Genomic DNA, 72,089 nt, shown 5'->3' with positions numbered 1-72,089 from the left:
TTTCGATAAGGTCCCGCGTAAGAGATTAGCATGTAAAGTTAAGGCACATGGGATTGGGGGCAAGGTATTGACTTGGATAGAGAACTGGTTGGCAGACAGAAAGCAGAGAGCAGGAATTAACAGGTCTTTTTCTGAGTGGCAGGCAGTGACTAGTGGGGTACCGCAGGGATCGGTCCTTGGACCCCAGCTATTCACAATGTATATTAATGATCTAGATAAGGGAACTAGATGTAATATCTCCAAGTTTGCAGATGACACAAAGCTGGGTGGGTGTGTGTGCTGCGAGGAGGATACCGAGAAACTCCAGGGTGATTTGGACAGGTTGGGTGATTGGGCAGAAGTGTGGCAGATGCAATATAACATGGATAAATGCGAGGTTATCCACTTTGGTGTCAAAAAGAGAAAGGCAGACTATTATCTGAATGGCAATAGTTTGGGAGAAGGGGAAGTGCAACGAGACCTGGGTGTCCTTGTGCACCAGTCACTGAAGGTAAGCATGCAGGTGCAGCAGGCGGTGAAGAAGGCAAATGGTATGTTGGCCTTCACAGCGAAAGGGTTTGAGTACAGGAGCAAGGGTGTCCTGCTGCAGTTGTACAGGGCCTTGGTGAGACCACACCTTGAGTACTGTGTGCAGTTTTGGTTGCCTAATCTGAGGAAGGATGTTTTTGCCATGGAAGGAGTTCAGCGAAGATTCACAAGGCTGATCCCTGGGATGGCAGGAATGACGTAGGAGGAGAGATTGGGTCGATTAGGCTTATACTCGCTGGAGTTTAGAAGAATGAGAGGGGATCTCATCGAAACTTATAAAATTCTGATAGGTCTGGACAGACTAGGTGCAGGTAGAATGTTCCCGATCAAATCAAATTGGGCAGGGCTGCCTTGAGGATGTGTTCATTGAGTGTATTAGGGATGGGTTTCTTGAGGAGTATGGAACTGAACCGACTAGGGGGCAAGCAACCTTAGATCTGGTCCTGTGTAACGAGACAGTATTAATTAAAAATGTCCTAGTAAAGGATCCCCTTGGAATGAGTGACCATAACATGGTTGAATTCCATATTCAATTCGAGGGTGAGAAGGTTGGATCTCAAACAAGCGTGCTAAGCTTGAATAAAGGAGACTATGAAGGTATGAGAGCGGAATTGAGTAGAGTGGATTGGGAAAATTGATTAAAGGGTAAGACGATACATGATCAGTGGTGTTCATTTAAGGAGTTATTTTACAACTTCCAAAAAAAATATATTCCAATGAGAAGAAAAGGGTGTAAAAGAAAAGACAGCCATCCGTGGCTAAGTAAAGAAATTAAGGATAGTATTCGACTAAAAACAAGGGCATATAAGGTAGCCAAATCTAGTGGGAGGATAGAGGATTGGGAAAACTTTAAAAGACAGCAAAAAATAACAAAAAGATTGATTAAGAAACGGAAGATAGATTATGAAAGTAAATTAGCAAAAAATATAAAAACAGATAGTAAGAGTTCTTTTAGTTATATAAAAAGAAAAAGGGTGGCTAAAGTAAATGTTGGTCCCTTAGAGGATGAGACTGGGAAATTAATGGTGGGAAATATGGAGATGGCAGAAACACTGAATGAATATTTTGTATCAGTCTTTACAGTAGAAGACACTAAGAATATCCCAACACTGGACAAACAGGGGGGGGAGGAGCTAAACACGATCAAAATCACTAAGGAAGTGGTACTCGGTAAAATAATGGGACTGAAAGTGGATAAATCACCTGGACCTGATGGCTTACATCCTAGGGTCTTGAGGGAAGTGGCGGTAGGGATTGTGGATGCATTAGTAATAATTTTCCAAAGCTCCCTGGACTCAGCAAAGGTCCCGGCAGACTGGAAAACTGCTAATGTAACACCCTTATTTACAAAGGGCAGTAGACAGAAGGCTGGAAACTATAGACCGGTTAGCCTAACATCTGTGGTAGGTAAAATTTTGGAGTCCATTATTAAGGAGACAGCAACAGGACATTTGGATAATCATAATTTAATAGGACAAAGTCAGCATGGTTTTATGAAGGGGAAGTCATGTTTGACAAATTTGCTGGAGTTCTTTGAGGAAGTAACATATAGGGTGGATAAAGGGGAACAAGTGGACGTAGTGTATTTAGACTTCCAAAAGGCATTTGACAAGGTGCCACACAAAAGATTATTGCTTAAGATAAAAAATCACATGATTGGGGGTAATATTCTGGCATGGATAGAGGATTGGCTATCTAACAGAAGGCAGAGAGTTGGGATAAATGGTTCATTCTCAGTAGGGTTGCAAAATTCTGGGAATTTTTAAAAGAGGAAACTTTCCATGGGAATTTTTGGGAATTTATGGGAATTTGGGGAATTTATGGGAATTTAGAGTTTTTTTGCACACTGATGGTTTTTGTCTCTGACCCTTATATTATCTTTGTTGTCAAAATAGACATACTGTTCCATACAAATAAAAACAGGCTTTCAAAACTTTATTTAGGTTATAATTTTGAACTTTATTGAACCCCCACAAAAAAGACCCATATAAAATAAAATAAAAAGAGCGTCAGCTTATTTAGCCTGTAATTTGTCCTTATTTTGTCCCTCTGAGTCTTCTACTCATGAGTCTTCTGAGTCTTCTACTCCTCATTGCTCCTCCTGATTCTCTGACTCTGGCTCTGACGTGTCCATTTCCTCCTCTGTGTCAGTATCTAGCTGTGTGGTGGACACTTCTGTATCTGGCTCAATAAGTTATAGGTTCGCCCAGATAGCCACCAGTTTCTCCACGCTCTTGTTAGTCAGCCTGTTGTGCACCTTTGTATGCGTATTCGCAAAAAGTGACCAGTTTCGTTCAGAGGCCGCTGATGAAGGTGGGATTTGGAGTATCACCGATGCAATAGGTGACAGGGCCTCAGATGCACAAAGTCCCTTCCACCAGGTATGTGCACTGATATGCTTGCATGATTCCCATATCCCATCCCCATTCCAAAGACCTTGCTTGGTAGAGAACTTTGCCAGACTTCCCAGAACTTTGTCCACATCCAGATTGAGATGGTGTGAGAGGGTAGAAATCACACTGTAAGCGCTGTTGATCTGTTCTCCAGAAAGTATTGGTCTCCCAACATGCTTTGGGTCCAGCATGTATGCTGCAGCATGAATCGGCTTGACACTAAATTCTTGACGCGTCTGTATGAATTGAACAATTGCATTCTCCTCCGCTTTGAGCAGTAGGGATGTGGGTAGGGCAATGCTGATTTGTTCTTTTAAATCAGTAAAAAGTCTGAGAACATCTGACAAGACAGCGTCATCTCCTTCAATCTGAGCAATTGCAGATGCTACTGGTGAGAGTAGTTTAAGGCTGCTAACCACTCTCTCCCAAAACACATCATCCAGCAGTATTTTATTGATGGTGGTTTCCATATCCCCAGACTGGGATATTGCCATTTCTTGCAGCGACTCCTTACCCTCCAGAAGGCTGTTGTACATTATGACAACACCACCCCATCTAGTGTTGTTGGGCAGCTTCAGTGTGGTGTTCTTGTTCTTTGTCATTTGCTTGGAGTTGTAGGTTGCTGCAGCTACCTGTTTTCCCCTGACATACTTAACAACTTGCTTGGCTCTCTTGTACAGTGCTTCCATGGTTCTCAAACCCATGATGTCCTTGAGGAGCAGGTTAAGCCCATGAGCTGCGCACCCAATAGACGTAATATGAGGGTAGGCCTCCTCCACTTGAGCCCAAGCAGCCTTCATATTCGCAGCATTGTCAGTAACTACTGCAAAGACCTTTTGTGATCCAAGATCATTGATGACCGCTTTCAGCTCATCAGCAATGTATGTGCCTGTGTGTCTGTTGTCCTTCGTGTCTGTGCTCTTGAAGAACACTGGGAGAGGAGTGGAGACGATGTAGTTTATGATGCCCTCCCCTCGTACATTTGACCACCCATCTGAGATAACTGCACCACAGTCTGCCATCGCTATCGTTTCTTTGAGCTTTCCTTGGACTCTGTTATACTCAGCCTCCAGCAAATAAGTAGACAAAGCATGTCTGGTGGGAGGACAGTATCCAGGGCGAATAACATTGAAAAATCTCTTCCAGTACACATTGGCTGTGAGCATGAGGGGTGAGCCTGTTGCATATACAGCTCGAGCAAGGCACTCATCTGCATTCTTCTGGCTATGTATCAAAGAACCTTCCAAGTGGGCCAGGAGTTGCTGATGATAAGGAGCCTGATGCTGAATGAGAACCATCATCTTCTTGAATGGAGCAGAGGAACTCTGGGCTGACTGCTGTGAGCTTTGAGTGAAGTTGTTGCATTTGGATAAATGCTGCTGCATCTTTGTGGCATTCTTTACATATGGCTTTCTACAGTGTTTGCACATGTACACTGTCTTTCCATCTTTAATGCCTGGGGTAAAATGCTTCCACACATCCGACGGTAAACGTGGCATTGTTCTATGCAGAGAAATAAAGGGCATTCATCTCTGTGTCGAACTGCGGTCGATGAGCACAATTGCAACAGGGTGAGTACATTTTTGCTGATGCTCCATGTGATGGAAGCATGACCTGTACACACACGACGCTACATCACCAATAGTGTATTATTTTGTATATTTTAAATTGAAGGACAACAGAGTTCAACAAGTAACTGGTTTATTTGGTATAAAGTCTGATTTACTTACTGCATCATCACAACATCAGCAGAAAACAAAATGACTTCCCTCAGGACCCCTAACCTGGATCTTAAAAAAACTATAGCAGTCTTACAGATGCCTGCAGGCCAATCACAATTCGATATGCAAATATTACAAATAGAGGGAGCTAATCGCTCATCCACTCATCCAACCAATCAGGACACATTTGTTCACAGTCACACACAAAACTTGTAATTATTAAAACAAGCCAAGTAAGAAGATAAACATATATTGATTAAGAAATTCCTTAATAATTAAGATTCCATCTCTGTTAGTAATTTTAAGAGAGGACCTGTGGAAAAAAAAGAAAGAAATACAAAAAAAACAATATTATGCTAGCATGTGCTTTTTTGGGCAAAATTCCCAAAATTCCCAAGCTAAACCTCCCGTGGAAAATTGCCGGAAATTTACCGGAAACTTTCCACCCCTTTGCAACCCTAACTCTCAGACTGGCAATCAGTAACTAGTGGTGTTCCGCAGGGGTCAGTGCTGGGTCCCCAACTCTTTACAATCTATATTAACGATTTGGAGGAGGGGACCGAGTGTAACATATCAAAGTTTGCAGATGATACTAAGATGGGAGGGAAAGTAGTGAGTGAGGAGGACATAAAAAACCTGCAAGGGGACATCGACAGGCTAAGTAAGTGGACAGAGATTTGGCAGATGGAATACAATACTGGAAAGTGTGAGGTTATGCACTTTGGCAGGAAAAATCGTAGAGCAAGTTATTATCTTAATGGCAAGAAACCGGTACCTGTGCAAAATAAGCTCAGGAGGATTTGTACTTTTTTTTACATAGAATCTACAGCACAGAAGGAGGACATTTGGCCCATCGTGCCTGTGCCTGCTCTCTCAAAGAGCGATCCAATTAATCCCACTCTCTTCCCCATCGCCCTGCAATTTTTTTTCCTTTTCACCAATATATCCAATTCCCTTTTGAAAGTTACGATTAAACCTGCTTCCACCGCCCTTTCAGGCCGCGCGTTCCAGAGTATCTTAACTCCCTGTGTAAAAAAAAAAATTCTCATCTCGTCTCTTTTTTTGGACTGTATTTGGAGGGTATTTTTGCGTGTGTGTGTGTTTTTATTTATAACGCTCTTGTGATGCGCCTTGGGACCAATGTTCCCTTTAATTTCTTTTGGGGTGTGCGGCCCCTTTAAGGAGCTGAGCGGCCCGCTCAAAATACTGCGCATGCGCGGTTTTCCCTTATTTAAAAGCGGGTGAGCGGTTGTGGCGGGAGTCGCAGAGCGCGCGCGCGCGGCCGCCCAGCTTAAAGGGATCGTTGAAGGCGCCACATAAATGCAAGTTGTTGTTGTGTAGCAGTTCAACTGACGATCAAACTGTTTTCTCTCTTGGTTCCCGCAGCGCGATATATCCGAACCCAACCCCAAGGGGATGTTTATGATCTGCATCCCCCCACCGAACGTGAGCGGATCTCTCCACTTGGGCCACGCCCTGGCCAACGCAATTCAGGAGTCGCTCACCCGCTGCTAATGTCCCGCTGTGCGCCAGACTCGCCGCGCTCTCGCCCGCCGTCTCCTGTCTCCTGTCTGCTGTTAGTGGCTGGGCCGGGGGACTGTCTGCAGGGCAGGGACTGGCTGAGTCCAGCCTCGGCATTCCCAGCAACGACCGGTTGTTGTGGAAACGCTTGGTAAGCTCATCAGCGCCTGAAAGGGAAAAGGCAGCTTGGCGTTTGCAATGGGACCCTTCGCCAGAACTCCAGGCCGACTAGTCCTTAAAATAACTTTTCATTAATAATATTAGTTCTCGCATAGATATGAGTTCATACGAGGGGATCTCCCCTAGGATTGGTTGTAGTGATTTGTGGGATGCGATGGTTTATAAAGCAGAGCGCCTTCTCTCCCTCCCTCCTCCCCTCGCTCCCCCCCCCTCCTTCAGTGTTGTTTATTGAGAAGCCAAGATGAAGGGCCATAGTCCAGGGCACCACACAGACCCCATCTGGCGCACTGCGTTCGGTTCTGGGCACCGCACCTCAGGAAGGATATAGTGGCCTTGGAGGGGGTGCATAATAATAATACCGGGGCTAAAAGGGTTAAATTATGAGGACAGGTTGCACAGACTAGGCTTGTACTCCCTCGAGTATAGAAGATTAAGGGGTGAACTAATTCAGGTGTTTAAGATGATTAAAGGAGTTGATTGGGCAGATAGAGAGAAACTATTCCCTCTGGTGGGATGAGTCCAGAATAAGGGGGCATAACCTTAAAATTAGAGCTAGGCTGTTCAGGGCTGATGTCAGGAAGCACTTCTTCAGACATTATTATCTGAACGGCAATAGATTAGGAGAAGGGGAGGTGCAACGAGACCTGGGTGTCCTTGTGCACCAGTCGCTGAAGGTAAGCGTGCAGTTGCAGCAAGCGGTTAAGAAGGCAAATGCTATGTTGGCCTTCGTAGCGAGAGGATTCGAGAACAGGAGCAAGGATGTCTTGCTACAGTTGTACAGGGCCTTGGTGAGACCACACCTTGAGTATTGTGTGCAGGTTTGGTCGCCTTATCTGAGGAAGGATGTTCTTGCCAAGGAGGGAGTGCAGCGAAAATTCACCAGACTGATACCTGGGATGGCAGGAATGACGTATGAGGAGAGATTGGGTCAATTGGGCTTATACTCGCTGGAGTTTAGAAGAATCGGAGGAGATCTCAATGAAACTTATAAAATGCTAACAGGACTAGACAGACTGGATGCAGGAAGGGTGTTCCCGATGGCGGGGGAGTCCAGAACCAGGGGTCACAGTCTAAAGATAAGGGGTAAGCCATTTAGGACAGAGATGAGGAGGAATTTCTTCACCCAGAGAGTGGTGAACCTGTGGAATTCTCTACCACAAGGCAGTAGAGGCCAATTTCATTAAATATGTTCAAGAAGGAGTGAGATATATTTCTTGAGGCTAAAGGGATCAAGGAATATGGGGAGAAAGCAGGGACAGGGTACTGAATTTGGATGATCAGCCATGATCTCATTAAATGGCGGAGCAGGCTCGAGGGGCCGAATGGCCTACTCCTGCTCCTATCTTTTATGTTTTTTGTTTCACACAAAGGGTTAGTAAAAATCTGGAACTCCTCCCCCCCCCCCCCGCCCAAAATGCTGTTGAGGCTGGGGGTCAATTGAAAATTTCAAAACTGAGATTGATAGATTTTTGTTTGGTAAAGGTATTAAAGGTTACTGAACCAGGGCAGGTAGAGTTAAGATCAGTCGGGATCTAATTGAATGGCGGAACAGGCTCGAGGTGCTGAATGGCCTCGTCCTGCTCCTATGATGGTGGACTTTGCAGGTCGTCTTAAAACACACCATCTTTATCCATCTAGGACGCAGACGGGAAGTACTGGGTGAGCGGCCGTACAGAGATCGCCAGGCAGAAAGCAGCCAAGAAATTCAACATCTCTCCAGATCTTATCTCGCTGCGACAAGGTACGGGGGTAAGCTGTAGCGTCTGGCATCTCCTGTCCCCCACCCTTCCCGACTCCCCCGGCAGATGGTTCGGTCCAGGTCAGGGGTCACGGGCCTCCACCTTGTTAGTTGTTCGCTTGCTGAATATCAGCTCCTGAAGTGACCTGTTTATTAAAGAACAGGCTGGGGAGACAAAAGTAACTTTCTCCTCGGACTGACCGAATGTGGCGACACCACAGTATTAACGGGCTCGGAGTGAAAATAACTATTTGTTTTCAGACGAATACTACGGGGGCTGGAAATGTGCAGCCGTTCCATCGACAGGTGAAATAAGAAAGAAAGACTTGCATTTTTATAGCACCTTTCACGACCTCAGGACGTCCCAAAGCACTTTACAGCCGATGCAGTATTTTTTCCTCTGCCCTCCTCCAATTCTGGCCTCTTGCGCATCCCCGATTTTCCATCGCTGCACCATTGGCAGCCGCGCCTTCAGCTGCCTAGGCCCTAAAGCTCTGGAATTCCCTCCCTAAATTTCTCTGCCTCTCTAGCTCTCTCTCTCCTTCTGTAAGACGCCCCTTAAAACCTACCTCTTTGACCAAGCTTTTGGTCACCTGTCCTAATATCTCCTCGTGGCTCGGTGTCAAATTTTGTTGTTTGCACTCCTGTGAAGCGCCTTGGGATGTTTTACTACGTTAAAGGCGCTATATAAATACACGTTGTTGTTGTTGAAGTGTAGTCACTGTTGTAATATAGGAAATAAGGTTGTGTTTTGGGTGCAAACTTCCAAGTTGAGTAAACTTCAATGTTTATAAACTAGATATCTAAATGAATGAAGAAAGAGAGGTGGAGGCTTTATTTATTTTTCAGGCATTGCCTCGAGTTCAGAGAATGGACATCCTAACCAACAGGCGGCAGGATGATCTATTGACCTTAATCCATCATCTATTCAAATTCTTGGCCTCCCGATCCCCTCCAGTAGATCTCCCGCATCCCCTCTATTGCTAACACTGCACCCAAGAAGAAAGAAATAAAAGAAAGACTTGCATTTCTACAGTGCCTTTCATGACCTCGGGGCATCCCAAAACACTTTACAGCCAAAGAATTAATTTTTGAAGTGGAGTCACTGTTGTAAGGTAAGAAACGCAGCAGCCAATTTGCACACTGCAATCTCCCACAGACAGCAATGTGATGATGACCAAATAATCTGCTTTTAGTGATTGTGGGATAAATATTGGTCCCAGGACACTGGGGAGAACCCCCCCGCTGTTCTTCGAAATAGTGCCAGGAGACCTTTTACGTCCACCCGAGAGGGCAGACGGGGCCTCGGTTTAACGTCTCATCCGAAAGACGACACCTCCGACAGTGCTGCGTTCCCTCAGCACGGCACTGGGAGTATCAGCCTAGATTTTGGTGCTCCAGTCTCTGGAGTGGGGACTTGCGAGAGAGTGTTTCCCAGTGAGCCACGGCTGACTTCCTCTTTCATGCTGAACCCATCAGCAGCTCTTTATGAAACCCAAGTCTGCCCAACACTTGGCCCACTGCCCCTGGACCAGACAAGACTCTTCGAGCACCTCTCGCACATTCCTGGACAAGATGTTCGTGGGCGACTCCTCACTTCTAGCCTCCTGCCTTTCTCCATTTGGAAGGTTAAGAGGCGATGTGATTGAGGTTTTCAGGACTTTGAAAGGAATTGACGGGGTAGCTAGAGAGAAACGTTTCTCCACTGGTGGCGGAGTCCAGGACAATGGGACATAACCATAAAATCAGAGCCAGGCCATTCAGGAAAGAAGTTAGGAAACACTTCTTCATGCAAAGGGTGGTAGAAGTGTGAAACTCCCTCCCGCAAACAGCAGTAGATGCCAAGCTGAATTAATCATTTTAAGTCAGAGATCGATAGATTTTTGCTCGCCAAGGATATTAATGGTTATGGAGCCAAGGCAGGTAAATGGAGTTAAGATACAGCTCACCCATCATGAGTGCTTTGCGCATTGAGTGCTGTTGGAGTTTTGCTAAGTGGGAGAAAAATCATTTAAGTGTATTTTGTGAATTTTAGTGTGTTAAGAAGTCAATTATTTGAAGTAAGTTTAATTTTTTAAGGGTTTTTTAAACTCTTGGCAGTTTAAACTGGAAGTAGAATCCGGGTATAAAAGGGGAGGGGCTAGTGCGGTGCACGGAGTGCTTTGTGCATTGAGTGCTGTTGGAGTTTTGCTAAGTGGGAGATTTCGGATAAGCGGGAGGTGAGGGTGTGTTTTTTGCTCTGTTTTGTTCCCCACTCCCAGGCTTAGACAGCGCTGCGGAGGCGGAGCAGCGAGACGAGTCAACCAAACAGGCTCCACAGACAGTGTTCAAGGAGGAGGTTGGTGATCAGCTGGTTGGTTGGTTTTCTTCCTTCTCTTCCCTGTTATACCTTTAAGTTGGTAAGTCCTATTGAATAGTGGTGTGATATTATCATATATATCTGGGCAGGGTCTTCATAACTAATAATAAGAAATTTAATTAATTATATAGAATGGAGCAGGTGATGTGTTACTGTTGCGAGATGTGGGAGCTGGTGACCCCCATTGAGGCTCACGGTGATTACATCTGCGACAAGTGTTTGCTGCTAGAGGAACTCAAGTTCCATGTTATGGAGCTTGAGACCGAGCTTCAGACACTGCGACACATCAGGGAGGGGGAGAAGTTCCTGGACTCTGTTTCAGGAGATGGTCACACCTATGAAGTTAATTACTGCAGATGTAGTCCGTGGTCAGGGACAGGATGGTGTGACTACGAGTGAGGAAGGTACAGGGATCCAGGATGTCGTGTTGAAGGAGACGCAGCCCTTGTTCTTGTCCAGCAGGATCGAGGTTCTTACTCCCTGTGAGGGCGGGAGCGGGGACTGCAGGGAGGATGAGCAACCTGGCCACAGCACCGTGGTACAGGGGGCCATTCAAGTGGAGGGAGTAAAAAGAAATGTTGTAGTGGTAGGGGATATTATCATTAGGGGGATAGATAAGGTTCTCTGCAGTCAAGAGCGGGAGTCCCGAAGGCTGTGTTGCCTGCCTGGTGCCAGGGTTAAGGACATCGCTTCTGGACTGGAAAGAAACTTGGAGTGGGAGGGGGAGGATCCAGTTGTCGTGGTCCATGTTGGTACAAACGACGTAGATAGGACAAGGAAGACGGTTCTGTTGAAGGAGTATGAGCAGCTAGGGGTCAAATTAAAAAACAGAACCTCAAGGGTAATAATCTCTGGGTTATTACCTGAGCCACGAGTGAATTTGGCTAGGATAAATAAAATTAAAGTGTTAAATGCGTGGCTCAAAGACTGGTGTGGGAGAAATGGGTTTTGCTTCTTGGGACTCTGGCACCAGTACTGGGACAGGAGGGAGCTGTTCTGTTGGGATGGACTCCACTTGGCCAGTGCTGGGACTAGAGTCCTGGCGAATCATATAATTAGGGCTGTAGAGAGGGCTTTAAACTAATTAGTGGGGGGGAGGTTTCTAGAGAGCAAATAATAGAAATGACAACAGAGAAGGTCATAGACTTAGGTAGCAGTGGGGGAATTAAAAAAACAGAATGTGTCAGGAAGGGACAGAAGGTATGGAGTAAAAAGTAAAGTACTAAAAAGGGAAAAAACAGGAACTAAGTGTTACAAAACATATTTGAAAGTTCTTTATCTGAATGCACGTAGCATTCGTAACAAAATGAATGAGTTAACGGCACAAATAATGACATATGGGTATGATCTTGTGGCCATTACAGAAACATGGCTGCAGGGTGACCATGACTGGGAATTAAACATACCAGGTTATTTAACAATCAGGAAGGACAGGCAGGCAGGAAGGGAGAGGAGGTGGGGTGGCTATGTTAATAAAGGAAGGAATCACTATAATACAGAGAAATGATATTGGGTCAAAGGAGCAGGATAGTGAAACAGTTTGGGTGGAGATAAGGAATAATAAGGGGAAAAAAACACTAGTGGGTGTAGTCTATAGGCCTCCGAACAGTTGCAACTCTGTTGGACGGAGTATTAATCAGGAAATAGTTGAGGCTTGTAATAAGGGAACAGCTATAATTATGGGGGATTTTAATTATCATATTAACTGGACAAATCAAATTGGGCAGAGCAGCCTTGAGGATGAGTTCATTGAGTGTATTAGGGATGGGTTTCTTGAGCAGTATGTAACTGAACCGACCAGGGGGCAAGCAACCTTAGATTTGGTCCTGTGTAATGAGACAGGATTAATTAAAAATGTCCTAGTAAAGGATCCCCTTGGAATGAGTGACCATAACATGGTTGAGTTCCATATTCAATTCGAGGGTGAGAAGGTTGGATCTCAAACAAGCGTGCTGAGCTTGAATAAAGGAGACTATGAAGGTATGAGAGCAGAATTGATTAGAGTGGACTGGGAAAATAGATTAAAGGGTAAGACGGTACATGATCAGTGGTGTACATTTAAGGAGTTATTTTACAACTTCCAAAAAAAATATATTCCACTGAGGAAAAAAGTGTGTAAAAGAAAAGATAGCCATCCGTGGCTAAGTAAAGTAATTAAGGATAGTATCCGACTAAAAACAAGGGCATATAAGGTAGCCAAATCTAGTGGGAGGATGGAAGATTGGGAAGTCTTTAAAAGACAGCAAAAAATAACTCAAAGATTGATTAAGAAAGGGAAGATAGATTATGAAAGTAAATTAGCAAAAAATATAAAAACAGACAGTAAAAGTTTCAAAAGTTATATAAAAAGAAAAAGGGTGGCTAAAGTAAATGTTGGTCCCTTAGAGGATGAGACCGGGAAATTAATGGTGGGAAACATGGAGATGGCAAAAACACTGAACAATTATTTTGTATCAGTCTTTACAGTAGAGGACACTAAGAATATCCCAACACTGGACAAACAGGGGGCTCTAGGGGGGGAGGAACTAAATACGATTAAAATCACTAAGGAAGTGGTACTTGGTAAAATAATGGGACTCAAGGCGGATAAATCCCCTGGACCTGATGGCTTGCATCCTAGGGTCTTGAGGGAAGTAGCGGTAGGGATTGTGGATGCATTGGTAATAATTTTCCAAAACTCACTGGACTCAGCAAAGGTCCCGGCAGATTGGAAAACTGCTAATGTAACACCCTTATTTAAAAAGAGTAGTAGGCAGAAGGCTGGAAACTATAGACCTGTTAGCCTAACATCTGTGGTTGGTAAAATGTTAGAGTCCATTATTAAGGAGACAGTAATGGGACATTTGGATAAACATAATTTAATAGGACAAACTCAGCATGGTTTCATGAAGGGGAAGTCATGTTTGACAAATTTGCTGGAGTTTTTTGAGGAAGTAACATACAGGGTGGATAAAGGGGAACCAGTGGACGTAGTGTATTTAGACTTCCAAAAGGCATTTGACAAGGTGCCACACAAGATTATTGCTCAAGATAAAAAAATCACGGGATTGGGGGTAATATTCTGGCGTGGGTGGAGGATTGGCTATCTAACAGAAAGCAGAGAGTTGGGATAAATGGTTCGTTCTCAGATTGGCAACCAGTAACTAGTGGTGTTCTGCAGGGGTCAGTGCTGGGTCCCCAACTCTTTACAATCTATATTAACGATTTGGAGGAGGGGACCGAGTGTAACATATCAAAGTTTGCAGATGATACAAAGATGGGACGGAAAGTAGTGAGTGAGGAGGACATAAAAAACCTGCAAAGGGACATAGACAGGCTAAGTAAGTGGGCAGAGATTTGGCAGATGGAATACAATACTGGAAAGTGTGAGGTTATGCACTTTGGCAGGAAAAATCATAGAGCAAGTTATTATCTTAATGGCAAGAAACTGGAAAGTACTGTAGTACAAAGGGATCTGGGGGTCCTGGTGCACGAAACTCAAAAAGTTAGTATGCAGGTGCAGCAAGTGATTAAGAAGGCCAATGGAATGTTGGCTTTTATTGCTAGGGGGATGGAATATAAAAACAGGGAGGTATTGCTGCAGTTGTACAAGGTATTGGTGAGACCGCACCTGGAATACTGCATACAGTTTTGGTGTCCATACTTAAGAAAAGACATACTTGCTCTCGAGTCAGTACAAAGAAGGTTCACTCGGTTAATCCCGGGGATGAGGGGGTGGTCATATGAGGAGAGGTTGAGTAGATTGGGACTCTACTCATTGGAGTTCAGAAGAATGAGAGGCGATCTTATTGAAACATATAAGATTGTGAAGGGGCTTGATCGGGTGGATGCGGTGAGGATGTTCCCAATGATGGGTGAAACTAGAACTAGGGGGCATAATCTTAAAATAAGGGGCTGCTCATTCAAAACTGAGATGAGGAGAAACTTCTTCACTCAGAGGGTGGTAGGTTTGTGGAATTTGCTGCCCCAGAAAGCTGTGGAAGCTACATCATTAAATAAATTTAAAACAGAAATAGATAGTTTCCTAGAAGTAAAGGGAATTAAGGGTTACGGGGAGCGGGCAGGAAATTGGACGAGTCTAGGTTCGGAATGGTCATGGCCCTGTGGGTAGTGGAGTGGGCTCAGGGGCCGTGTAGCCTTGTTCTGCACCTACTGTGTTCTAATTCTGTGTTAGATTTCAGGAGATGGTTTTATTCCTGTTCCTGGCTGGGGTGGAGATCGCCTTTACAGAAGGTAAGTACTGTAGAAAATATAGGGACAGAGTGATCTCCTGGAAGAATTTCGATCGCCTAGATGGGTCGGAGAGGAATTTCCCAGATTTTCTTCTCCCAAATTGGCCATTGGGTCTTTATCTGGTTTTTCGCCTCTCCCGGGAGATCACATGGGTTCGGGTGGATGCAGAGTGATAGAAGATTTGAGGTTAGGATCAGATCAGCCATGATCTTATTGAATGGTGGAGCAGGCTCGAGGGGCCGATTGGCCTACTCCTGCTCCTATTTCTTATGTTCTTATGTTATTTAATGGCAGAACAGGCTCGAGGGGCTGGTTCCTGGGATGGGTGGGGATTGTGCTATGAGGAGAGATTGAGTAGACTAGGCCTATATTCTCTGGAGTTTAGAAGAATGAGAGGTGATCACATTGAAACATACAAAATTCTTAGAGCTTGACAGGGTAGATGCAGGGAGGATGTTTCCCTTGGCTGGGGAGTCCAGAACCAGGGGTCACGGTCTCAGGATAAGGGGTCGGCCATTTAGGATTGAGATAAGGAGACATTTCTTCACTCAGAGGGTGGTGAATCTTTGGAATTCTCTACCCCCCCAGAGGGCTGTGGAGGCTCCGTCATTGAGTATATTCAAGACAGAGATCGATAGATTTTTGAATATTTAGGGAATCAAGGGATATGGGGATAGTGCTGGAAAGTGGAGATGAGGTAGAAGATCAGCCATGATCTTATTGAATGGCGGAGCAGGCTCGAAGGGCCAAATGGTCAACTCCTGCTCCTATTTCTTAGGTTCATAGGAACAGGAACATTTCTTGCCTTTGTATTAATGTGGTCATTGCTTCTCTAAAATTTCTTCTCTTCCTTCTATGCCACCTGACATTTTCTTCCTCCTCTGTCTATCCTCACTGTGCTGAACTGATGACTCCTCTCTAACTCTAATTCTTTCCCAGGATCTGAAAATGGTGTGTCTCTTACTGCCTTCCGTTCTTTCTTCGCAACTCCTCGTCCTCCTCAAAGAAAATAACCTTTTTAAAGCCAAGGCTTGGTGTCACCTAATTTCCTGATTTACCTCGTCTTTTCCCTTCCCCTTTTCCAGCGCAGTGTTGCACCTCCTTTAGCTTCTGAGTTTTAGAGAAATCCGGATAGTAGATAACCCTTGAGATCTGTTTGATTGTTAGCAGCGTCTGTGTATGGTTGACGTGCTTTTTAAAGCTATTTCTAGGACCATAGAATGATACAGCACAGAAGGAGGCCATTTGGCCCATCGTGCCTGTACAGGCTCTTTGAATGAGCTCTCCAATTAGTCCCATTGCCTTGCCTTTTCCCCCTTTGCCTTTGCAAATTTTTCCCCTTTCAAGTATATTTTTCCCTTTCAAATATTTAATTTACCCCCTTTTTTTGAAACAAATTTGTCTATTTTTGTACCGATTCCTTTCTCCAAGACTTACAAGAACTGAGAGGTTATAACTATCGGGAAAGACTGAACAGGCTAGAAAAGAGAAGGCCGAGAGGTGACCTAGTAAAGGTCTTTAGAATTATGAAGGGGGTTCGATAGGGCAGATGTTTCCACTTGTGGGGGTGTCCAAAATGGGGATCATAAATGTAAGACGGTCACTAATAAATCCAATCAGGAATTCGGGAGAAACATCTTTACCCAGAGAGCGGTGAGGGTGTGGAACCTGCGACCACAAGGAGTGATTGAGACAAATAGCAGAGATGCGTTTAAGGGGAAGCTGGATAAGTATATGAGGGAGAAAGGAATAGAAGGATGTGTTGATGGGGTGAGATGAAATAAGATGGGAGGAGGCTCGGGTGAAGCATAAACACCGGCATGGACCAGTTGCTGGTTAGGCCACAACTGGAGTACTGCATCCAGTTCTGGTCACCACACTTTAGGAAGGATGTGAAGGCCCTTGAGAGGGTGCAGAGGAGATTTACTAGAATGGTTCCAGGGATGGGGGATCTTAGCAACAAGGACAGGTTGGAGAAGCTGGATTTGTTTTCATTGGAGCAAAGGATGTTGAGGGATGATTTCATAGAAGATAGGAGCAGGGGTAGGCCATTCGGCCCCTTGAGCCTGCTCTGCCATTTAATGAGATCATGGCTGATCATCCAAATTCAGTACCCTGTCCCTGCTTTCTCCCCATATCCCTTGATCCCTTTAGCCTTAAGAAATATATCTAACTCCTTCTTGAATATATTTAATGAATTGGCCTCCACTGCCTTCTGTGGTAGAGAATTCCACAGGTTCACCACTCTGGGTGAAGAAATTCCTCCTAATCTGTCTTAAATGGCTTAACCCTTCTCTTTAGACTGTGACCCCTGGTTCTGGACTCCCCCGCCATCGGAAACATCCTTCCTGCATCTAGTCGGTCTAGTCCTGTTAGAATTTTATAAGTTTCAATGAGATCCCCTCTCATTCTTCTAAACTCCAGCGAATATAAGCCCAATCGACCCAATCTCTCCTCATACGTCATTCCTGCCATCCCAGGTATCAGTCTGGTGAATCTTCGTTGCACTCCCTCCATGGCAAGAACATCCTTCCTCAGATAAGGCGACCAAAACTGCACACAATACTCAAGGTGTGGTCTCACCAAGGCCCTGTACAACTGCAGCAAGACATCCTTGCTCCTGTTATCGAATCCTCTCGCTACGAAGGCCAACATACCATTTGCCTTCTTAACCGCCTGCATGCTTACCTTCAGCGACTGGTGCACAAGGTCTCATTGCACTTCCCCTTCTCCCAATCTATTTCCGTTCAGATAATCTGCCTTCCTGTTTTTGCCACCAAAGTGGATAACCTCGCATTTATCCACATTATACCGCATCTGCCCAATCACCCAACCTGTCCAAATCATACTGGAGTTTCTCGGCAACCTCCTCCGCACACACGCTCACTCAGCTTTGTGTCGTCTGCAAACTTGGTGAGATTACATCTAGTTCCCTCGTCTCGATCATTAATATATATTGTGAATAGCTGGGGTCTTAGCATCGATCCCTGCGGTACCCCACTAGTCACTGCCTGCCGCTCGGGGAAAAAGACCCATTTATTCCAACTCTTTGCTTCCTGTCTGCTAACCAGTTTTCTATCCAAGTCAGTACCTTCCCCCCCCATCCCATGTGCTTTAACTTTGCTCGCTAATCTCTTATGCGGGGCCTTCTCAAAAGCCTTCTGAAAGTCCAAATACACCACATCCACTGGTTCTCCCTTATCTATTTTACCAGTTACATCCTCAAAAAATTCCAGTAGATTAGTCAAGCAGGATTTACCTTTTGTAAATCCATGTTGACTTTGTCCGATCCTGTCACTGTTTTCCAAGTGCTCTGCTATTACATCTTTTATAATGGACTCTAGCATTTTCCCCACTACTGATGTCTGTCTATGAAAGGAGTTTGAGGGGTGATTTGATAGAGGTGTACAAGATTGAGGGGTTTGGATAGGCTAGACAGGGAAAGGCTGTTCCCACTAGTTGCTGGTACAAGGACTAGGGGACACAGATTTAAGGTTTTTGGGCAAGAGATACAGGGGGGATGAGGAATAACTTTTTTACACAGCCAGTGGTGAGGACCTGGAACTCGCTGCCGGTGGAAGTGGAGACACTCAATGTTTTCAAGGGGAGATTGGATAGGCACTTGAGGGAAATAAACTTGCAGGGCTACGGGGATAGAGCGGGGGAATGGGACTGACTGGCTTGCTCTACAGAGAACCGGCACGGACATGATGGGCCGAATGGCCTCCTTCTGTGGCCGTTATGACTCGTGAGTTGGGCCAAATGGCCTGTTTTGTGTACTGTACATTCTACCTAATTCCAATTATATTGTGCGGTCAATGATATGGGGTGCACGTTACCTCAAATGGATGTCTTATGTCTTTTAGTTATTGGCCTCTTTGTCTTCCAGATGAAGATGTTTTGGATACCTGGTTCTCTTCTGGTTTGTTCCCGTTCTCTCTCTTCGGGTGGCCGAACGAGGTGAGTTCATCGGCATAAATGTTCCCGTTAGGGGAAAAAAAAGACATTTTTTAAGTAGCGAGAGACCATGAACTGTGGAGCAGCAAAGAGATTTGGGTGTCCATGTGCAGAAATCGCTAAAAGCTAGTGCAAAGTTACAAGGACTAATGGCGTGTTGGTCTTTATCGCAAGAGGGAAGAAAGTTATGCTCCAGTTGTATGGAGCCTTGGAGTAACTGAGTCAAATTCTGGGCACCGCACTTCAGGAAGGATCTATTGGCATTTGGAGGGGGTGCAGTGCAGAATGATACCAGGGCGCACAGGGTTAAATTACGAGGACAGGTTGCGTAAACGTGACTTGTATTCCCTTGAGTTTTGAAGGTTGAGGGGTGATCTGCTCCGAGGTGTTTAAAATGATAAGGGGATTCGATGAGGTAGATGCACAGGAAGTATTTCCTCTGGTGGGGGAATCCAGAACAAGGGGGGGGGGGGCATAACCTTAAAATTAGAGCCAGGGTCGTGGAAATCCGGAACACTTTCCTCCAAAAGGCTATGGCTGCTGGGGGGGATCAATTGGAACTTTCAAGACTGAGATCGACAGATTGTTGTTGGGTAAGGGTTTCGAGGGATATGGAACAAGTGGAGTTGAGGTACAGATCGGCTGTGGTCTAACTGAATGGCAGGAACAGGCCCGAGAGGCTGAATGGCCGCCTCCTGTTCCTGTGCAAAGGGTGAGATCCCTGGTGTAAGACCCTCTGCAAGGGGCAGGTTGAGATGCTGCGTTTGGGTTTGAAGAGCCTGCAGGTTGTAGGCGAAGTGGGTGCGAGTGGTGCAACGTTTGTGGTCCTGAGGCAGAATGAGTTAGAGCTGGACTGGGGAATGTACAAGACCAGTTCATCTGGCTCAACCCAAAGATGAAAACCAGAATATACAGTGTGCTGCCCTGGTGTGTGACAGATGCGCGCTAGGTGCAAAACATCTTTATTTATCAGTGTAGCTGTGTTTTTCTCCTCCATCCCTCCCAGGGTTTGTGAGCTGTGACCGATGATACAGCAGATCAGCTGAAGGGAATAAAGTGGGGGGAGGGCTGAGCTGCTATAAGGACGACCTTGCATCTTTATGTTTCGCCACCTCAGGACGTCCCAAAGTGCTTTACAGCCAATCAAGTGCTTTTATGAAGTGACGTCGCTGTTGTAATGTAGGGAAACGCGGCAGCCAATTTGCACACAGCAAGCTCCCACAAAACAGCAGTGTGATAAATGGCCTGGTGATCTGGGTTTTTTGGTGATGTTGGTCGAGGGATAAATGTTGGCCCAGGACATCGGGGAGAAATCCCCTGCGCTTATTCGAAATAGTGTACACGGGATCTTTTACGTCCCACCTGAGAGCGGGCAGGCGGGGGCCCTTGGTTTAACGTCTCATCCGAAAGGCGGCACCTCCGACAGTGCAGCACTCCCTCAGCACCGCACTGGGCGTGTCGGCCTAGATTTAGTGCTCAAGTCTCTGGAGTGGGGTTTTGGGAGAACCAATGATCAAAGTGGTCTCTAGAGGTGATAACCTGAAAATCTGAAAGAAAAACGCAAGATGGTGGAGACGTACAGTTAGTCTGTCAGCACCTGCGAGATAAGACAGGTCAACATCCCAGGTGGAGACATTTCGTCTAAACCTCGCCTTAACCTGTCCTTTTTTCATTAAGACGCTGATGCGAATTAGTTTTTATTTTAGTGTGTTTTCGGGGCACCTTTGAAAGGCTGATGCCAGAACTGAGAGGTTGTACCTAGCAGGAAAGACTGAACAGGCTGGGAACCTCTTTTAGAAAAGAGAAGGCTGAGGGGTGACCTGATTGAGGTCTTTAAAATTATGTAGGGGTTCAATAGGGTAGACAACAACAACAACTTGCATTTATATAGCATCTTTAACACAATAAAATGTCCCAAGTCTCTTCACAGGAGTGATTATCAAACAAAATCTGACACCAAGCCACATAAGGAGAGAATAGGGCAGATGACCAAAAGCTTGGTCAAAGAGGTAGGTTTTAAGGAGCGCCTTAAAGAATGAAAGAGGTAGAGAGGCGGAGAGGTTTAGGCAGGGAATTCCAGAGCTTAGGGCCCAGGCAACAGAAGGCACGGCCACCAAAGGTTGAGCGGGGATAATCAGAGAAGCTCAAGAGGGCAGAATTAGAGGAGCGCAGATATCTTGGCGGTGGGGGGGGTTACAGAGATAGTGAAAGGGTGAGGCCATGGAGGGATTTGAAAACAAGGAAGAGAATTTGAAAATCGAGGCGTTGCTTACCAGGCAACCAATGTCGGTCAGCAAGCACAGCGGGGATGGGCAATGTTCCCTGTAAGCTGTGCGGTGACGCAGCGCTCCAGGGAACCACGCAGGGCCGAACAAAATTATCAGGAACATTGGTGATGGGTGAACGGGACTTGGTGTGAGTTAGGACATGGGCAGCAGAATTTTGCAGAAGCTTGCGGAGGGTAGAACGTGGGAGGCCAGCCAGGAGTGTGTTGGAATAGTCAAGTCTAGAGGTAACAAAGGCATGAATGAGGGTTTCAGCAGCGCATGAGCTGAGGCAGGGGCGGAGACGGGCGATGTTACGGAGGTGGAAATAGACGGTCTTAGTTATGGCGCGGCTATGTGATCGGAAGCTCATCTCGGGGTGAAATACGACACCAAGTTTGTGAACAGTGTGGTTCAGCCTCAGGCAGATGATAGGGAGAGGGATGGAGTCAGTGGCTAGGGAACAGTTTGGGGCGGGGACCAAAGACAATGGCTTCAGTCTTCCCAATATTTAGTTGGAGGAAATTTCTGCTCATCCAGTACTGGATGTTGGACAAGCAGTCTGACAATTTAGAGACTGTGGAGGGGTCGAGAGGAGTGGTAGTGAGGTAGATCTGGGTGTAGTCAGCGTACATGTGGAAACTGATGCTGTGTTTTCGGATGATGTCGCCAAGGGGCAACATGTAGATGAGAAATAGGAGGGGGCCAAGGATAGATCCTTGGGGGACACCAGAGGTAATGGGGCTGGAGCGGGAAGAGAAGCCATTGCAGGAGATACTCTGGCTATGATTAGATAGATATGAATGGAACCAGGCAAGTGCATTCCCACCCAGCTGGATGATGGTGGAGGGGCGTTGGAGGAGGATGGAGTGGTCAATTATGTCAAAGGCTGCAGACAGGTCGAGAAGGACGAGGAGGGATAATTTACCATTGTTTTCGGTCTCCACCACAAATTCCCTCTCCCTAACATCTGTCTGAGGCTGAACCACACTGTTCGCAACCTTGGTGTCATATTTGACCCTGAAATGAGCTTCCAACCATATATCCGCAACATAACTAAGACCGCCTATTTCCACCTCCGTAAAATCACCCGACCCCGCCTCTGCCTCAGCTCATCCGCTGCTGAAACCCTCATCCATGCCTTTGTTACCTCTAGACTTGACTATTCCAACGCACTCCTGGCCGGCCTCCCACATTCCACCCTACGTAAACTTGAGATCATCCAAAACTCGGCTGCCCGTGCCCTAACTGGCACCAAGTCCTGTTCACCCATCTCCCCTGTGCTCGCTGACCTACTTCGGCTCCTGGTTAAGCAGCGCCTCGATTTTCAAAATTCTCATCCTTGTTTTCAAATCCCTCATGGCCTCGCCCCTCCCTATCTCTGTAATCTCCTTCAGCCCCACAACCCCCCGAGATATCTGCGCTCCTCTAATTCTGCTCTCTTGAGCATCCCTGATTATAATCGCTCCACCATTGGTGGCCGTGCCTTCTGTTGCCTAGGCCCTAAGATCTAGAATTCCCTGCCTAAACCTCTCCACCTCTCTACCTCTCTTTCCTTCTTTAAGACGCTCCTTAAAAACTACCTCTTTGACCAAACTTTTGGTCACCTGCCCTAATTTATCCTTATGTGGCTTGGTGTCAAATTTTTGTCTTACAATACTCCTGTGCAGCGCCTTGGGGCGCTTTACTATGTTAAAGTAGCTATATAAATACAAGTAGTTGTTGTTGTTTTGTCACAGTCACAAAGGATGTCATTTGTGACTTTGATAGTCGTTTCGGTACTGTGGCAGGAGCGGGACTTAATTGGAGGGCTTCAAACATGGAGTAGAGAAGTAGATGTAGAGAAGATGTTTCCACTTGTGGGGTGTCCAAAACTAGGGACCATAAATATTACACAGTCACTAATCAAGCCAACAATGAATTCAAGAGAAACTTCTTCACCCAGAGAGTGGTGAGAATGTGGAACATACTACCACAGTAGTTGAGGCAAATAGCATAGACGCATTTAAGGAGAAGCTAGATAAGTATATGAGGGATAAAGGGATAGAAGGATATGTTGATAGAGTGAGATGGAGGGGTGGGGGGAGGCTCGTGTGGAGCATAATCACTGGCACGGACCAGTTGGGCCGAATGGCCTGTTTCTGTGCTGTAAATACCATGTACAGGAAACTTTGTTATAGACGGGACCGAGCTGTTGCCGATCTATCAAAACTGCCGGACATACCAGCGTTAATGTTGAAGCATACGGAGATTTGCAGCTCCGTATCTGGCAACAAACACTGTTGCTTAGCAACAGCTTCTAAACAGTCGGCCGTACCTTGGAAGCCTCTCTGTAGCTTAGCAACAGCTTCAGAGAGACTTTGCAGAGGCTGACTGTTGGGGGAAAAAAAAAAAAGCCACGAGAGGGAAAAAAAAAGCCACGAGAAGAAAAAAAACTTAACAAAATGGCTCCTGATTTCTGCCGGTAGATCGAGGTTTCTGGACATACAACCGCCGGATAAACCAAAGTTTCCTGTAATGTGCAGTGCTGCGTTATTATATGTGAAATAATCTGACTGGTTTCCTTCCTGCAGACGGAGGATTTGAAAGTCTTCTACCCGGGCACACTGCTGGAGACTGGCCACGACATCCTGTTCTTTTGGGTGGCCAGGATGGTGATGCTGGGATTGAAGCTGACTGGAAAACTGCCTTTCAAAGAGGTAACATTAGGCTTAAATTACGAGGACAGGTTGCATAGACGGGGCTTGTGTTTCCCCGAGTATAGAGGGTTAAGGGGTGAACTAATTGAGGTGTTTAAGATGATTAAAGGAGCTGGTCGGGTCGATAGAGAGAAACTACTTCCTCTGGTGGGGGTTGGGGGTGGGGGGCGGAGTCCAGAAAAATGGGGCATAATCTTAAAATTAGAGCCAGGCCGTTCAGAGGTGATATCAGGGGACACTTCTTCACAGAAAGGGTAGTGGAAATCTGAAAAACTAACCCCCCCCCCCCCCGCCCAAAAAAGCTGTCAAGGCTGGGGCGGGGGGGGGGGGGGTCAATCGAAAACTTCAAAACTGAGCTTGATCGATTTTTGTTAGGCGAGGGTATTAAGTGTTACGGAACCAAGGCGGGTGGATGGAGTTAAGATACAGATCGGATGAAACAGGCTCGAGGGGCTGAATGGCCTCCTCCTGTCCCTCTGTTCCACTGTCCCAATGCTGTGGGCCTAGCAGAAAGCATTCCCAGCGTCAACACTTCGCACAAAGCCACTTGAGCGGAAGCCAGTAAGAAATCAAAAAAAAAGCATGAGAAAGTTTAGAAGCAGCCCCTAAATGCTGCTCCAAATCTGACGCAGGGCTCCTGAAAGCTGATCTGACAGAGCACACGCCATAGTGGCCCAGGGCAACCTGATTTAAATGGATGGGCAGATGACTGAACAGTACAAAGTTACAGGGATCTTCTAAATATTGTGATTGGAGCTAATTTTAATAAAGTTTACTGCAAAGTGGCAGGGGCTTCATTCCATCAGTACAGTGCGGGTAACTCCTTCCTATCATAGCCCAGTGCTTCATTCCATCAGCACAGTGCAGGTAACTTCTTATTGTAGCCCAGTGCTTCATTCCATCAGTACAGTGCGGGTAACTCCTGCTTATTTTAGCCCAGTGCTTCATTCCATCACTACAGTGCGGGTAACTCCTTCTTATCGTAGCCCAGTGCTTCATTCCATCAGTACAGTGCGGGTAACTCCTTCCTATCATAGCCCAGTGCTTCATTCCATCAGTACTTGGAGTGGGAGGGGGAGGATCCAGTTGTCGTGGTACATGTTGGTACCAACGACATAGATAGGACAAGGAAGGAGGTTCTGCTGAGGGAGTTTGAGCAGCTAGGGGCCAAATTAAAAAGCAGAACCACAAGGGTAATAATCACTGGATTACTACCTGAGCCACGTGCAAATTTGGCTAGGGTAAATAAAATTAGAGTTAAATGCGTGGCTCAAAGCCTGGTGTGGGAGAAATGGGTTTTGCTTCCTGGGACACTGGCATCAGTACTGGGACAGGAGAGAGCTGTTCTGTTGGGATGGACTTCACTTGGCCAGTGCTGTGACTAGAATCCTGGCGAATCGAATAACTAGGGCTGTAGAGAGGGCTTTAAACTAATTAGTGGGGGGGAGGTTTTAAGAGAGCGAAAAATAAAAATGACAGCGGAGAAGGCAATAGAGCAAGGTAGCAGTGGGGAATTAAAAACCAGAGCATGTCAGGAAGGGACAGAATGTATAATGATAAAGGTAAAGTAGTAAAAGGGGTAAAGGCAGGAATAAATTGTCAAAAAACATATTTGAAAGTTCTTTATCTGAATGCACGCAGCATTCGTAACAAAGTTGATGAGTTGACGGTACAAATAACTACACATGGGTATGATCTGGTGGCCATTACGGAAACATGGCTGCAAGATAATCATGACTGGGAACTAAACATACAAGGGTATTTGACAATTAGGAAGGACAGACAGGAAGGAAAGGGAGGTGGGGTTGCTATGTTAATCAAGGATGGAATCACTGTAATAGTCAGAAATGATATTGGGCCAAAGGATCAGGATAGTGAAATAGTTTGGGTGAAGATAAGGAATAAGAAGGGGAAAAAGTCACTAGTGGGCGTAGTCTATAGGCTTCCTAACAGTTGCAACTCTTTTGGTCGGAGTATAAATCAGGAAATAGTTGGGGCTTGTAATAAGGGAACAGCTATAATCATGGGGGATTTTAGCTTTCATATTGACTGGACTAATCAAATTGGGCATGGCAGCCTTGAGGAAGAGTTCATAGAGTGTATTAGGGATGGGTTCCTTGAGCAGTATGTAACTGAACCAACCAGGGGACAGGTAATCTTAGATCTGGTCCTGTGTAATGAAACAGGATTAATAAAAAATGTCCTAGTAAAGGATCCCCTTGGAATGAGTGACCATAATATGGTTGAATTCCAAATTCAGTTTGAGGGTGAGAGTGTTGGATCTCAAACCAGCATACTGAGCTTAAATAAAGGAGACTATGAAGGTATGAGAGTAGAATTGACTAAAGTGGACTGGGAAAACAGATTAAAGTGTAAGACGGTACAAGAGCAGTGGTCTACATTCAAGGAGATATTTCACATCTTTCAAGATAAATATATTCCACTGAGGAAAAAGGGGAGTAAAAGAAAAGACAGCCATCCGTGGCTTAGTAAAGTAATAATGGATAGTATTCGACTGAAAACAAGGGCATATAAACTAGTCAAATCTAGTGGGAGATAAGATTGGGAAGCAGTTAAAAGCCAGCAAACAATAACTAAAAGATTAATTAAGAAAGGGAAGATAGATTATGAAAGTAAACTAGCAAAAAATATAAAAACAGATAGCAAGAGTTTCTACAGCTATATAAAAAGAAAAAGGGTGGCTAAAGTGAACGTTGGTCCCTTAGAGGATGGGACCGGGAAACTAGTGGTGGGGAACATGGAGATGGCAAAGACGCTGAACAAATATTTTGTATCAGTTTTTACAGTAGAGGACACTAAAAATATCCCACCACTGGACAAACAGGGGGCAATGGGGGGGAGGAGCTAAAGACGATTAAAATCACTAAGGAGATGGTACTCTGTAAAATATTGGGACTTAAGGCGGATAAATCCCTCGGACCTGATGGCCTACATCCTAGGGTCTTGAGAGAAGTGACGGTAGGGATTGTGGATACATTGGTGATTATTTTCAAGAACTCCCTGGACTCAGGAAAGGTCCCGGCAGATTGGAAAACTGCAAATGTAACACCCTTATTTAAGAAGGGAAGTAGACAAAATGCTGGAAACTATAGACCAGTTAGCCTAACATCTGTGGTTGGCAAAATGTTGGTGTCCATTATTAAGGAAACAGTAACAGAGCATTTGGATAAACATAATTTAATAGGACAGAGTCAGCATGGTTTTATGAAGGGGAAGTCATTTTTGACAAATTTGCCCAAATTCTTTGAGGATGTAACATGCAGGGTGGATAAAGGGGAACCAGTGGATGTAATGTATTTGGACTTCCAAAAGGCATTTGACAAGGTTCCACACAAGATTACTGATCAAGATAAGAGATCACGGGATTGGGGGTAATATACTGGCATGGGTGGAAGATTGGCTATCTAACAGAAAACAAAGAGTTGGGATAAATGGTTCATTCTCAGGCTGGCAATCAGTAACTAGTGGTGTTCCGCAGGGGTCAGTGCTGGGTCCCCACCTCTTTACAATCTTTATTAACGATTTGGAGGAAGGGACCGAGTGCAACATATCCAAGTTTGTCAACGTTACAAAGTTGGGAGGGAAAGCGGTGAGTGAGGAGGACATAAAAAAACCTGCAAAAGGACATAGACAGGCTAAGTGAGTGGGCAGAGATTTGGCAGATGCAATATAATGTTGGAAAGTGTGAGGTTATGCACTTTGGCAGGAAAAATCAAAGAGCAAGTTATTATCTAAATGGAGAGAAACTGCAAAGTGCTACAGTACAAAGGGATCTGGGGGTCCTGGTGCATGAAACACAAAAAGTTAGTATGCAGGTGCAGCAGGTGATCAAGAAGGCCAATGGAATCTTGGCTTTTATTGCAAGGGGGATGGAGTATAAAAACAGGGAAGTCTTGCTGCAGTTATACAGGGTATTGGTGAGGCCACACCTGGAATACTGCATGCAGTTTTGGTTTCCATATTTAAGAAAAGATATACTTGCTCTCGCAGTGGTTCAGAGAAGGTTCACTCGGTTGATTACAGAGACGAGGGGGTTGACGTATGAGGAAAGGTTGAGTAGGTTGGGACTCTACTCATTGGAGTTCAGAAGAATGAGAGGCGATCTTATCGAAACATATAAGATTGTGAGGGGGCTTGATCGGGTGGATGAGGGGAGGATGTTTCCACTGATGGGTGAGACTAGAACTAGGGGGCATAATCTAAGAATAAGGGGCTGCCCTTTCAAAACTGAGATGAGGAGAAACTTCTTCACTCAGAGGGTAGTAAATCTATGGAATTTGCTACCTCAGAGCTGTGGAAGCTGCAACATTAAATAAATTTAAAATGGAGATGGACAGTTTCCTAGCAGATAAGGGAATTAGGGGTTACGGGGAGAGGGCAGAGAAGTGGATGTGAGTCTAGATTCGGATCAGCCATGATCCTATTGAATGGCGGAGCAGGCCCGAGGGGCTGTATGGCCTACTCCTGCTCCTACTTCTTATGTTCTTATAACACTGCGGGTAACTCCTTCCTATCATAGCCCAGTGCTTCACTCATTCAATAAAGTGCGGGTAACTCCTTCCTATAATAGCCCAATGCTTCATTCCATCAGTACAGTGCAGGTAACTTCTTGCATTGCAAAAGCAAATCACTGGGAATCTGGAATGAATGCTGGAAATAAGCAGGTCACCGACCTGAAACGTTAACTATGAATGTTGCAGTGACCAGATTAAAAAAGTAGAGCATGTTACAGTAATGCAATATAAAATCTTGCAGCACAGGAGGGAGGTCATTCTGCCCATCGTGCCTGCGCCAGCTCCTTCTATCCAATTGGTTCTACTGCTCTTTCCCTATAGCCCTGCAAAAAATGGTTCTTTTTCAATATTTATCCAATTACCTTTAGAAAGTGACAATTGAATCTACTTCCACCGCCCTTTTAGGCAGCGCATTCCAGCTCATAACAACTCACTGTGTTTAAAAAATATCACTGAAGGCGGCAGGAAATATTGAGAGTGGTTAGCAAAGCATATGGGATCTTTGGTTTAATAAATAGAGCTATTGAGTACAAAAGTAGAGAAGTTATGCTGAATCTTTATGAAGCGTTGGTTAGGCCACAACCGGAGTATTGTGTCTAGTTCTGGTCATCACACTTTAGGAAGGATGTGAAGGTCCTTGAGAGGGTGCAGAGGAGATTTACCAGAATGGTTCTGGGGATGGGGGATCTTAGCTACAAGGACAGGTTGGAGAAGCTGGATTTGTTTTCATTAGAGCAAAGGAACCTGAGGGGTGATTTGATAGAGATGTACAAGATTGTGACTGGTTTGGATAGGCTAGATGGGGAAAGGCTGTTCCCACTAGTTGATGGTACAAGGACTAGGGGACAGAGATTTAGGGTTTTGGGCAAGAGATTCAGGGGGGATGTGAGGAAAAACTTTTTTACGCAGCGAGTGGTGAGAACCTGGAACTCGCTGCCGAAGGAAGTGGTGGAAGCAGAGGAGATAAATGTTTTCAAGGGGAGACTGTATAGGCACTTCAGGGAAATAAACTTGCAGGGCTACGGGGATAGAGTGGGGGAATGGGACTGAATGGATTGCTCTACAGAGAGTCAGCATTGACTCGATGGGCCGAATGGCCTCCTTCTGTGCCGTTATGACTCTGACGATGGGCTCGATTTTGCCATTGGTGCGGGCTGGGGGTGTGTCGGCCGCTTTTCATGTCAGCCACCCGACTCCAATTTGATGTGGGAAAAATATGCGATTTTCTCCTAATTGGGCAATTGATTTCCAGCGTGTGGGAACCTCTGGCCCAATTAGTCTTTCCATCCTGAAAGTCACCTCCGATGACGTCATCAATGCTGCTGGATTTAAGGCCTGCAAGCAGCCTTGCTTCTTCTGCAGACTGCAAAGCTTATGCCCTTTGGTGTGATAGATTCCTCCAGACAATATGTCCAGCAGTAGGCCAAAGTCTGCACCAAGGTTCGATGACGCTGCCCTGCAAGCTCTGGTGGCGGGAGCAAAAGGAAATAAGGAGGTGCTCTTCCCTTCCTCAGCGAGGAAGACGCCTCCCCAGCAGACAAAAGCTCTGTCGAAGCAAGTGGCCCAGGAGGTCAACTCTTTCTCTATGTGCCGCAGAACCTGGCTGCAGTGCAGGAAGAGGTTTCATGACCTGCGCACTGGAAAAGTGAGTATGAATTTCCCATCACCCTCAATCTGATCCCCATTGCCTCTCCTCACCAGCACTCAGCTTTGACAACCTCTTCCTCCAAATCCCACTTGACACTGACGTCCCGGAACCCTTACCCATTCCCTCTCTCTCTATGGTCACATTCACCTAACTATTCGACTATGCAGCCCTCACACACCCTATCGCTGTGATACTATGAAAACAACTTACAACACACAGGGAGGGCCCTTGGTCTTGCCACCTCACTCCATCTTTGTCTCCTTCTAACCACCAATGATATGGATTCTCTACATTCACTCCTTCATTCTCACTCAAACTCCACTTGTCTCCCTCATTGCAGGAAAAGAGAGCTCACAATCAGAGGGAAAGAGTGAGGACAGGAAGAGAGCCATCCCCTGGGAGGAGCCGGCCCTGGAGATCGTGAGAGTGGAGGAGGATGTGCAAGTGGGGGACGGACAGACGCGTCCATCAGAGCAAGCTGATGACAATAGTTTATCATCTCTCTCATTGACATTGCATGAGTCACTGATAATGATTCTGATGCTCTAACAGATTGACTTTTGATCATCTGCAATGCTCAATGTGCATGTAACCTTGGCCTCACATCTCTGATTCTTTCCTTTACTTCCCCACAGGACCATCAAAAGCCCCCATCCCACTATCCAGGAGGAACCGCCTGAGCCTCCAAACTCCTCAGAGGAAGCTGCAACCTCTGAGGGTGCAGCGTCAGCAGAATTCAGCACACCCAGCACCAGCACAGACACTCACACCTCGGTGGTACCTTCGCGAGATAGTGCAGTGTTGTCACCTGGTGTATCACAGCTCACAAGTGAGCATCAGTAGATGGTGGAGACAGGGACAGCTATGGAGCATCCTATTCGGAGGGCGCAGGACTATGCCAGCTCGGCTCAGCAGCATGTCGACCCTCTGGCTCTGGGTCCATCCAGAAGAAGAGCGGTGCTGGAACTCCAGGAACAGGTGCACAAGTTCCTGGCAGGTTTTGTCTCCAGGGTCACTGCGAGTGTGGCGTGAATGGAGGAGTCCTTCACTAACATGAGCAGAGCCTTTGTGGAGGCATTGGCGCATGAATGCATCACCACAGAAAGGATGGCAGCCTCCGTGGAAAGGATGGCTACCTTCATGGTAAGGCTGGCTACGGTAGAGGAGAGGATGGCTACGTCCATGAAGGAGCTTAGTCGCCAGGGTATGGAAAAAATGGCATTTGTTCAAAATAGACTAACATCTCTTGAGGAGCGATGGTCAGCTCTAAGGTGCTGTCAAGCTACTTGCTAGCTCTGAAGTGGGGCTGACCCACGAGAGGAATGTTGGTGGCATACAACAAGGAAATGGGGGCTCCTCTCCAAGTGCTCACACAACCATGCCACTGCAAAGCCCTCAGAGCCCACCAGAGTCCCCACCCAACTGAGATCGGCGTCTCAACCCCTGCACAGTCGCAGGAGCAGCAGACTGTTGCCGAGCCCTCACAGGTTCGCAACCCCAGAGGACACCCGTCAAAGGTGGCGAGACAGGAGCAGCAAAAAAGTGAGCAAGGGGCCTCCACACCCACTGAAGCCACAGGGGAAGCACCATGTAGGAGCATGCGTAAGAGGTAGATAATGCACAAGTAGTCACAAGAGTAGTCACTTGGGTGAACTGTTATGTTTAATGTTAAAAAGCCATCAGTTGGTTATTGTCATCAAAAATTCTGATGTCAACTGTTGCAGTTGTGGCGTGTGTATTATCGCTACTGGGACTTCCATGTTGAGGGCTTGCAATTGTCAGTATGGTGGTCAGAATCGTAGGAACCACAAGTTCTTGGCCATTGTCGATGCTCTGGTAAGAAGCTGCGAGGCAAAAGTGCTTGATTGGCTAGGCTAAGCAAATCTGGCCAAGATGAGTGCGTGCCTTGCATCCCGGCCAGCAATGTGCTTGCATGCTGCTGCCGCTGGTTGATGCGCCTCTGCAAGCTGGTTATTGTCACACTCCTCCTCCTCCTCCTCATCTGAGGAGGCTATGTGATGAGCCATTTGTTCCTCAGGCATCTGCAAGCCACGATGCTGTGCCATGTTGTGAAGTGCACAGCAAACCACGACGATTCTGGAGACATGGAAACATAGAAGATAGGAGCAGGAGTAGGCCATTCGGCCCCTCGAGCCTGCTCTGCCATTCAATGTGATCATGGCTGATCATCCAAATTCAGTACCTGGTCCCTGATTTCTCCCCATATCCCTTGATCCCTTTAGCCTTAAGAAATATATCCAACTCCTTCTTGAATATATTTAATGAATTGGCTCAACTGTCTTCTGTGGTAGAGAATTCCACAGGTTCACCACTCTCTGGGTGAAGAAATTCCTCCTCATCTCAGTCCTAAATGGCTTACCCCTTATCCTTGGACTGTGACCCCTGGTTCTGGACTCCCCCACCATCGGGAACAGCCTTCCTGCATCTAATCTGTCTAGTCCTGTTAGAATTTTATAAGTTTCAATGAGATCCCCTCTCATTCTTCTAAACTCCAGCGAATATATGCCCAATCGACCCAATCTCTCTTCATACGCCATTCCTGCCATCCCAGGTATCAGTCTGGTGAATCTTCGCTGAACTCCTTCCATGGCAAGAACATCCTTCCTCAGATAAGGCAACCAAAACTGCACACAATACTCAAGGTGTGATCTCACCAAGGCTCTGTACAACTGCAGCAAGACATCCTTGTTCCTGTACTCAAACCCTCTCGCTACGAAGGCCAACATACCATTTGCCTTCTTAACCGCCGGCTGCACGTGCATGCTTACCTTCAGCGACTGGTGCACAAGGGCATCCAGGTCTCGTTGCACTTCCCCTTCTCCCAATCTATTGCCATTCAGATAATAATCTGCCTTCCTGTTTTTGCCACCAAAGTGGATAACCTCACATTTGTCCACGTTATATTCCATCTGCCATGCTTCTGCCCAATCACCCAACCTGTCCAAATCATCCTGGAGTTTCTCGGCATCCTCCTCCCAGCACACACGCCCACCCAGCTTTGTGTCATCTGCAAATTTGGAGATATTGGCCCAGAAATTCGGCTCTCCCCGGGTGAGTACGCATGGGGTACTCACCCGTAGGCCGAATGGAATTGCCGGTATCCTGCATACATTGCGAATGCACGGGAAACTGGCACTTCCGATCCTCTGAAGAGGTTCAGAGGTCGAACGCGTGCGCAGGGGAGGCTGCGCGTGCACTTTGAACTTCGGTTTTTTTTTTACAGGCTTTCCCGGGAGTGTAAATCTGCAGGATTTACACATTTAAAAAGCAGGCGTAAAGCCTGCTTTTTGCAAGGTAAGTGGTCAATTAATTAAAATTAAATCATTTTTTCTACAGGTTTTGTTATGTTCATTAATAACTAGTAGTTTTCATTAAGAAAACAGCTAGCTTCTAGCTAGGCATTTATTCAGTACACGTTCTCTAGGTACAGTATCTGTAGAAATGCAGCATGTGTGCTCCTGTGTGCAGGCTGCCATCTTGACTGTTGCCTTGTGGGTAGCCTAGTGCCTCATGGGTAATGTAGTCTTAATATATATACAGCTGGGTAGTGTAGTCTTATACATACAGCTATATACAGCTCTACGGCTCCACCTAGTGTCCACTTATAGAATGACATGTTATTGATCACTACATTCCCCTTTGAGGTTTAACAAAATCAATATCAAATCAACTTTCAAGAAAACAATAAAGATAATATCAGTAACACTTTTGTTAGTGCTCTATTAACATAAACATTTTCAAAACAGTCAACACATTTTCAAAGCTTTACATTGTACTCAAAGATTAAGTCTATCAGGCTTTTTTACTTCACGTGTGGATCTTAACACGGGTAAGTCTGATGTGTCTTCATGAGATTGTTCTGGCGGTGAATGACAAGATGCAGTTGCGGCATTGTCATCAATCTGCTCTTGTATAGATCGAGGTCTCCTTGCGATCTTTGCTTGGAGAGGGTTTCAGCGTTTCCTTCACTCTTCATGCCATAACTCTCAATGTAGTCAATGCACTCTCGAAAAACTGCTGGCAGCTGGATCCCATCATACAGCATAGTCCTCTCAGCAGCCTCGGCTAATGGAACACCAAAGATTGGCCTGAGGGAAGAAGGAGTATCCACCGGAACTGCTTCCTGCTCTGGTGCAGGCTTCTTCTTTTTCTTTTTCTCTTTCCACTGCTTAACAACATCTGCTGCGGTTATATCTTTGGACTTTTTCTCCTTGTGTTTTTCCTCTTTGTGCTTTTCTTCCTTTGGCTTCTCTTTGATCTTAAAGTCTTTTTCTTCTTGGAGAAACTAGGCTTTTTGAAGACATGGATACCCTTTGGCCTTTTCATCCTTGATGGGCTCTCTGCTTCATCACCTGAGTCATCTGGTCTGCTTATGGCACAGGTTTATATGGTAGACTCTCTTGGCCATTTCTAAGTCTTCACAAGCTTTGTCACCTAGTATCGAATCAAGTCTTTCAGCCACAACAGAAAACATGAGATGATGCACTTTGTCTTTGACTGTCACTTGAAGTCTGCATACACCTAAGCTATCTATTTTCTGTCCATTATAGCTCTTCAGTAGTACTGACTTTTTCTGTATTTTGGGCTTTTCTTTCATATTTTTTATGTCACTCATACTGATTAAGTTTGCTTTTGCCCCAGTGTCCAGTTTCAATGTAACTAATGCTCCATTTATCTGCAGTGGGATCATCCATTTGTCCACTTTTACTGCATTGACTTTACGTTCAGCATTGTCCATTTCTGAGGGCTGCACATTTTCTGTATCTTTTTTGATATCGTCACATGACACCATTCCTAAAAAAATGTCTCACTTAAATCAGTGCCCTCAATCACATTAACGTCAAGTCAAGTCAAATCAAATCAAATCAACTTTTATTGTCATTGTTAGTGCACAAGTGCAGTACAACGAAACGTAGGCTTGCGGCTCCCGAGAGTGTACATTTGGATTAAGACATTTAAACATTCAACATACATTTGGCTTGTAGTATATTAACATAACATAACCATAATAAAGTGCATTGGCAGATGTGCAGGCTTTAGAGTTTGTTTGTGGAGTTCAGTAGGATGACCGCCCTGGGAAAGAAGCTGTTCCTAAATCTGGTCGTACGGGTGCGAATGCATCTGTAGCATCTCCCAGATGGCAGGAGGGCGAACAGACTGGCTGGGGTGGGTAGGGTCTTTGATGATGGACCGTGACCTCCGTAGACAGCGTTTCTGGTATATGTGCTCTATGGTCGGTAGCCGGGTGCCGGTAATGCGTTGGGCAGTTTTGACTACCCGCTGCAGGGCTTTCCGGTCATAGTAGCTACAGCTGCCATACCATACTGTGATACAGTTTGTCAGGATGCTCTCTATAGTGCAGTGGTAAAAGTTAGAGAGGATCAGGGGTGACAGGTTACATCCCTTCAGCCTCCTTAGGAAATATAGGCGTTGCTGGGCCTTCTTCACCAGAGAGGAGGTATTGAGGGACCAGGAGAGGTCTTCCGTGATGTGGACTCCGAGGAACTTAAAGCTGGCCACCCTTTCCACCACAGCCCCATTGATGTGGATGGGGGTGTGACTTCCGCCTTTGGACTTCCTGAAGTCCACAATGATTTCTTTGGTTTTCTTGATGTTAAGGGCCAGGTTGCTATCGGCGCACCACTTCACGAGATGCTGGACCTCCTCCCTGTAGGCTGACTCATCATTGTTGGTGATCTGGCCCACTACCGTGGTGTCATCCGCAAACTTGATGATGGTGTTAGAACCATGAACAGCCACACAGTCGTGGGTGAAGAGGGAGTAGAGGAGGGGGCTCAGCACACATCTTTGTGGGGCCCCCGTGTTCAGGGTCGGGGGGGGGGAGGTGTTGTTACCTAATTTGACAGACTGGGGTCTGTTTGTTAGGAAGTCCAGGGTCCAGTTGCAGAGGGAAGTTTTCAGGCCAAGAGTTTGGAGTTTGGTGGCCAGCTTGTTGGGGACGATAGTGTTGAATGCTGAGCTGTAGCCTATGAACAGCATTCTGATGTAGGTCTCCTTACCATCTAGGTGATTCAGTGCCGAGTGTAGAGCAGTTGTGATTGCATCCTCCGTTGATCTGTTTGCACAATAGGCAAACTGGTGTTGGTCAAGAGAGGCAGGAACACTAGCTTTGATGTGGGCTAAGACGAGTCTCTCAACACTTCATTATGATGGGTGTGAGTGCGACAGGTCGATAGTCATTCAGGCACGTCACAACCGTTTGTTTTGGCACAGGAATAATGGTAGCGGTCTTGAAGCATGTAGGGACTACTGCCTGGGCAGTAGGGACTACAACCTTGTTGCCCTTTCATTGCCAAACAATGCTTTTCAAAAGTAAAAACAAAGTGATTCTTTCCATTACACTTTGTGCACATTTTTCCAAACGCTGGGCATTGTCTTAACTGGTGTTTGTAACCGCAGCGTTCACAATTAAAAATTTCATCCTCCGATTGCTTTTCATTTCTGTTCTGCCCACGTTTCTTCCCCTTGTAGGACACAGCACCGACAGCAGCATTTTCACTCATTACAATCGCATCATTATTGATTTCACTGAAAGTCTTCGCGTGCTTTCGAGCTAGCTCGCTGGCTTGGCATATTTTCACTGCATTTTCCAAATTTAGTTCGGTTTCTCTCAACAGATGTTCCCTGACTTTTTTATCATGAATACCAAACACAATCTGGTCACGAATCATGGATGATTTCAGCTCACAGAAATTACATGTCTGTGCTTTCAGTTTCAGGTCAGTTATAAAGCTATCAGAAGTCTCCTTTTGTTGCTGTGTCTGAGACCGGAAGATGTATCTTTCATACGTCTCATTCTTTTTGGGAGAGCAATGTGCATCAAATATTTTTAGCACATCTTCTAATTTTTCTCTGTTCTCTGCTGGATTAAATACAAATGTATTAAATACCTCTATCACCTGTGGGCCTGCAACCGTAAGCAGCAACACTATCTTCCTTGCGTCTGGCTTCGTACCGAATCCGATGGCTGCAATGTAGAGTTCGAATTGCTGTTTAAAAGCCCGCCAATTGTAGTCGATTTTTTCCTGTGAGATTCAAACACTCTGGTGGCTTCAAATTCTCCATGTCGCTTTTCACAATCTTCAGCAGATCTTCACCATCCTGGTACCATGTTATGTTCATTAATAACTAGTAGTTTTCATTAAGAACACAGCTAGCTTCTAGCTAGTCATTTATTCAGTACACGTTCTCTAGGTACAGTATCTGTAGAAATGCAGCATGTGTGCTCCTGTGTGCAGGCTGCCATCTTGACTGTTGCCTTGTGGGTAGCCTAGTGCCTCATGGGTAATGTAGTCTTTATATATATATATATATATATATATATATATATATATATATACACAGCTGGGTAGTGTAGTCTTATACATAAAGCTATATACAGCTCTATGCAGCTCTACGGCTCCACCTAGTGTCCACTATAGAATGACATGTTATTGATCACTACAGGTTTATTATTTTTAAATACTTTAAAGCAAGGTAAGTTTATTTTTAGCCCCGTTATAACATAAAATTATTTTTTTCAAAAATTTAAATTACTGTTTAAAATAGTTATTTAATGTAATTTATAGTTTATTTAAAAGCGTGATTTAAAAAAAAATTATTTGAAAGTTTACTGCTATTTTGGGCCCGTAGTATTTATAAGTTTTGACCGGTCTACCTGTCAATCTTATGAATGGGCTTTTCCCTCCTCCGATTGGCTGCCCATGGCTCACGTGATCCCGGGGACGCTTCGCACTATCTACGCCCCTGGGACACGCAAGCGCAGCGCGCCGGCAGCTGGGCCGGTCCCCGGAGCGGAATTCGATGGGGCCCTACAGCTCAACTGCCGGCGCGCAAGGTAAGTGCAGGTCGGGGGCTTACACCCGCGGGAAGCCCCCGACCCGAATTTCTGGGCCATTACATCTAGTTCCCCTGTCTAGATCATTAATATATATTGTGAGTAGCTGGGGTCCAAGGACTGATCCCTGCGGTACCCCACTAGTCACTGCCTGCCACTCAGAAAAAGACCCGTTTATTCCAACTCTTTTTCCTTTCTGTCTGCCAACCAGTTTTCTATCCAAGTCAATACCTTGCCCCCAATCCCATGTGCCTTAACTTTACACGCTAATCTCTTATGAGGGACCTTATCGAAAGCCTTCTGAAAGTCCAAATATACCACATCCACTGGTTCTCCCCTTATCTATTTTATCAGTTACATCCTCAAAAAATTCCAGTAGATTAGTCAAGCACGATTTACCTTTTGTAAATCCATGTTGACTTTGTCCCATCCTGTCACTGTTTTCCAAGTGCTCTGCTATTACATCTTTTATAATGGACTCTAGCATTTTCCCCACTACTGATGTCAGGCTTACCGGTCTGTAATTCCCTGTTTTCTCCCTACCAACTTTTTTGAATAGTGGGTTAATATTAACTACCCTCCAATCCATGGGTACTGTTCCAGATTCCAACGAATGTTGGAAGATGATCAGCAATGCATCTATTTCTAGGGGCACTTCCTTAAGTGCCCTAGGATGTAGATTATCAGGCCCTGGGGATTTATCGGCCTTCAGTCCCATCAATTTCCTTAACACCATTTCCTTACAAATACTGATTTCTTTCAGTTCCTCCCCTTCATCGGACCCTATGTTCCCCGACATCTCTTGGAGGTTATTTGTGTCCTCCTTTGTGAAGACAGAACGAAAATATGTATTTAATTTGTCTGCCATTTCTTTGGTAGAAGATCAGCCACGATCTTATTGAATGTGGGAGCAGGCTCAAGGGGCCGAATGGTCGAATCCTGCTCCTAATTCTTATGTTTTTAAAGGTCATTGATCTGAAACGTTTTTCTCTCTCCAGAGAAGGCCTGGCCCGCATTTTCCACTTGCATGCATGAAATGATTCAGCCACTTCATGCCCCTGTTTCTGCCTGGAAACCCACTTTAATCCTGCTCTCCTTCCCACACAATAGCAGTTTAATTGCATTTGATGGTGGTCAGAGTGCTTTCAATCAAGATGGTACATTGAATTCCCGATGAGCAGGAGAATGCAAACCTGCTTCCCGACATAATCCTTTTCATGTCCTTGTAGTGTCAGCCAGTTGCTCAGTTGGTAGCGCTCTTGCCTCTGAGTCAGAAGGTTGTGGGTTCAAGTGCCACTCCAGAGATTTGAGCACAGAAATCTAGGCTGACACTCCAGAGCAGTGCTGAGGGAGTGCTGCACTGTCAGAGGTGCTGTCTTTCGGATGAGATGTTAAACCAAGGCCCTGCCTGCTCTCTCGGGTGTATGTAAAAGATCCCATGGCAGTATTTCGAAGAAGAGCAGGAGAGTTATCCCCGGTGTCCTGGCCAATGCTTATCCCTCACCCAAAATAACAAAATGATCTGGTCATTATCACATTGCTGTTTGTGGGAGCTTGCTGTGTGCAATTTGGCTGTCGCTTCATTGGCTGTAAAGTGCTTTGGGACGTCCGGTGGTGGTGAAAGGCGCTATAGAAATGCAATTCTTTCTTCTTTCTATGACAATGTGCAGCAGGAAGTTTAATTAATGTTACTTTTTTTCAAATGGCAAAATCTTTACTCAAATAGTCTATTCCTATCCTTTTCCACCTCTCGTCTATTTCCACCTCCGTAACATTGCCTGACTCCGCTCTGCCTCAGTTGAAACCCTCATCCATGCCTTTGTTACCACTAGACTTGACTATACCAACACACTCCTGGCCGGCATCTCGCATTCCACCCTACGTAAACTTGAGGTGATCCAAAACTCGGCAGCCCGTGTCCTAACTTCACCCATCACCCCACGTGCTCGCTGACCTACATTGGCTCCCAGTTAAGCAATGCCTCAATTTCAAAATTCTCAACCTTGTTTTCAAATCCCTCCATGGCTTTGCCCCATCTCTATCTCAGTAATCTCCTCCAGCCCCACCTCCCTCACCCGCCTGAGATATGTGTGCTCCTCTAATTCCGCCCTCTTGAGCATCCCTGAGTATAATCACTCAATCATTGGTGGCCGTGCCTTCAGCTGCCGAGGCCTCATGCTCTGGAATTCCCTGCCTAAACCTCTCTGCCTCTCTCTCCTCCTTTAAGGCGCTCCTTAAAACCTACCTCTGAGCAAGATTTCTGTCACATGCCCCAATACCACCTTATGTGGATCGGTGTCTTTTTTTTGGTCTCCTGTGAGGTGCCTTGGGGGAGGTTTTACCACGTAAGAGGCGCTATATAAATGCACGTTGTTGTTTGCTGAGACTTTTTGTTGCACTTTAACGCACGTGCAATACTTTTTGCAGCGAATTTCAAGAGTGCAAGTAAAATTAAAACAAGAAGCCAATGCTGGAAACACTCAGCAAGTCAGGCAGCATCTTGCAGTGGGTAGAGCGCGGCACGGAGCTGCCACTCAAAGCCGCCGATCACATGGGCTGCGGCGACCAGAGGGCCCAGCAGCCAATCGGAAAAGGGGTCGCCGCCTGATCCGCTCATTTGCATAACGGTTCTATATAAGATGGCGGCGCGGCAGCAGCCAGCAGTGTGTCCGGAGCGGTCCGGACGCGACGAGTGGGAGCGAGTTTTGCTTTGCTTCCATGATGCCCGAGACGGCCAGCAAGGTGATCACCAAGAAGGTGGCCTCCAAGTCGCACCACAAGGGCGACCGCAAGTGGCGGTGTGCCCGCAGGGAGAGCTACGGCATCTACGTCTATAAGGTGCTGAAGCAGGTGCACCCCGACACTGGTACCTCCTCCAAGGCCATGAGCATCATGAACTCGTTCGTCAACGACGTCTTCGACCGCATCGCCTGGGAGTCCTCCCGCCTGGCCCACTACAGCTGGCAGCACACCATGTCCTCCCGGGAGATCCAGACTGCCGTCCGCCTGCTGGTGCCCAGCGAGCGTGCCCAGCGAGCTGGCCAAGCACACCGTGTCCGAGGGCACCAAGGCGGTCACTAAGTACACCAGCTCCAATTGAAAGGGGGCCCGGCCTTAATCACCACTCGGTACCCACACGCACCCCCGAAAAAAAACAACCAAACAACGGCTCTTTTCAGAGCCAACCTCACCCACTCTTTAGCAGAGAGCTCTTAACCAACTTATTTTGCACCATTTAGTTCTTGTTTCACACTGAAGGAGACTGAGGAATAAAGGGATGTACCAACAACTGGCATATATATTATACAGCAGCCTTTAATCTACTGAAACATCCCAAGCATCTTCACAAAAATTTGACACCCAACTGCATAAGGAGCTGCTTTGTTTTGTATTCGTTCTCGGGATGTGGGCAAAGAGCTGGCATTTATCACCCATCCCCAATCACCCTCCTCGAGAAGGTGGTGGTGTGACCTTGTGGTGAAGGCGCTCCCACAGTGTTGACAAAACTTGACACCGAGCCCCATCGTGACGTGGGATGCAAGTGGCGTTGGCAAGGCCAGCATTTATTGTCCATCCCCGATCGCCCTTGAGAAGGTGGGGGTGAGCCGCCTTCTTGAACCGCTGCAGTCCGTGTGGTGAAGGTACTCCCACAGTGCTGTTAGGAAGGGAGTTCCAGCATTTTGACTCAGCGACGATGAAGGATCGGTGATATATTTCCAAGTCGGGATGGTGTGTTACTTGGAGGGGATCTTGGAGGTGGTGGTGTTCCCATTCACCTGCAGCCCTTGTCCTTCTAGGTGGTGCAGGTCACGGGTTTGGGAGATGCTGTTAGGACAGGTGAGCGAAAGCTTGGTCGAAAAGGTATGTTTCAAGCAGCGTCTTAAAGGAGGAGAGAGAGGCGGAGAGGTTTGGGAAGGGAATTCCAGAGCTTAGGGCCCTGGCAGCTGAATGCACGGCCGCCAATGGTGGAGCAATTAAAATAGGGGATGCGCAAGAGACCAGAATTAGAGGAGCGCAGAGATCTCAGAGGATTGTAGGGCTGGAGGTGGTTACAGAGATAGGGAGGGGCGAGGCCATGGAAGGATTTGAAAATGAGGATGAGAATTTTAAAATCAAGGTGTTGCTTAACCTGAAGCCATTATAGTTCAGCGAGCACAGGGGCGATGGGTGAACGGGACTTGGTGTGAGTTATTACGTTGCAACACAGGTTAAGAAAGCCGTTGGGAGATAAAAAAAAAAGCAAAATACACTTGCATTTCTAGAGGAATAGGATTTAAAGCAGAGAAGTTATGTTAAACTTATATAGAACCTTGGTTAGACCACACTTGGAGTACTGTGAACATTTCTGGTCTCCATATTATAGAAAGGATACAAGATCATAAGAAATAAGAGCAGGAGTAAACCATAAGGTCCATCAAGCCTGCTCCGCCATTTAATAGGATCATGGCTGATCATCGACCTCCGCTCCACTTTCCCGCCCGATCTCCATGTCCCTTGATTCCAAAATTCTATCTATCTCAGGCTTCAATATACTCAAAGATCAGCCTCCACAGCCCTCTGGGGCAGAGAGTTCCAAAGATTCACAACCCTCTGGGTGAAGAAATTCCTCCTCATCTCAGTCTTAAATGGCCTACCCCTTATCCTGAGACTATGCCCTCTACTTCTAGACACTCCAGCCAGGGGAAACAACCTCTCAGCATCTACCAGCTCAATCAGCTCCGATGGACGGGTCACATTGTCCACATGCCCGATACGAGACTTCCAAAACACGCGCTCTACTCAGAGCTCCGGCACGGCAAGAGAGCCCCAGGTGGGCAGAGGAAACGCTTCAAGGATACCCTCAAAGTCTCCTTGAAAGTGCGACATCCCCACTGACACCTGGGAATCCTTGGCCCAAGACTGCACAAAGTGGAGGAGAAGCATCCGGGAAGGCGCTGAACACCTCGAGTCTCTTCGTTGGGAGCAAGCAGAAGCCAAGCGCAGGCAGCACAAAGAGCACACGTCAGCCCAAGTATCCCACCCACCCGCACCTACAACCACCGCCTGCCCCATCTGTGATGGAGACTGTAGGTCCCGCATTGGACTCATCAGTTACCTGCAAACTCATTTTTAATGTGGAAGCAAGTCATCCTCGGTTCTGAGGGACTGCCTAAGAAGAAGAATCTACCCTGTCAATCCCTTTCAGAATCTTGTATGTTTCAAGGAGATCACCTCTCATTCTTTAAACTCCAGAGAGTATAGGCCCATTCTACACAATCTCTCATCATAGGACAGCCCTCTCATCCCAGGAATCAATCTAATGAACCTTTGTTGCACCGCCTCCAAGGCAAGTATATCCTTCCTTAGGTAAGGAGAACAAAACTGTGCACAATACTCCAGGTGTGGTCTCACCAAGGCCCTGTACAATTGTAGCAAGACTTCCTTACTCTTATACTCCAACCCCCTTGCAATAAAGGCCAACATGCATTTGCCTTCCTTATTGCTTGCTGTACCTGCAGGCTAGCTTTCTGTGTTTCTTGCATGAGGACACACAAATCTCTCTGAACACCAACATTTGAAAGTTTCTCACCATTTAAAAAATATTCTGTTTTTCTATTCTTCCTACCAAAGTAAATAACCTCACATTTTCCTACATTATACTCCATCTGCTACCTTACTGCCCACTCACTTAGTCTATCTATCTCCTTCGTAGGCAGTCCCTCAGAACCGAGGATGATTTGCTTCCACATTAATAATGAGTTCGCAGGCGACTGATTCGTCCAATGAGGGGCCTACAGTCTCTGTCACAGGTGGGGCAGACGGTGGTTGAAGGGGCGGGTGGGTGGGGTGCTTGGGTTCATGTGCGCTCCTTGCGCTGCCTGCGCTTGGCTTCCGCTTGCTCCCGGCGAAGAGACTCGAGGTGTTCGGCGCCTTCCCGGATGCTTCTCCTCCCCTTTTTGCGGTCTTAGGCCAGTGAATCCCAGGTGTCGGTGGGGATGTTACACTTTTTCAAGGAGACTTTGAGGGTGTCCTTGAAGCGTTTCCTCTGCCCACCTGGGGCTCTCTTGCCGTGCCGGAGCTCCGAGTAGAGCGCTTGTTTTGGGAGTCTTGTATAGGGCATGTGGACAATGTGACCCGTCCATCGGAGCTGATTGAGCATGGTCAGAGCTTCGATGCTGGGGATGTTGGCCTGAGCAAGAACATGGACGTTGGTGTGCCTATCCTCCAAATGGATTAGTAGGATCTTGCGGAGGCAGCGTTGGTGGTCCTCTCCAGTGCTTTGAGGTGCCTGCTGTACATGATCCATGTCTCTGAGTCATACAGCAGGGCGGGTATCACTGCTGCTCTGTAGACCATGAGCTTATTGCTGGGTTTGAGGTCCTGGTCTTCAAACACTCTCTTCCTCAGGCGACCGAAGGCTGCACTGGCACACTGAAGGCGGTGTTGGACTTCGTCGTCGACGTCTGCCCTTGTTGACTGTAGGCTCCCGAGGTATGGAAAGTGGTCCACGTTGCCCAAGGCCTTGTCATGGATTTTGATAATCGGGGGGCAATACTGTGTGGCGGGGGCAGGTTGGTAGAGGACCTTTGTCTTACGGATGTTTAATGTAAGGCCCATGCTCTCGTATGCTTCGGTGAAGGTGTTGACGATGGTTTGGAGTTCGACCTCCGAGTGAGCACAGACGCAAGCATCGTCTGCATACTGTAATTCGATGACAGAGGATAGGACGACCTTGGATCTGGACTGGAGGTGATGGAGGTTGAACAGTTTCCCGTTTGTTCTGTAAATTAGCTCCACTCCAGTGGGGAGCTTACTGAGGGTGAGATGGAGCATTGCAGCACCGAAGATCGGGAAGAGCGTTGGTGCGATGACACAGCCTTGCTTGACCCCGGTTCATAAGTGAATTGGGTCTGTGGTGGAACCGTTGGTCAGGGTCACTGCTGCATGTCATCGTGAAGCAGGCGGAAGATGGTGACAAACTTTTGAGGACAGCGAAGCCTTTGTGAGATCAAAGAAGGCCACGTACAGTGGTTGGTGCTGTTCCCTTCATTTCTCTTGTAAACTTGGATCTGGACTGGAGGTGATGGAGGTTGAACAGTTTCCCGTTCATTCTGTAAATTAGCTCCACTCCAATGGGGAACTTACTGAGGGTGAGATGGAGCATTGCAGCAAGGAAGATCGAGAAGAGCGCTGGTGCGATGGCACAACCTTGCTTGACCCCGGTTCATACGTGAATTGGGTCTGTGAAGATCATGTCCATTGTGGCGCTTAGTGGGCAGAATCCGCATTGCCACTCTGGGAGGAGCTCTTCGGCCACTGGGAGAAAGCGATTGAGGAGGATTCTTGCAATGACTTTCCCTGTGGCAGAGAGCAGGGAAACTCCTCTGTAATTACTGCAATCGGACTTGTCATCTTTCTTGAAGATGGTCACAATTATGGCATCTCTGAGATCCCCGGCAAGCTCTCCTCCTTTCAGATAAGAGAAAATAGTTCATGAATTTGCGCCAGTAGTGCTTCTCTGCCATGCTTTAGTGCTTCGGCGGGGATTCCATCTGCTCCTGAGGCCTTGTTGTTCTTCAGTTGTCAGACGGCCTTTTCAACCTCATGCCGGGCTGGGGTTTTGCTGAGATGGTGGTGGGTAGCATGCTGTGGGATGGAGTTGAGGACACTCGCGTTGAAGACAGAGTCTTGGTTAAGGAGATCTTTGAAATGCTCCTTCCAGCGGGCACTGACTGCTTCCCTGCCCTTGATAAGTACCTCTCCGTTCTTGGCCCACAGTGGGGAAGGGCCTTGGGTGCTTGGGCCATAGATGGTCTTGACTGTGCTAAAGAATCCACACACGTCGTGGTTGTCAGCTAGCTGCTGGATCTCCTGCGCTTTCTCCACCCACCATCTGTTCTTTAGGTCACGAGTTTTTTGTTGGACCTCAGCCTTCAGGCTTCTGTAGAGCTGCTTTCTTGCTCTCGAGTTCTGTTGCTGTTTCCAGATCAGAAATGCCTTGTGCTTGCGGCTTATTAGCTCCTGGATCTCCTGGTCATTCTCGTCGAACCAGTCTTGGTGCTTCCTGGTCGAGTGACCGAGCGTCTCTTCACAGGTGCTGATTATGGAGGCCTTGAGTGCAGACCAGGCGCTGTTTACACTCTGTGTCTCTGCATCATTGGGAGTCGTCAAGGTTGTTTGTGAGGTGCAGACTGAATAGGGCTTTCTTAGCAGGGTCTTTGAGTGCTCCAGCGTTAATTTTCCTGCAGCATGGTTTCTGTTGCCGCCGCTGTTTGTTTTGGGGCTACATTGATGGAGATGACAGAACGGATTTGGCGGTGGTCTGTCCAGCAGTCTTCAGCTCCTTTCATGGTGTGTGTGACGTGGACGTCCTTGCGATCCCTCGCTCGGACGATGACGTAGTCCAGCAGATGCCAGTGCTTGGAACGAGGGTGCTGCCAAGTTCTAAGCATTTTGACAAGAGGAGAGTACCGTTGGAGTTGGCTTTCCCTACCCCCTTTCTGCCGATCACACCTCTCCAGAGGTCTGTGTCCTTTCCAACTCTGGCATTGAAGTTTGTCTCACTTAGTCTATCTATATCCCCTTGCAGACTCTCTATTGTTCTCACGGCTTACTGTCCCGTCGAGCTTTGTATCATCAGCAAACTTGGATACATTACACTTGGTCCCTTCATCTAGGTCATTAATATAGATTGTAAATAACTGAGGCCCCAACACTGATCCTTGCGGCACCTTACTAGTTACAGCCTGCCAACCTGAAAAAGATCCGTTTATCCCTACTCTCTGTTTTCTGTCCGTTAACCAATCCTCTATCCATGCTACTATATTACCCCCAACCCCATGAGCCCTAATCTTGTGTAATAACCTTTTATGTGGCACCTTATCAAATGCCTTTTGGAAATCCAAATATACTACATCCACTGGTTCCCCTTTATCTACCCTGCTAGTTACATCCTCAAAAACTCTAATAAATTTGTCAAACACGATTTCCCTTTCATAAAACCATGTTGACTCTGCCTAATCATGTTATGATTTTCTAAGTGCCCTGATACCACTTCCTTAACAATGGATTCTAGCATTTTCCCGAAGACTGATGTCAGGCTAACAGGCCTATAATTTACTGTTTTTTCTTTCCCTCCTTTCTTGAATAGCGGAGTTACATTTGCGACCTTCCAATGCGCTCGGACCATTCCAGAATCTAGGGCATTTTGGAATGTCAAAACCAATGCATCCACTATCTCTTCAGCCACCTCATTTAGAACCCTAGGATGTAGGTCGCCAGGTCCAGGGGATTTGTCGGCTTTTAGTCCCATTAGTTTCTCTAGTACTTTTTCTCTACTTGTATTAACTATGTTAAGTTCCTCACCCTCATTAGACCCTTGGTTCCCACCATTTTTGGTATGCTTTTTGTGTCTTCTACTGTGAAGACAGATACAAAATATTTGGTTAATGTTTCAGCCATTTCCTTATTCCCCATAATAATTTCTTCTGTCCCAGCCTCTAAGGGACCAACATTTACTTTTGCTACTTTCTTCCTTTTTACCTATTTGTAGAAGCTCTTACAATCTGCTTTTATATTTCTTGCTAGTTTTCTCTCATTCTATTTTTTCCCTTTTTATCAATTTTTTAGTGAACCTTTGCTGGTTTCTGAAACTCCCCCAATCCTCAGGCTTACTATTATTCTTTGCAACATTATAAGTTTCTTCTTTCAATTTAATGCTATCCTTAACTTCTTTAGTTAGCCACGGTTGGATGACTTTTCCCGTGGAGTTTTTGGTTCTCAATGCAATGTATTTTTGTTGAGAATTATGAAATATTTCTTTAAATGCTAGCCACTGCTTATCTACTGCCATACCTTTTAATCTATTTTTCCAATCTACCTTAGCCAACTCACCCCTAATATCTATGTAATTGGCTTTATTTAAGTTCAAGACTCTAGTTACGGTCTTAGGCAATTCACTCTCAAAATTAAGTGAAATTCTATCATATTATGATCACTCTGCCCCAGAGGCGCCTTTACTATGAGATTGTTAATTAACCGTGTCTCATTACACAATACAAGATCTAAAATAGCCTGTTCACCGGTTGGTTCCATGACATATTCTACTAGGAAACTGTCCTGAATGCATTCCATGAACTCGTCCTCCAGACTACCTTTGCCAATTTGATTTGTCCAGCCTATATGAAGATTAAAGTCCCCCAAGATTTTTGCATTACCTTTGTTGCAAGCTCCTACCATTTCTTGATTAATATTCTGTCCAACGGTATAGCTACTGTTAGGGGACCTATGTACTACTCCTACCAATGTTTTGTGCCCCTTGTTATTCCTTATCTCCACCAATACTGATTCTACTTCCTGATGTTCCGAGCTGAGAATCTTTCTCGCTACTGTCCTTATGTCATCCTTTATTATCAGGGCCCCTCCCCCTCCTTTTCCATTCTGCCTGTCTTTTTGAAACGTTAAGTACCCTGGAACATTTAGAGGCACTGGAGAAGGAGCGAAAGAAGATTTGCAAAGGACGATACCAGAACCAAGAGGTGATACCGATCAGGAAAGATTGAACAGGCTGGGAGACATTCCTCTAGAAATGAGAAGACTGACGACTGAGTGAACTGAGAGGTGTTAAAAATTCTGAAAGGGTTTGATAGGGTAAAATTCCCCTCATGGTGTGAAGCACCATATATATGCTGAGGACACCCAGCTTTCTCTCTCCCAAATCACTCTTGACACCTCTATTACCTTCGTGTTGTCAGGCTGCTTGTTGACTTTATGCCGGGGGTAGGCGGGGCCAGTGCGGGGGTGTTCAAGTCATTTCACCCACGAGGACTTTTAACGTGAATATGTCTCTGATAACTCATCTCACCTCATCGCATCGCATTGAAGGGGTTTGATATGGTAGACACTGAGGAGATATATCAACTTGTGGGGTTGTCCATTTATTAAGTTACTAATAAATCCAGAAGGGAATTCAGGAGAAACTTCTTTACCCAGAGAGTGGCGAGAATGTGGAACTCGCTACCACAAGGAGTGGTTGAGGCGAATAGTATAGATGTATTTGAAGAGAAGCTCGGAAAGCACGAGGGACAAAGAAATAGAAGGATATGCTACATAGGGCCTACAGCACAGAAACAGGCCATTCGAACCAACAGGTCTATCCCGATGTTTATGCTCCACAGGTATTGAGTACAAAAGTAGAGAGGTTATGCTGAACATTTATAAAGCGCTGATTAGGCCACAACTGGTGTAGAGTCCAGTTCTGGTCCCCACACTTTAGGAAGGATGTGAAGGCCCTCGAGAGGGTGCAGGGGAGATTTACCAGAATGGTTCCGGGGATGGGTGATCTTAGCTACAACGATAGGTTGGAGCAGCTGGATTTGTTTTCATTAGAGTAAAGGAGGTTGAGGGGTGATTTGATAGAGGTGTACAGGATTATGACGGGTTTGGATAGGTTAGATGGGGAAAGGCTGTTCCCACTAGTTAATGGTACAAGGACTAGGGGACACAGCTTTAAAGTTTTGGACAAGAGATACAGTGGGGATGTGAGGAAAAACTTTTTTATGCAGCGAGCGGTGAGGACCTGGAATTTGCTGCCGACGGAAGTGGTGGAAGCGGAGATGCTCAATGTTTTCAAGGGGAGACTGGATAGGCACTTGAGGGAAATAAACTTTCAGGGCTACGGGGATAGAGCGGGGGAATGGGACTGACTGGATTGCTCTACAGAGAGCCGGCACTGACTTGATGAGCCGAATGGCCGCCTTCTGTGCCGTTATGCCTCTATGGACTTCATCTAAACCTATCAGCATATCCTTCTATTCCTTTCTTCTCCGTGTTTATCCAGCTTCCCCTTAAAGGCATCTATGCTATTTGCCTCAATTATGGCTTGTGGTCACGAGTACCACATTACAACAGTTACTACACTTCGTAAAGTACTTCGTTGGCTGTAAAGCGCTTTGGGCCATCCAGTGGTTGAGAAAGGTGCTATATAAATGCAAGTCTTTCTTTTCTTTCCTTCAGTCTTACCTGTGCTGATAATGTAGAGGGGTGGGAGAAGGCTCGTGTAGAGCATAAACGCCAGCATGGACAAGTTGGGCTGAACGGCCTGTTAAATTCTATAAGATCTATTCTTTTCTGGGACCTCAAAGTATGCAACGTCAATTTGTTGTTGTGAGCTTAATTATCCAGTGGTTGAAACCATAAGTCTTCAATTGCCACAACCCAGTCTAACATAAGGCTGTGGTATTGAATAGAATATGGTGCTGGAAGACTAGAATCAGTACCCTGACAAGAATAGTCAATCAAGTTCACCAGACAAATCCTTAATCCCCTCAACCTAAATCCTCATCAAGGAATCATCTGGGGTTTATTATCCATTTTATGCCGAGGTCACCTAGATTTGGCTTGCTGAATTGTCTTGTATCACACTATCAACTCTCATTAGGATTCATATGTTGCTGCCCCATGTCCTAACTCGCACCAAGTCCCGTTCGCCCATCACCCCTGTGCTCGCTGAACTACATTGGCTCCCGGTCCAGCAACACCTCACTTTTAATATCCTCATCCTTGTGTTTAAATCTCTTCATGGCTTCGCCCCTCCCTATCTCTGTAACCTCCTCCAGCTCTACATCCCTCGGAAATCTCAGCGCTCCTCCAATTCTGGGCTCTTGTCCATCCACCACTTCCTTCGCTCCACCACTGGCGGCCGTGCCTTCAGCTGTCTGGGCCCTGAACTCTGGAATTCGCTCCCTAAACCTCTCTGCCTCTCCAACTCTCTTTCCTTCTTTAAGACGCTCCTTAAAACCTACCTCTTTGGACCAAGCTTTTGGTCATCTGCCCCTAATAGCTCCTTCTGTGGCTCTGTCAACATTTTGTTGTTAATAAGGCTCCTGTGAAGTGCCTTGGGATGTTTTGCTACGTTAAAGGTGCTATATAAATGCAAGTTGTTGTAACATAAGAAATAGGCACAGGAGTCAGCCATTCGGCCCCTCGAGCCTGCTCCGCCATAAGATCATAGCTCATCTGATCTTGGCTTCAACTCCACTTTCCCGCCCGCTCCCCATAACCCTTGACTCCCCTGTAACTCAAATATTTGTCTATCTCTGCCTTGAATATATTCACTAACTCAGCCTCCACAGCTCTCTGGGGAAGAGTATTCCAAAGATTCACGACCCTCTGAGAGAAGAAATTGCTCCTCATCGCCGTAACAAAGACTACTACAAGAAAAGTCTGAGGGGGGTGGGTGAACAGCCAGAGGTCGTGGTCCATATCAGTACCAACTACACAGGTAGAAAGAGGGACGAGGTTCTGCAGGCAGATTTCAGGGAGTTAGGAAAGAGATTAAAAAGCAGGACCTCAAAGGTAGTAATTTCTGGATTACTCCTGGTGCCACATGCTAGAGAGTAGCAGACTCAGTGTGGGAAGTTAGGGATTGACTCCAAACAGGGGAAGTGTTCAACATCACAGAGCCCCAGAAACAACTGGAACAGGGTTTAAAACGAGAGCTGCGCGCATTAATCGGACCGGCAGCAAATTAAAGGCAAGGTGTCATTTTATTAATATTGTGCCGAGTTTTATTTGCCCTCCTGAGTTTTAAAGGGGGTGACTCAGTCTATAATAGAACAACTTCTCTTTAATCCGGGGGCAGGGTGTAAAATGCGGCTTTCTTCCCCTCTTTCTCATTCAAATAACTCGCTCTTTACTCCGCCTCAGGAATATTCTCATCAGAAATGTATTTACAGACTGAAGCCCAAATCAAATTTGTCATTTGAAACACTAATTTTAAAGGGATTGACAAATCCAGGGTTGTCTTGCTGTTGATTTAGAGAAAGGGACGTCAGTCTATTATGAAATATGTATTTTAGGGGAATAAGATTATTTTAAAATCTGATGCGGTATATCAGAGAATAACAGCGCGTTATCAGAACGATTCCGGCCGAAGTGCATCAGCTGATCCGTATCTCTACAATCCGCCCCTCATTTTTCTGGGGTAGAACAGACTAAATATTCATTAAACGGGAAAATCTTTGGAATCTTGTAACTTTCCCTTAACAGATAGTACAATTGGAGTTTAAACATTTTTAAATCAAAGGTTTAAGGTTGTAATAATTTAGTCAGGCACAAGTAGATTTAAATAAAAATCCAGAATTATAAATCGACTGCCTTCCTTCTCCTGGCCCCTCCCAGACATTTGCATACCGGGTAATAAATAGACCCGGATTCTCGGGTTTGCAGACACTGTAACCGGACCGGGTACCGGAGTTTACAGGAACAGCACATGGTTCAGTCGGAAATTTGAGCGGTGGCTGTTGGCGCTTCTCCGGAGCAAATGGCTCCAGCGACGCATCTCCTGTGGACTCTGCTGATCCATTTAACAGGTGAAAGGCGGATGGTTTTAGTCACGGGTTAACCGCAAATAAATCGGTTCAATACCGAGAATCGGGCGGTTTTCTCTCTGTATTTACTGAAGCATTAACGTCCTATTTGCTCCAAGTCTCTGAATGGGTTGATTTTTTTATTTTATTGAAGGTGTCCTGGCGGCTCCCGTCCTCAATCAATCCCCAATATCCGATCCTGTCTCCGCGGATCAGACCGCCCGGTTACAGTGTGCGATGCAGAACGGGGCTGTGGGCAGCTATTACGTGTACTGGTACCGACAGCGACCCGGGGATGCTCCGGTGTGGGTGCTCTCTCACAGTACCGATGGCACCATCTACCGTGGCACTGGCTTCACAGACCGATTTCAACCTTCCAGAGACGCCTCCGGTAACAGTTACATTCTGACCATCGGAACCCTGGTGCCCGCTGACTCTGCCGTCTATTACTGTGCTGTGTGGGACTCGGGATACATCTTCCGACCGGGGACCGCCCTGAGTATAAAGAGTAAGTGACTCTCTCATTCTATCATTCACATTGTTTCATTATTAATTTACAGTCGCTTTCATTCCCGGGCGCCAGAGAAATCTCCATTCAGTGAATTTTGATGTTGGATCTATTTATACCCAACGCATGTTAAACTGGTCAGAATTGGAATTGTTGAAGAGCCTCGGGGAATAATACTGCGCTGAAATGAAGTGTGACACCATTTCCTGCTCCCATTCAGTAGGGGAGATGAGGAGAAGTGTTCTTTTTACGCAGCGAGTTGTGACCTGGAACGCGCTGCCTGAAAGGGCGGTGGAAGCAGGTTCAATAGTAACTTTCAAAAGGGAATTGGATAAATACTTTGAAGTTATAAATTAACGGAAAAAGTAAATAAGTTTTGATAAAACACTTTAGGAAGAATGTCAAGTCCTTGGCGAGTTTGCAGAGGAGATTTACTAGAATGGCACCATGTGGAGAGACTGCAGAAGTTGGGATTGTTCTCCTGAGAGCAGACACGGTTAAGGGAAGATGTGATGGTGGTGTAAAAATTCATCAATGGTTTTGATAGAATAAATAAGGAGAAACTGTTTCCACTGGCAGGAGGGTCGGTAACCAGAGGACACGATTTAAGATAATTGGGAACAGAACCAGAGGCTACGGGGAGGTGATTTTTTTTACGCAGTGATTTATTGTGATCTGGAACGCGCTGCCTGAAAGGGCGGTGGGAGCAGATTCAAATAGTATCTTTCAAAAGGGAATTGGAGAAATACTTAAAAAAATAATGCAGGACTTTGGGGAGAGAACGGGGGAGTGGGAATAATTGGAGAGGTCTATTCAAAGAGCCGGCACAAGCACGATGGGCTGAACGTCCTCAAGGGAGAACTGATTGATAAATAGTGAGAGAGGAACAGGAGGAGGCCATTCAGCCTCTCGAGCCTGGGTGAAAAAGAGCTTCCCTCATAAACGGCCGGGCTCTATTTTTAAGTTGACCTCCCCTTGTTCTTGATTCCGCGACCGGAGTAAATCGTTTCTCTGTGTTTACCCGAGCGAATCCTTTTTCGCATTTTAAACACCCCGGCCTCGTAATTTAACCCTCTTAGCGCCGGTTTCATTCGGGTGCGGCAAGAGACAGAGAGAGAGAGAGGAAAGCTATGAGCTACACTGTGAAGTTCTGACAGTGGACACTGAATATGTCCCTATGTTACAATGAGACTTGAACAGGAGACTATTGCAGAGCTGTGGGGAAAGAGCAGGGGAGTGGGACTATTTGGAGAGCTCTTTCAAAAAGCCGACACTGCCAAGATGGGCCGAATGGCCTCCTTCTGTGCTGTGTGATTCTATGCCACGCATTTCTTATTTTTTTGTGTCTGTAGAATTATATCTATTGTCCAGAGTGGGCACCGTTCGATTTTAAGAAGAATGCCCGGAGCCGGCGGGTGTGCCCCCGGGGAATCCCAATCCATTTACCGTCATTTGTAACTTTCAATGTTGCTGCTGGTTTTATTTCTGTGTCGTATTGTCCCCCTGACCGCAGCCGTCGGGTGTCTGGCTCTGGGCTGGGAGAGAGAGAGAGAGGACCCTCCCGAAACTCGCTGTCCCAGCACACAACCGGTTGGATCGATTCCCTGTCGCCAACAACACCGGGACGTGTCGGGATTGTATTCGTTTGACGGGACTGGTTTTATTCTGAATTTCCTGCTCCGATACTTAATCTGTCTGAGCTCATTATTTGCAATCTTCCCGCTGTTTATAGAGCAGAACCGGCGCTTTACCATGGAGCGGCGCAGTGACAATTACTGACCAACCCCGTGTGTGTGAGTGAGACTGGGTGATGCTTGTTGAAGGGAAATTTCTCTCCATCTCATTCTTTCGCTGCTGACCCTCTCCCCTCCCCCAGGCTGTGTCTGCTGACTCTCCCTGTCCAGTGTCCCCCGGGGATAGCGCCGATTCTCCTGGGTTGATCTGTCGGGTCCCGCTACCGCCCAGTGTTGAACGGATCGCTCCGGGACCAGCGAGTCTGACATGATCCCGAGAGAGAAATCAGTTCACGCGCGCGGGGAGGAGACGTACTTGTCTCTGTAGCGAGAAACTTTTACAATCGTTGTTCCCCCTTTCACTAGAAATATCGAACAGTGAAAACCCTTCATCAAACCGGGGAAAGAGAAGGCTGAGAGGTGACCGAATAGAGGTCTTTAAAATGATGAAAGGTTCTGATAGAGTGGACACAGAGAGAGTGTTTCCACTTGTGGGGAAGAGCAAAACTAGAGACCATCAACATAAGATAGTCACCAAGACATCCAATAGGACATTCAGGATAATATTCTTTACCCAGAGAGTGGGGAGAATGTGGAATTCGCTATCACGGGGAATGATTAAGGCGATTAGTATAGATGAATTTAAGAGGAGGCGTGTGAGGGAGAAGGCAATAGAGGGTAATGCTGATAGAGTTAGATGAGGAAGGAATGGAGGAGGCTCGAGTGGATCATAAACACTGGCATGGACTGGTTGGGCCGAATGGCCTGTTTCTGTGCCGTATATTCTGTGTAATTATGTGTAAACCATTTAATATAATTTACAATATTGTTAGACAGAGTCACTACATTAATTCCCAGCCCGTGTACAATGTCCTCTCTTTATTCAGTGAACTCTTCAATACCCGGTAACAGTCCCGGCTCAATTATCATCGCCGCAACATTTAAAGCGGATCAGTTTCTAAGACGCAATTCTAAAAAAATATGAATCGTAAAAAAAACTCCCGAATCTGATAGAATGATGCAGTACAGAAGAAGGCCATTCGGCCCATCGTGCCTGTGGCGGCTCTTTGAAAGGGCTGCATCAGTTTGAGATATCAGAACATCTGTGGACTCTCGGTGAAAAGCGGGTCACAGCTCCGTGATTTCAACTTTTTAAAGTTAACACTGACCGCATTTTAAGACAATCAAATGCTTTATTATATTCAAGTAAAAAGGGAAAGAACTGCACTGATAGGAAATTGAATAAAAACAGAAAATGCTGAGAATACACGGCTGGTCGGTCAGTGTGTCTCTCGGGAACAGACAGGTGAGTGCGGTTCCGGGGGTGTAACCTGCACCTGAACTGGTCATTACTGATCTTTCCACCTCACACATGCTGACTGATCCGGTCTGTATTTCCAGCATTTTCTATTGTTATTTTACAAGTTAGAACGAAAGAAAGAAAAGAAGGAAGGAAAGAAAAAAAGAAAGAAACATAAGAAGTAGGAGCAGGAGTAGGCCAAACGGCCCCTCGGGCCTGCTCCGCCATTCAATAGGATCATGGCTGATTCGAATCTAGACTCACATCCACTTCCCTGCCCTCTCCCTGTAACCCTTAATTCCATTATCTGCTAGGAAACTGTCTATCTCCATTTTAAATTTATTTAATGTTGCAGCTTCCACAGCTCTCTGGGGTAGCAAATTCCATAGATTTACTACCCTCTGAGTGAAGAAGTTTCTCCTCATCTCAGTTTTGAAAGGGCAGCCCCTTATTCTAAGATTATGCCCCCTAGTTCTAATCTCACCCATCAGTGGAAACATCCTCCCCGCATCCACCCGATCAAGCCCCCTCACAATCTTATATGTTTCGATAAGATGGCCTCTCAATCTTCTGAACTCCAATGAGTAGAGTCCCAACCTACTCAACCTTTCCTCATACGTCAACCCCCTCATCTCTGGAATCAATCAAGTGAACCTTCTCTGAACCGCCTTGAGAGCAAGTATATCTTTTCTTAAATATGGAAACGAAAACTGCACGCAGTATTCCAGGTGTGGCCTCAACAATACCCTGTATAACTGCAGTAAGACTTCCCTGTTTTTATACTCCATCCCCCTTGCAATAAAAGCCAAGATTCCATTGGCCTTCCTGATCACCTGCTGCACCTGCATACTAACGTTTTGTGTTTCATGCACCAGGACCCCCAGATCCCTTTGTACTGTAGCACTTTGCAGTTTCTCTCCATTTAGATAATAACTTGCTCTTTGATTTTTTCTGCCAAAGTACATAACCTCACACTTTCCAACATTATATTGCATCTGCCAAATCTCTGCCCACTCACTTAGCCTGTCTATGTCCTTTTGCAGGTTTTTTATGTCCTCCTCACTCACTGCTTTCCCTCCCATCTTTGTATCGTCGGCAAACTTGGATATGTTGCACTCGGCCCCTTCCTCCAAATCGTTATTATAGATTGTAAAGAGTTGGGGTCCCAGCACTGACCCCTGTGGAACACCACTAGTTATTGATTGCCAGCCCGAGAATGAACCATTTATCCCAACTCTTTGTTTTCTGTTAGATAGCCAATCTTCCACCCATGCCAGTATATTACCCCCAATCCCGTGATTTTTTATCTTGATCAGTAATCTTTTGTGTGGAACCTTGTCAAATGCCTTTTGGAAGTCCAAATACACTAGATTCACTGGTTCCCCTTTATCCACCCTATATGTTACATCCTCAAAGAATTCGAGCAAATTTGTCAAACATGACTTCCCCTTCGTAAAATCATGCTGACTCTGTCCTATTAAATTATGTTTATCCAAATGCTCTGTTACTGTATCCTTAATAATGGACTCCAACATTTTGCCAAACACAGATGTTAGGCTAACTGGTCTATAGTTTCCAGCTTTTTGTCTACTTCCCTTCTTAAATAAGGGTGTTATATTAGCAGTTTTCCAATCTGCCGGGACCTTTCCTGAGTCCAGGGAGTTCTGGAAAATGATCACCAATGCATCCACAATCCCTACCGCCACTTCTCTCAAGACCCTAGGATGTAGGCCATCAGGTTTGGGTAATTTATCCACCTTAAGTCCCATTATTTTACTGAGTACCATCTCCTTAGTGATTTTAATCGTGTTTAGCTCCTCCCCCCCCCCATTGCCCCCTGTTTGTCCAGTGTTGGGATATTTTTAGTGTCCTCTACTGTAAAGACTGATACAAAATATTTGTTCAGCGTCTTTGCCATCTCCATGTTCCCCACCACTAGTTTCCCAGTCCCATCCTCTAATGGACCAACGTTCACTTTAGCCACCCTTTTTCTTTTTATATAGCTGTAGAAACTCTTGCTACCTGTTTTTATATTTTTTGCTAGTTTACTTTCATAATCTATCTTCCCTTTCTTAATTAATCTTTTAGTTATTGTTTGCTGGCTTTTAAATGCTTCCCAATCTTCTATCCTCCCACTAGATTTGGCTAATTTATATGCCCTTGTTTTCTGTCGAATACTATCCTTTATTACTTTACTAAGCCACGGATGGCTGTCTTTTCTTTTACTCCCCCTTTTCCTCAGTGGAATATATTTATCTTGAAAGATGTGAAATATCTCCTTGAATGTAGACCACTGCTCTTGTACCGTCTTACACTTTAATCTGTTTTCCCAGTCCACTTTAGTCAATTCTACTCTCATACCTTCATAGTCTCCTTTATTTAAGCTTAGTACACTGGTTTGAGATCCAACTCTCTCACCCTCAAACTGAATTTGGAATTCAACCATATTATGGTCATTCATTCTAAGGTGATCCTTTACTAGGACATTTTTTATTAATCCTGTCTCATTACACAGGACCAGATCTAAGATCGCCTGCCCCCTGGTTGGTTCAGTTACATACTGCTCAAGGAACCCGTCCCTAATACACTCTATGAACTCTTCCTCAATGCTGCCATGCCCAATTTGATTAGTCCAGTCAATATGAAAGTTAAAATCCCCCATGATTATAGCTGTTCCCTTATTACAAGCCCCAACTATTTCCTGATTTATACTCCGACCAACAGAGTTGCAACTGTTAGGAGGCCTATAGACTACGCCCACTAGTGACTTTTTCCCATTATTATTCTTTATCTCCACCCAAACTGTTTCACTATCCTGATCCTTTGACCCAATATCATTTCTGACTATTGCAGTGATTCCATCCTTGATTAACATAGCAACCCCACCTCCCTTTCCTTCCTGTCTGTCCTTCCTAATTGTCAAATACCCTTGTATGTTTAGTTCCCATTCATGATTATCTTGCAGCCATGTTTCCGTAATGGCCACCAGATCACATTATTTGAAGAGAAATATTTATTTACTTGTTTATTTAAATAAATTTTAAGAATCCCCTTTCACGACCTCAGGACGTCCCAAAGCGCTTTACAGCCAATGAAGTACTTTTGAACCAAGTCACTGTTGTAATGTAGGCAACAGAATTGGCAGAGGAAATGGAGATTTAAGAATTTATCGGATCTCCTGTATTAATGAGTAATTTATTTTAAAGTGAATGTTGTTCGGGGATTTTTGGCGTCTTTGATTTCAGATCAGAGCGTCCCACTGCTGACGGATTCCATAAACTAATGAATTTTATCTCCCCCCACACACAGGTACCGAGGATCGAAGCCCCTCGGTTCTTCTCCCTCCCTCCTCGGAAGAAATCGGCTCGGGATCGGCCACTCTGTCCTGCCTGGTGAGTCGCTTTAAGCCGGGCTTGGTGCGGCTCTGCTGGAGCGTGGATGGCCAAGAGACGACGGGCGCCGTGTCCCTGGACAGCGATCAAACCTACAGCCTGAGCAGTTACCTGAGTGTCCCCGCCGCCGCCTGGAACAAGGGCTCCAGCTATTCCTGCAGCGTCAGCCACGGCTCCCTGAGCGCGCCTCTTCTCAAGACCATCAGCGCCTCCTTGTGTTCCGACTGAGGCGGTGCAAGTTGGCAGTGGAGTTTGATTTTTGCTAGTGTTTAATGTGTTTAATGTAATGAAACTGATCATTCGCTGTAGCAATTTCAGTTTTTGGCAAAATCCGAAAGTTTAATAACTGAAGTGATTGAAATGATTGTGCGCCTCTGTGAGATGGAAATTTCTGTTCAACTGTCCCCAATATCTTGTGTGTCAATTTTCGCTCTGTGAAGAATGGGGACAGATTTCCCTTTAGTCTGTGATCATATTGTGATTGGAAACTTGTCTAACACAGCTCTTAATAAACATGAAATGCTGCCACGAGCTTAATGTGGTCCGTCTTTATTCAGCACTTAAAGGGACATTGAGTGGATTACATAGAATGTACAGCACAAATAGACCAGTCAGCCCAACTGGTTCATGCCTGTGTGTATACTCCACTCCAGCCTCCTCCTGGCTTTCCTCATCTAACACTATCAGTATAACCCTCTATTCCCTTCTCCCTCATGTGTTTATCCAGCTTCCCCTTAAATGCATCTATACTATTCGCCTCAACCACTCCCTGTGGTAGCGAGTTCCTCATTCTTACCACTCTCTATGTAAAGAAGTTTCTCCTGAATTCCCTATTGGATTTAATAGTGACTATCTTCTACTGATGGCCCCTAGTTCTGTTCTCCTCCAGAAATGGAAACATCTTCTCTACATTTATCCTATCAAGCCCTTTCATAATCTTAAAGACCTCTATCAGGTCACCCTTCAGCCTTCTCTTTTGTAGAGAAAAGAACCCCAGCCTGTTCAATCTTTCCTGATAGGTATAACCTCTCAGTTCTGTATCATCCTTGTAAATCTTTTATTGCACCTTCTGCAGTCCCAGATTCGGGGGGCACAGAGCTGGGGTAGATGGTGATGGATGGGGTTACAGAGATAGGGAGGGGCGAAGCCACGAACGGATTTGAACAAGGGGATGACAATTTTAAATTGGGGCCTTGGGGGATGAGGAGTCCCTGCAGTTCAGCAAGACGGTGGATGGTGAGTGATTGGGAATTGTGGGGGATGGGCTATAGGCAGAAGAGATTTGGATGAGCTCAAGATTACCAAGAGTATTAGGTAGAGGTGTCCTGAGCATTGGACAAGTCACATTAGGAGGTAACAAAGGCTTCGATGAGGGTTTAACGGGAGCTGAACTGAGGTAGCGTGGAAAGCAGGAAAGGTTAGCGAGTTGAAAGTAGGCGGCCTTTGAGACGGACAGGTCTTGGGCCGGGGAACTCAGATATGGGTGGAATAGGGCCCTGAGATTGCAAACAGTCTGGGTCGATTGAGACCGGCAGTGGGTGGAATCAATGGGCGAGTGTGGCGCGTCTGTGGCGAAAGAGAGAGAGAGAGCTTTCCCCGGGAAAGGATTCCCTAGTGAAAAGCTCCCAAAACACTACATGGAGACCACCTTCAGGTACAGGTGACCAGCTCTGCCACCTCGCTTTCCGATGTTATCTGGAGCCAGCAGAGGAGGGTCATCCTGGCATTTCCCAGGTGCAAACGGTTTGGCGCTATTTTAATTCAGTCTGGGGCAGAGCTCAGTATCGGCGTTACTAATCGGTACCCCTCCCAGCTCACCCCTCCCGCCGGTATATGTACAGTTATGGTAAGTGAGATAACCTGCATAACAGTGCTACATAAGTGACTGTCTCAGAATCAACACAACCCTAGTTCAGGCAGGGAATCGTGCACCGTATTTTCCCAGGTAGGATCTTAGGAACAGGAGGAGGCTGTTCAGCCCCTGGAGCCTGTTACATAGGAAAAGGAGGAGGCCATTCAGGCCCTGGAGCCTGTTACATAAGATCAGGAGGAGGCCATTCAGCCCCTCGAGCCTGTACCGCCATTCAATTAGGTCATGGCTGATCTGTATCTTAACATAGAAACATAGAAACATAGAGATAGGAACAGGAGTAGGCCATTCGGCCCTTCGAGCCTGCTCCGCCATTCAATGAGATCACGGCTGATCTTCATCTGAGATCATAGCTGATCTTACCAGTTCAGTACCACGTCCCCGCCTTTTCTCCGTAACCCTTAATCCCCTTAGCCTTCAGAAATATATCCAATTCTCTCTTGAAAATATTTATTGAATTAGCCTTCACAGCCCTCTGTGGCAGGGAATTCCACAGGCTCACCACTCTTTGAGTGAAGAAATTCTTCCTCATCTCTGTTTTAAATGATTTGCCCGCTATTTTTAGACTGTGGCCCCTGGTTCTGTGCTCCCCGGCCATTGGAAACATTCTCTCTGAATTCAGCCTGTCCAGGCCTGCCATAATTTTATATGTTTCGATGAGATCCCCTCTCAATCTTCTAAACTCCAGTGAGTACAAGCCCAAACTATTTAATCTCTCTTCGTAGGTCATTCCCGCCATTCCAGGTATCAGCCTGGTGAATCGCCGTTGCACTCTTTCCATGGCAAGAACATCCTTCCGCAGATGGGGCGACCAAAACTGTACACAATACTCCAGATGCGGTCTCACCAGCACCTTGTACAGCTGTAGTAAGGTATCCCTATTCCTATACTCGAACCCCCTTGATATGAAGGCCAACATACCATTTGCCTTCTTAATCGCCTGTTGCACCTGCATGCTCTCCTTCAGTGACTGGTGCACAAGAACACCCAGGTCCCTCTGCACTTCCCCATCTCCCAATCTATTGCCATTTAGATAATAATCTACCCTCCTGTTTTTACCCCCAAAGTGGATAACCTCGCATTTATCCACATTATAGTGCATCTGCCACGTATCCGCCCATTCCCCCAACCTGTCCAAATCGCACTGTAGCCTCCTGACATCCTCATCAGAGCCCACCCCTCCTCCTAGTTTAGTGTCGTCAGCGAATTTGGAAATATTGCATCCAATTCCCTGATCCAGATCATTTATATATATTGTGAACAGCTGGGGTCCCAGGACAGATCCTTGCGGCACCCCGCTGGTCACTGCCTGCCACTCCGAAAACGAGCCGTTTATTCCAACTCTCTGTTTTCTATCCGCCAGCCAGTTCTCTATCCACGTTAATACTTTGCCCCCAATCCCATGAGCCTTAATTTTGCATGATAATCTTTTGTGTGGAACCTTATCGAAGGCTTTCTGGAAGTCAAGGTACACCACATCCACTGGCTCTCCCCCATCTATTTTACCAGTTACTTCCTCAAAAAATTCCAGCAGATTAGTCAAACACGATTTACCCTTTGTAAATCCATGTTGACTCTGTCCGATCCTTTCCCCATTTGTCAAGTGCTCCGCTATTTTATCCTTAATAATGGACTCTAGCATTTTGCCCACAACCGATGTAAGGCTTACTGGTCTATAATTCCCTGCTTTCTCTCTGCCCCCCTTTTTAAATATTGGGGTAACATTAGCTACCCTCCAATCCACGGGTACTGTTCCCGAGTCAATGGAGTTCTGGAAGATGATCCTTAGAGCATCTGCTATCTCCAGGGCCACCTCCTTAAGTACCCTAGGATGTAGTTTATCAGGCCCCGGGGATTTGTCGGCCTTCAGTCCCCTCAACTTACCCAACACCATATCCCTAGAGATACTAATTTCTGTCAGCTCCTCCCTCTCATTAGTCCCTATGTTTGCCGATATTCCTGGGAGGTTATTTGTGTCCTCCTTTGTGAATACAGAACCAAAGTATGAGTTTAATTGGTCTGCCATTTCCTTATTCTCCATTATATATTCTCCCGAATCGGACTGCAAGGGACCGACTTGGGATTTTACCAGTCTTTTCCTCCTGATATACCGATAAAAGCTTTTGCAGTCTGTCTTTATGTTTGCTGCAAGTTTACTTTCGTATTCTATTTTCCCCTTCCTGATTAATCCCTTTGTCCTCTTTTGCTGTATCCTGTACTGCCCCCAATCTTCCGGTCTGGTGCTTTTTTTTGCCAGTTGATATGCCCTTTTTTTTGATTTTATGCTGTCCCTAATTTCCCTCGTTATCCACGGTTGAGTCACCTTTTTAGGTTTATTTTTATGCCAAACCGGTATAAACATGTTCTGGAATTCTTCCATTCTATCTTTGAATGCTTGCCATTGTCTATCCACTGTCAATCCCCCCAGAAACACCACCCAATCAATCTTACCCAATTCCCGTCTCATACCCTCGTAATTCCCTTTATTTAAGTTCTGGACCTTAGTCTCTGATTCAATTTCCTCACTCTCCATCTCGACTGAGAGCTCGATCATATTATGATCGCTCTGACCCAAGGGGCCTCATACAAGAAGATTGCTGATAAGTCCCTTCTCATTGCACAATACCCAGTCTAAAATGGCCTGATCTCGAGTCGGCTCCTCGACATATTGGTCCAGATAACCGTCCCGAAAACATTCCAGGAATTCCTCCTCCTCAGAATTTTTACTAATTTGGGTAGTCCAATCAATATGTAAATTAAAGTCACCCATGATGACAGCTGTGCTCTTATCGCACGCTTCTCTAATTTCCCTTTTGATGCCTACCCTCACCTCCATATTACTATTTGGAGGCCTATATATCACACCCACTAACGTTTTCCTCCCCTTGCTATTTCTCATTTCTACCCATACAGATTCCGTTTCATCCGAGTTAATATCCTTCCTTTCCATTGCATTAATCCCCTCCTTTACCAGCAATGCTACCCCACCTCCCCTACCTTTTTGCCGATCCTTCCTAAATATTGTATATCCCTGGATGTTAAGTTCCCAGCCTTGCCCACCCTGCAGCCACGTTTCTGTAATCCCAATCAAATCATACTTGTTTACCTCTATTTCCACAACTAATTCATCCACCTTGTTCCTAATGCTTCTAGCATTAAGATACAAAGCCTTCAGGCTTGCTTTTTTCACACTCTCATTATGAATTAGTTTGGCCCTTTGTGTTTCTCTCCTTTGCTTATTGCTTCTCACCTTTCTACCATCTATTTCTGACTTCATATGACTTCCCTCTTTTCCACTACCTAGGTTCCCATCCCCCTGCCAAATTAGTTTAAATCCTCCCGAACCGCCCTAGAAAATATTACCCCGAGGACATCGGCTCCCTCACAGTTCAGGTGTAGACCGTCCCCTTGGTACAGGTCACTCCTCCCCAAGAACTGGTTCCAATGCCTCAAGAATTTAAATCCCTCTCCCTTGCACCACTGCTCAAGCCACGTATTTAGCTTATCTATCTTACTCTCTCTAAACTTATTAGCTCGTGGCACTGGTAGCAATCCAGAGATTACTACCTTTGAGGTCCTACTTTTCAATTTAGCTCCTAACTCCCTAAATTCAGCTTGTAGGACCTCCTCCCTCTTTTTACCTACATCGTTGGTACCTACATGTACCACGACAACTGGCTGATCCCCCTCCCCCTTCAGAATGCTCTGCACCCGCTCCGAGACATCCTTGACCCTTGCACCAGGGAGGCAACATACCATCTTGGAGTCTCGGTCTCGGCCACAGAAACTCCTATCTACCTAGGTAGTGGAAAAGAGGGAAGTCATATGAAGTCAGAAATAGATGGTAGAAAGGTGAGAAGCAATAAGCAAAGGAGAGAAACACAAAGGGCCAAACTAATTCATAATGAGAGTGTGAAAAAAGCAAGCCTGAAGGCTTTGTATCTTAATGCTAGAAGCATTAGGAACAAGATGGATGAATTAGTTGTGGAAATAGAGGTAAACAAGTATGATTTGATTGGGATTACAGAAACGTGGCTGCAGGGTGGGCAAGGCTGGGAACTTAACATCCAGGGATATACAATATTTAGGAAGGATCGGCAAAAAGGTAGGGGAGGTGGGGTAGCATTGCTGGTAAAGGAGGGGATTAATGCAATGGAAAGGAAGGATATTAACTCGGATGAAACGGAATCTGTATGGGTAGAAATGAGAAATAACAAGGGGAGGAAAACGTTAGTGGGTGTGATATATAGGCCTCCAAATAGTAATATGGAGACAATTGAACTCCATCAACCAGTCTTGGTTCCGTAACCCTTAATCCCCTCACCCAACAAAAATCTATCAATCTCAGTTTTGACATTTTCAATTGACCCCCAGCCTCAATAGCATTTTTTTTGGGGGGGAGGAAGAGTTCCAGATTTCCACCACCCTTTGTGTGAAGAAGTGCTTCCTGACATCACCCCTGAACGGCCTGGCTCTAATTTTAAGGTGATGCCCCATTGTTCTGGACTCTTCCCCCACCAGAGGATGCAGTTTCGCTCTATCTACCCTATCGAATCCTTTAATCATCTTAAACTCCTCAATTAGATCACCGTTTAATCTTCTAAACTCAAGGGGATTGTAGCCAAGTCTGTGCAACTCTTTCCCTTTTTGTCCGCAGTAGCGTTTGGTTTGTTCTCTTTTGCCGTTTAGTGCATATGCTCCCATATGCTCAACAGTGAGTGATTTTACTCCAATCTCTCCAGATTTCTCCAGTCTTTAATGGTAATTCCATCTACTGACGGTTTGTGACTACTCTGAAGCTGGTCTAGGGCTGGGATGTCTCCCACCTGTTATGGGGCACTTCTATACTCAAAAGTTAGCCAGACTACAAATCAGTTTCCATCTCACAGTAACGTATAATACTGATCAGAAATTCTGGCCCAACCAGACCCCAAAGAGGAGTGCTGTGTTGCCGGACTGGGAGCTAATGTAGGTCGGCGAACACAGGGGGTGATGGTTGAACGGGACTTGGTGCGAGTTAGGACACAGCCCAGCAGAGTTTACACCCCTGGTTATTCTCCTTTAGAGAGACTGGGATACCAGCATCCCAGAATCAAATTTGCTCCGAACGACCGTTCCACCACTACGAGCTCTACTGATGTCGTGAATTGATTGTGCATTGTGGGTATCATTCTCCATTGAACATTGCAAGATATCTGGGAGTCACAGGAAGGAAGTGGCCCTCTCGCTGCTTCCAATCCTCAGCTCGAAAGTGTGAAAAGTAGTCGCCAGTGGGTGACAGAGAAACGCCATCAGACGCACACACCCTTATCACATGTTGCCTCCAGGGGGCGTTTGGTTAAGAGAACGACCCCGTTCAGATCTAAGTATCAACGATATAAAAATTGAATCATTACACTGTTTTCAGACTAATTGACTGGGAATAGTTAATAATTCGTTGGATATCAGAGCGATAAAATGAATGTTGTTTGACATTGTTATTATGAAATATTCAAGTACTTTGATGGTGGAAGTCTGTTGATTGCAGCCGGGTACACTCTCTTACTGCTATTTTCTGACATAACTGGCCATTTTTAGAAAACGTTATCCAGATATAACGTTTTATCAATGAGTTACCTGAAACATGGCCATTACATTTTGCAATGAGTTCTGCTGCGAGTTAATCTTATTTAACGAGAAATATTCATATGAATAATTGGTTACCTGGATAATCCCGGAAATTAAGAAACGTGGATTGTAGACAGCACCCAATTGAACTTGGTTTACTCCAGTCTCTAGAAATTGTCCATCCCTGTTTATAGGTTATAACTATCTGGAAAAATTGAACAGGCTGGGGTTCTTTTCTCTACAAAAGAGAAGGCTGAAGGGTGACCTAATAGAGGTCTTTAAGATTATGAAAGGGCTTGATAGGATAAATATAGAGAAGATGTTTCCATTTCTGGAGCAGAACAGAACTAGGGGCCATCAGTAGAAGATAGTCACTATTAAATCCAATAGGGAATTCAGGAGAAACTTCTTTATACAGAGTGTGGTTAGAATGTGGAACTCGCAACCACAGGGAGTGGTTGAGGCAAATAGCATAGATGCTTTTAAGGGTAAGTTAGATAAACACGTGAGGCGGAAAGGAAAATAAAGATATGTTGATAGGGTGAGATGAAGAGGGATGGGAGGAGGCTCGTGTGGAGCATAAAAACCGGCATGGACCTGTTGGGCCGAATGGCCTGTCTCTGTGCTGCACATTCTATGTAGTTCAATGTAGTGAAGGGGTTGCAGTGAAAGGACCATTTGCACATCCCTGACTTGTTCCTGGTTTCCTCTGCAGTTTCCCCAGACACGCTCTTCTCCACAATGTAGCGGGAGAATCCTAGTGGAACAGCACAAAGTACAGACAGCGCCGCTGCTCCAAGCTTGCACAAGACACTGATGTGACTTCCCTTGCTATCCGGGTCTATTGTACCGGGAAACGTCGCGTCCCTCTGTAACCCCGTCCGGAAACATCTCAGAAAATAGCAATCCGTTTCGAGGAAACACCACTGACCAAACACAGTAAGGAGATTGTGTCCGTCTAATAAACTTTGAATTTGCAGTGATGGGTTTTTGTTACTTCCGTGTCGACACCATACAGGTTTGATACAGAAATTAAAGTCCATGAACATAGGAACAGGAGGAGGTCATTCAGCCCCTCGAGCCTGTCCCACAACTCAATTAGATCATGGCTGATCTGTATCTTAACTCGTAATACCCGTACCCAACAAAAATCCATCAATCTCAGTTTTGAGATTTCAATTGACACCCCCAGCCTCGACAGCTTTTTGGGGGAGAGGTTTCCAGATTGCCACTACCCTTTGTGTGAAGAAGTGCTTACTGACATCAACCCTGAATGGCCTGGCTCTAATTTAACTAACAAACTGTCCATTTGTTGTAATGATATAGATGCTGAATACAAAAACCCACTTGCTGCTTAGTTTACATGTGTAGAATTCCCCGCCTTCATTCCCATTACAAGGACCTCCGATGGAAACAAGACTTTTTAATTGATTGCTTTTCAATGCAACGGGAAAAACTATCAGTTAATTCTCATTGTGCATAATTCCAGGGGCCGAACACTTTCCCGTTCATCCCATTCGAAGGGGGATGATCACCGACTACCTATGTGCAAAATACCAAAGGGTCAAGCCTCATTATTGTTTGATACACCAAATATAATATTGGTGACTTTGATTCAATATTTATCAAAGTGAAGGATTCTATATTAATGCAGTGTTTGATTGCTCACACACAGAATCTAACACATCAAGGAAGTGTTGCAAAATATTGAATGCAATAAAGCTCCCACAAGCAGCAGTGTGATAATCATCACGACATCACTTCTATTGATGTTGACTGAGGTATAAATGTTGGCCCAGGAGACGGAGGAGAACTCCCCTGCTCTTCTTCCAATATTGGCCCTGGGATCTTTCAAAGCCACCTGAGAGAGAAGACAGGGCCTCGGTTTAACGTTGTAGCCGAAAGTCGGTCCCTCCAACAGTGCGGCGACTTCTCAGTACTGCCCCTCCGACAGTGCAGCGCTCCCTCAGTACTGCCCCTCCAACAGTGCAGCGCTCTCTCGGTACTGCCCCTCCGACAATGCGGCGCTCCCTCGGTACTGCCCCTCCGACAGTGCAGCGCTCCCTCAATACTGCCCCTCGACAGTGCGATGATCCCTCAGTTCTGCGCCTCCGACAGTGCGGCGCTCCCTCAGTTAAGACCCCTCCGACCGTGCGCCGCTCCCTCAGTACTGCTCCTCTGACAGTGTGGCACACCCTCAGTACTGCCCCTCTGACAGTGCCACACACCCTCAGCACTGCCCCTCCGACAGTGCGGCGCTCCCTCAGTACTGCCCCACTGACAGTGCCGCGCTCCCTCAGTATTGCCCCTCCGACAGTGTGGCACTCCCTCAGTACTGCTCCTCTGACAGAGGTGCGCTCCCTCAGTACTGCTCTTCTGACAGTGTGGCACGCCCTCAGGACTGCCCCTCCGAAAGTGCAGCGCTCCCTCAGCACTGCCCCTGCCTCAGTAACGCACTGGGAGTTTCATCCTGGATTATGTGTTCAATTCTTTGGACTGGGACCTGAACAAAACTCTGACCTTGTGCCTCAGAAGCGAAAGTGTTACCTACTGAGTCACGGTTGACACAGAATGAGTAACAGAATCAAATCCTGCAACAAAAAGACAGGCGGCATTCAGATCCTGGGTGATACAGTTAAAGAAAGAAAGACTGTCACCTCTTTTAGCATGTTCCAATACTGGCATGGAGTGTCGGCCTAGATTTTTGTGCTCAAGTCTCTGGAGTGGAACTATGGAACCCAGGACCTTCTGACTCGAAGGCGAGAGTGCTTCCCACTGAGCCACGGCTGATATAATAACAGATGATTGCACCTTTCTTCAATCTGCTCTATTTTTGTTGGTACAAATAAGGGTGTATGAATGAATGGGTTCTGGACCAATAAAAAGCAACACTCGGAATAGGATTATGTCCTCGCGCCCACACGAATGACAGAACCAATCCTATGCGTGCAATTCAGCGCTGCCTGCCTTCAATTCACAGTTTAACCAGCCTGCACTGCACGCCGCCTTTCAGGCCTGTTTAACACGAACTGGAATGCATTGCCCTTTGCAGACAGATCTGTGCGTGGGCGTTTAATGTAGCAACAGGAAACCCACAGCGAGCCTTGATATTGCGCTGTATTTTCCAGCCTGCTATTTTTTAAATGCAATTTCCGCAGGTGTGCCTTTCACATCTCTTGCGAGCCGGGCCCAGCGCAAAGATATCCCAGCACAGTGTTCAATGTGCAGCTCACAGCAAGGGCCTCGGTCGCCGACAATGAGCTTCTTAACACACTGCCCGCTGTTCCATCTCTTTCCAGGTCAGTCTTATGTGCTTCTAATATATGGCGGAATTCCGGCGTTATATCATTGAGCTAGTCAGACAAGTAGAACATTGCGCGCTGTATTCTGTAATATTAGTGTCATGTTGAAGGACTGGATTATCTCAGGCGAATGAAATTCGAACAAATGTCAATATTTTCCATCTATCAGATGCCCCGTCTGCCCTATCAGGTGGAGGTAAAAGATCCCACGGCCACTATTGGAAGGAGAGCTGGGGAGTTCTCACCGGTGTCCTGGAGCCAATATTATATCCCTCAACCAACTTCACAGGTTACCTGGTCATTATCACATTGCAGTTTGTGGGAGCTTGCTGTGCGCAATTTGGCTGCCGCGTTTCCTACATTAGAACAGTGACTACACTTCAAAAAAAGTACTTAATTGGCTGTAAAGATCTTTCTTTCTTTTTTGCTTTCTTTCTTCCTTTCATTTTGACTTTCTTTCTTTCTTGCTTTCTTTCTTTCTCCTGTTACAGGCTTCATTTTAACCCTCAGCGTTTGACAAATTTAAATATTAGGATCCATGATCATTAGTGATCGGATGGTCCTATTCACAGTTTACTGCTGTACCCGCTTCTTTAGAGGAAGCGGTGTTTATTTCTGCCGTGTAACAGACCCTCTTGTGAATATGTTGTTCTCTCAGTTATTGCCTCTCAGGCAGTTTTTGCCCAGAATCCGCCGGTTCAGACTCTCTCCGTTGGAAGTATCTTTAAGGTGGATTGTCACATGGGTGGGTTGACAGCAGAATTTGTACACTGGTATAAGCGGCAGCACCGAGAGCCTCTAGAGCTAGTTTACACCGTGTGGAAGATCATCCCTCCTGCAGGAAGATTTTCCGGACAAGTTAACAACGAATCCAGTATTTACTCTCTGATTGTGAAAGATGTCCAGAGGAATGATTCGGGGGTCTATTACTGCGCACCTAAGAAATCTAGCGCCTTGATATTCGGAAACGGCTCGAAATTGCTCATTGCAGGTAAGAATTACGATTATTTTATTCATTTCATCATAAATAACGACGAATTTACGTAGAATAGTAATGGTATTTTAACCCCCCAAACTCCCAGGGTCTCCTGAAATCTTTCTCTTAGCTCCGCCGCCGGATGAAATTCCCCCGCTGGAAAAGGTCCCATTGATGTGCTTGGTGAAAAGCCCGTCTCCCGATTCACTTCCCATTCGCTGGAATGTTTCCGGACGGGTTACCGAGGTCCGAGCGATTCCGGGACAATAGACCCGGACGGGACGCACACGGTCAGGAGTCACATCAGCGTCTCGGCGGAAACTTGGATCAGCGGCGCTGTCTGTACTTGCGCCGTTCTAATCAACTCCACTGGGGATCTGATCAGTGAAAGTGTCTCATCTCAGAGAGGTAACTAGTGGCAGTGACCCTTTACTAATATCTTCAATCCTGATGGAAGCGTTAATTGTTAGCAATATCACTTTATACATTCAAAGTCTCTCCCTTTCTGCGCGCCCATGTACAATTACGCAATCATTGACCTCTCTCAATGTTGCAGAGTTGAGCTTTCTGAATGATAAACTCCGTCTGTGTAGCTAGGTCATACGTATATGGTGGGAGAGAAGGTATCTGTCTGAGATGTCCATGGGTATAATTGGGAAATATAACTGCCAATTCCAGTTTATCACTTTCTCTCTCCATGCCCTTATGTAGGTATCTGTATTACACAGTATGTACAGCACAAAGATAGGCCATTCGGCCCAACAGATCCCTGCCGGAGTTTATGCTCCACACGAGTCCCCTCCCATCCTTCTTCATAAAAAACATGTTAATATCCATCTATTCGTTTCTCCCTCATGTGTTTATCCAGCTTCTCCTTAAATGCATCTATACTATTCGCTTCAAACAATCCCTGTGGTAGCGAGTTCCACATTCTCACCACTCTCTGGGTAAAGAAGTTTCACCTGAATTCCCTATTGGCTTTAACAGTGACTATCTTATATTGATGGTGCCTAGTTCTGCCCCCCCCCCCGCCCCCCACAAGTGGAAGCATCTTCTCCAAGTCTACCCTGTCAAAGTTTTTGATAGAGTAGATAGAGAGAGAATGTTTCCACTTGTGGAGAAGAGCATAACTAGAGGCCATCAATATAAGATATTCACTAAGAAATCCAATAGGGAATTCAGGAGAAACTTCTTTACCCAAAGAGTGATGAGAATGTGGAGTTCGCTACCATAGCGAGTGGTTGAAGCGAATAGCCTAGTGCATCTAAAGGGGGAGGCTGGACAAGCATATGAGTGAGAAGGGAATAGAGTGCTACACTGATCGATTTAGATGAGGAAAGACAGGAGGAGGCTCCAATGGAGCACAAACACCGGCATGGACTGGTTGGGCCGAAAGGC

The 72,089-nt window shown here is 45.9% G+C and overlaps 1 long non-coding RNA gene and 2 pseudogenes across 1 annotated transcript; all 3 read left to right on the top strand.

The window, feature by feature from the left end:
- The first annotated feature begins 18,531 nt into the window (after positions 1-18,531).
- On the top strand, positions 18,532-58,990 carry LOC147095943 (uncharacterized). The gene is made up of 4 exons (XR_015074840.1): positions 18,532-18,633; positions 23,468-23,593; positions 52,158-52,511; positions 58,854-58,990. It is a non-coding gene; the product is annotated as an uncharacterized LOC147095943 (long non-coding RNA).
- Positions 40,374-40,755, top strand: LOC147095944 (histone H2B, gonadal-like; annotated as a pseudogene).
- Positions 58,991-69,669: 10,679 nt separating the features above from the next.
- Positions 69,670-72,089, top strand: part of LOC147095942 (immunoglobulin kappa light chain-like) — a 5,151-nt pseudogene continuing 2,731 nt past the window's right edge.

This window comes from Somniosus microcephalus, unplaced genomic scaffold, assembly GCF_052327205.1.
Source record: "Somniosus microcephalus isolate GS21.2 unplaced genomic scaffold, FLI_Smic_1.0 unresolved_chr1, whole genome shotgun sequence".
In the NCBI taxonomy this organism is placed as follows: domain Eukaryota; kingdom Metazoa; phylum Chordata; class Chondrichthyes; order Squaliformes; family Somniosidae; genus Somniosus; species Somniosus microcephalus.
The sequence above is the reverse complement of the archived record's forward strand: the minus strand, read 5'-3'. Positions and strand labels throughout refer to the sequence as shown.